We start from the raw sequence: 72089 nt of genomic DNA, 5'->3' as shown, positions 1-72089 counted from the left end.
TGCTTGTGCGGACCGTTGGGTGATGCGGGCCGTCTCAACTACCGTCCGGGCTGTGGTGACTGCATAGGCAGCTGAGGTCGCGCCGTCGGGGAGCTTAATGCACGAGCCGTCTACCCATAGCTCTCCATCAGGGCCTGGGATAGCATGTCACGGAGGTCAGCCCTACTTCTAGTTTGCTCGTCCGTGAGGGTCACACAGTCATGCATAGGGGACACATTGGGGTCATCATCAGGGAGGGGCAACAGAGTGGCAGGATTCAAAGTGGTACATCGTTTCAGTGTGATGTGGGGTGCAAGCAGAGTCAATTCGTAACCAGTCAGTCGTGCGCTAGTCAGGTGCTGAGTCTTAGGAGGGTGTCGACAGCATGGGGGACCAGCACTGTGAGGGAATTCGAAAGTACAATCCCTTCACTTTGTCGGATAGAGACGGCAGCGGCAGCTACCGCTCGAAGGCAGGCGGGCAGAGCTCTGGCTACGGGGTCGAGAGTGGCAGAGAAGTAGGCACAAGGGCGTTGCTTGGGACCTATGGGTTGTGTTAGGACAGACAAAGCGCACCCCTCCCTTTCGTGGGTGAAGAGGGAGAAGGGTTTGGTGTAGTCGGGGGTTCCTATGACAGGGGCTGAACAAAGGGCATCTTGTAGTTCTTGAAAGGAGGATTGGCATTCAGGGGTCCAAGGGAGTGGGAAGGGAACATCTTTCGCTAACAGAGAGAGTAGAGGTTTGACAATGAGACTAAAGTTTGGTAGCCACTGCTGACAGAAGGACGTGAGGCCTACTAAGGAGCGAACTTGTTTCTGAGTTTTGGGAACAGGGGTCTCTAGGATGGTCTGGATCCGATCGGGTGTGAGCTTCCTCCCGTCTTTGGACAGGTGGTGGCCTAAGTATGTCACCTGGGGTTGGCAGAACTGCAGCTTCTTCTTGGAGACCTTGTGACCGTTCTCCGCGAGGAAGTGCAGGAGTTGGATGGTGGCTGTGATGGCAAGTGGAGTGGTGTCGGCTGCCAGGAGAATGTCGTCGACATACTGGATTAACACCACTCCGTCCGGGAGCTGGACTGCGTCCAGCTGTCTCTTGAGAGCCTGGCTGTAGATGCTGGGGCTCTCAGTGTAGCCCTGGGGTGCTCTACAGAATCTATATGAACGGGCCTTTAGGGTGAAGCCAAAGAGGTATCGGCTGTCTGGGTGGATGGGGATGGAAAAGAAAGCATTTTTTAGGTCTATGATGGTGAAGACAGTGGCAGTGGAGGGGATCAGGGTCAAGATAGTGGTGATGTCGGAGACTACTGGGTACTGAGGTACAACTACTTTGTTCACCTCTCGGAGGTCAATGATGAAGCGATAAGCCTTCTCATCTCCCTCGCCTTGTTTCTTAACAATGGGTAGGATAGGGCTGTTACAGACGTTACTGACTACTTCCTCTACCACTCCTGCATCGACTAAGGACTTAATGATTTCTACCAATGCCTTCTCGCCCTCGGGCGATATCCGATATTGTGGGAGCTTTGGGAGCGTAGCGTCTGACCGTACAGTGATGTGTACAGGGTCTATCATCATGCGTCCTACGTCTGAGTCGGTCTTGGCCCAAAGGTACGAGGGTAAAGTGTCGAGTAGGGACAAGTCAGCGTCAGTGATGGAAAACATGCGTCGGGTGGGACAAGGCAGGAACAGATTCTGGTTATCGTACAGTATGACTCGTACTCCGTCTGGGGAACACCGAATGGTGGCTCTAAAGTGTTTCAGGAGGTCAAGACCCATAATGGCGTGGGGGGTGTTGGAGGATAGCAGGAAGGTCATGTCCGTGATGTTGTTCTCTAAGTCAAAGGGAATCGGTGCAGATAAGGGATTAGTAGAGGGTGTTCCATCAAAGCCTATTGATGTCACGTGTGAGCCAGACAAGGGTGCCCTTGGGATCAGTCATTTGGATAACGCACTACGTGTTGCCCCAGTGTCCACCAAAAATGGGGACTTCATACCCAGGACCTTAGCAGTGATGTAAGGACCTTGCTGGTCAACACAAAGCTCGACTGGATCTCTCCCTTGTCCCTGGCTGTCCTATGCGAAATCGTGGGCGTTCTCGCAATCGGACTGCTGATACTGATTCTGTCGGGGGCGGTCAAATGTGTTAGGTCGGCTTGATCTGCCATAGTTAGCGTCATTGGTGTGTCCCCGTCCCTGGTCCCTGTTCTTTTGTCCGTTTGTCCCGCCCCTAGCCTCTCGGTTCTTGTTCGTTTCATGAAGGACCGGGCACTGCGACTTCCAGTGACCGTATCCCTTACAAAACGCGCATTGGTTTTCGTCTAAGTCCCTTTGGCCTGCATAGGGTGCGGACGTTCGTTCTCTGGAGGGTGTATTCTTAGGGGCTGTTGACTGGTAGTTTCCTTTGGAGGGTTCCCTACCTATCGTCACCCCCTGCAGCTGAGCTATCATGACCCTCTCTTTCAACTCCTTCTTTTTACGTTCAGATGCCCTGTCGTTCTCATTTTTCTGATGCTCATAGTATTGGTCCATCTGGAGAATCGCCGCAGGTTTAGAGGCTGCCCAGCTGCTTTCGCTCGCCTGCAGCTTTTGAGAAACCTCTTGCACCAGACCCTTCACAAAGTTCTGGACGAACAAGTGGTTTCCGTTTGCAGTGGTCATATCTTGGCCGCTGTATTCGGAGAACACCGTTTCGAACCTAGAAAAGTATTCCAAAGCGTCTTCTTGTGGTTTCTGTCTACAGGCCGTCACTAATGACCAGTCTATTTTCTTCTCGGGAATCAGGGTCTTGAGTTTCTGGACGATCTTGTACGGGAGTTCAAGAATAACTTTTACGGGTTTCTGTCCGGCACCTCATTGCTTGTCGATCTCATCGAGTTGTCCCCAGGTATGTCCGAACAGCTCAAGGTGGTCGACCTTGCGGATCTGCTTCCACACATCAGCTGGCAGACATAACCCGAAGAACAAATCGATGTCCGCTAGGGCCATGGTAGTGGAACCTAAGGCTGTACCTAGTTCAGTGTAGAAGGCAGTGGGGTTTTTTCGTAAATCAGGCAGGGATTTTCGGAACGTCAGAATATCCTGCCGATCCCATGGTTGGTAGACCCAGTTGTACAGTACCCTCCCTCTTGCATCCTGATGGTTAACATCATTGTGTGTTCCCTGACCTCGTGGGGGAACCCAGTAGGGGGCAGCCTCTCTTATTGGCATCATGGTGCTAGGTTGTTCTACTCGTGGTTCGGTCGCTACAGGTGTCGTAGGTTTAGCTTCCAACCCTGGTTCAGTGAGGTGGCGGAAAACCTCAAGCGTACGCGCAAGGAGGTCCGTCACGTCACACTCGCCCTCATCCCCGATATCAACCTTTCTATACAGAGTCATTAGGCTCTCGGGACCTTTGTCTCGATATCGGTCCTCATAGGCATTTAGGGCATGATAACACAGTCGTACGACAAAGTGTCATCTGTGGCTTCCCGCATATGATTTGAACATATCCATGATGTGCTCCTCACTCTCCTTTCGTTCTACCAGTGTCCTGACTACCTTGTCAATCCCTGCTCGCTCATCTTTGCTCAACCTGTTCGTCCTCGTGGAATCTGTCTTTCGGGCCTCATGGTCATCTAACATTGTCGCTTGTGCTGTATCTAGTACAAGGGGTTCGGCCGGCGCGGAGGCCATGGGGACCGAGGCCCTGGTGCTACTCTCGCCTGTGCTTGGGGGCAGCGGGTGTTGTACTGAAGGTTGGGAAGGGGCATATGGAGGGGGCATGTAGATGATCGGGGGACCTAATAAGAGATCATCGTTGGCTCGCTGTTTCGAGGGTAATTCAGGGTAGAGCGTAGAGGGTGTTCTAACAGGACACTGACTCGATGTTTCGGTTTCTTGTTTTCGCTTAGCTTCCTCTCTCTCCTTTATTTCTTCCTCTAGTTTCTTTGCGGCTAGGTGGGCTGCTTTACGGAGCTCCTTGTCTAGCCTAGCTTCCTCTTTCTTCTTTCGCTGTACAGCTTCTTTGCGCCACAGGCCAACGCTGTCTAGCATGGTCGGTGTTGTTCTACGAGTTTTTAGAACTTTATCTAATGCATCTAGTTCTCTCTCTTCAAAGGATCCTATCAGTGGCCACAAACTCTGGGGTTCCTTCTTCGTATACCTGTGCCATAATTTGCTATATGCTATGGTGACTAGTCCATGCTTTGTGAACATGTCCTTGTTAGGGGTGCCTTCCAGTGGGACTGGATGATCCACCTCCAACAAGCGGTCCGGGCTGAATCAGCTACCAACCAGTGGGGAGAAGATAGGCATGACAGATTACAAAGGGGGACAAAGGTCCGCACTACCTATCCTTCACTACCTGCAAAGACTAGACAGAATATTGCTATTCTACGTTGTTTGCAAACAGTGAATATCTCAAAAAGGAAGCTACCCTGACAACCAATCAATCAAACAAACAGTGGGGAGAAAAGATAGGCACGACAGATTACAAAGGGGGACAAAAGTCCGCGTTACCCACCCTTCACTGTCCACAAAGGAAGATAGAGTATTTGTACTCTTCCTCGTTTGTAAGCAGCGAATGTCTCAAAGAACCATCATCGTTTCGCAATTTGTCGTTTTTACACGACCTTACCCGGACCGCATGGGCTGTTTCTCATCTTCCGCTTTCAGCGCCCGATCGTCTTCCAATCTCCGATATTGCCGCGGCACTCCTGATGGTTCCCAGTCAGGACCGTAGATCACTTGAGAGAGGTCATTTCGGAACCAGTGAAGTTCGGATGATCGGCTGCCAGACGAGGGTCTATCGGGCAGGAGCTCTTTCCCGATCGTTGCAGTCGTTCACTCTGTCGTCAGGACCTCTCCCACTGGATCCACGTGTTGCTGATGGCCCGGCGATGTCGCCTCTTAACCCACAGAGTATTGATCAATGAAGAGGCAGGCGCTGGAGACTGGAAGGCAGGAAACAAGGGTTTATTCTCTCCGGAGGAGAACACATCAGATCAGACCAACAAGGAATCTTCTCGAGGTGCTCTAACTGCATCTCTGAGGCCTGGCCTCTTATACACGCATTTATGGCAGGAAGACATTCTTTATTACAATAAAGGTACTTTGAAGTATGAAAGACATCCTCGGAATCTTCCGCTTCAGGCCCGTTCCCACACACCCTTACAGTGAGAATCCCCTCCCCAATCACAATACAGGATCGTTGTCGGATGGTAGGAACAGCGGGGCATTCCGCCGATTCCCGGAACGCATGTGGTGTGACAGATCTCATCGGGTGGGAGCCTTGATCTACTGTAACTCCTTTGAAGAGGGGTGATTCTTTACAATTGGGGCCATAAACTGCATCCGCAGGGCTAGGTGATAGCCTGGGACCGGCCTGGACAATCGGACACGGAGGAAGAGGAGTGTCAGAGGGTGTGATAATGAATAGGATGAAAGGGAGGTGTCGGGTAGGCACGGGATGTGATTCTCAGGGAAGAGCAGCGCAGATGGAGGGGGTTTATGGCCCATGCATGAGAGAGAGAGAGCGGGGTGACCAGTGCGTGGGGGAAATGCTTGCGAGGGTGGGGAGCCGCGCTGGAGATCGGCGGCGTGCAGAGAGAGAGTCTGACCAAGGCATCTAAAATGGCTGCCGCGTGCGACAAAAGTGTGGCATTGAAAAAAGGGCAAGGTGGCGCAGATAATGTTTAGTAATACGAATCAATTTTCCACAGTATCGCATCACAGAAGTGCCTCCCATCACTGGAGAAGAGTGTCGCAGTCGCAGCAGATGCTGTCGCATCACCGGAGAACTGTGTCGTAGGGCCTGTCGTGGCTCAGAAGATTCACCAAGTCACTGCAATGCCTTCAGGCGTGCCCGCATTGCCTCATCATATCGCATCAAGAAGAAGCCGTCATTTTGTTGCATTGCACCAGATCGTCATCCCATCACTGCTCTGCTAGTCGCATCGCCACGGAAGCGCAGTAAGAAACCAAAGCATCACCTCCCCACGCGGAGAAGAACCAACGCATCAACGTCCCCTACGCAGCAGTAGGGAACTGACGCATCACTGTTCTTGCATGTAGGAAACCAACGCATCACCTTCCCTGCAACTCATTCGTTGTATAGCGTTACGCATCCAAAGGTACATTGAACATAAAGTGTTGTATTTACCATCTAAAGTGAACTAAGCGATTTCTACCATTCTAAAGTACAGTATTGTGGATTTTTGTTGTTTGTGGTCTTGTGTTAAGTCTATATAAGAATACTTATTTTTATAATACAACCTGTGTGGTGTCCATCTGTAGTGTTGTCACTGTATTACTGTATGTGTTCACAAATGCTTAACACACTGCCTCTGAGACAAGCCTGTCTGCTCGTGCCAAGCTACCAGGGGGGTGAGTAGGGGTTATTTTGGAAGTGTAGCCCCTTACCCTGATTAGACACAATGGTCCCTATTTGGTCAAAGGTACCTACCTCTGCCAACTAGAGACCCAAAATCTAACATTGGTGGTCAGCGGTGAGGATTCTAGACTCGTATTTGTGACTCATATACAGTGATTGGTGAACACTACTAATGAGTGCAGACCAAACAAAACCACATACATTTTGGTAGATTATTTTTCCTGGGATTTTCTATTTTTGACAAGAACTGCCAAGTTTAGCCACCATGAGTAAAGCAGGATCCATAGCATCCGAGGATTGGGATTTTGAATAGGAGTAACTAGAACAGCTAGGCAGCTAAAGCACTTCTGCAGGAGATTTAAAGTTGCTATGACCGGTCTCACCAAAATGGATGAGTTACAAAAGGCGCTGAGGGCCTGGGTGGAAGCAGGGAACACCCCTGAGCAAGTGGAGGGGGCTAAAGAGGCTGAAGAACCAATGGGTCCAGGGGGAGGAGAGCATCTTCCCCAGCAGGTAGCAGTGTTTCTGCCAAGGGCCTGTCCTCAAAAGAGCTGGAGGACAGGCAGAAAAATAGTATGCACGAAATGGAGCTGGCCAAGCTCAAGATGGGTGGGCAGTTGGAGTTATAGAATAGGAAATTGGCCCTAGAGGAAAAGAAGATGCAATGGGAGCATGAGAGAAGTTTGTGGGATTTGGAGTTTAAAGCTAGGAGCTTAGAGATTACTCCCTCTGGTGGCAGCACACCATCCATGCATGTTGAAGCAAGGGTGTATATACCTAAGGATGTGGTTAAAGAATTTTATAAAAATGATGACATTGGGCAATGGTTCAAGGCCTATTACATAGCCATATCCTACCAACGGGTCCCTAAGAAGGATTGGGGAGCGGGGTTGTGGGGGCGGTTCCTTAGTGAAGGACAGGATACCTTGTCAGACTTGCCTTCTGAAGTCCACAATTCTTATAGCCATATGAAAGAAGCATTGATGTCCAGGTATGGGTTGACTCCTGAACTGTATAGGCAGAGGTTTAGGAATTGCAAAAGCAGAGCATTTGATGGTTGGGTGAAGGGTACCAAAGTGAATGATTTTGAGGCGCTCTTTGATTTAATTGCATGGGAGCACTTGTCAAGTAATTGTTTTCCAGAGCTACGCCAGCACCTTATTGATAGCAGGCTGATCAACCCTAGGAAGCTTGCTGAGGAGGCTGGGTGAGCACCCGAGTCCACAAGGGTAACGTGAGAGACTTGGCCAAGATTGGGCAGGGTCCCCAGCAGAAGAGTGGGGGAGTCAAGGGTAAACAGCGGGAGTTCCAGAAAGGGCCCCAAAGTAATCCCCAAGGGAACTACAAGGGAACTACAAACCCAATAAACAAAAACACAAAAAGCCAAAAGGTAAATACCTAGACAATTCCTTGACAAAAAAAGTTGACTATTTTCGAACTCCTAACAGGAATATAACCTCAAATTTCTATTTTCTTTACTGAATGAAATACATTACCATTATTTACACAGCGTTAAAAACGTACATGTTCTCCTACGCAACAAACAAAACAAGCAATTAGAAGCATTTAAAAAACATCATTTGATAAACATTATTTACTAAACATTGTTTTATTTCAGAATAAAGTGAATTTTCGTCAAGTAGACTATTTTCTCTCCAAAAGGGGTAACAGATTATTACAATTTTGGAAAGGGAACATTTATTGTAAGGAGCAATTTACTGAGCTCAGGAGACATTGGAGGTGTGTGGACTAGTTCCCAGCCTATTTCAAAGGTAGCGCCTTTACTCTTGGTAATATTGTTGAAAGGAAAATTAGCATAACCATTCTGCCTCTGCTGCAGAGTTAAAAGTAATAGAAAAAGGTGTAAAACAAAAAGACAGGTGGTGCTTCTCCAATGAACCCTGTAGCTCAGAAGTAAGGTAGGCAACCCAGAACATCCCAATGCTTGTTGCTAGTAGCATGCCCACCATTCCAAATTTGAGGGGAATGGAGTAATGTATAATAAGGCGAGTAATCCACAACCATGAAACCCGTCAATATATTCTGATATTAACATTCCCCCTGAACTAAAAAATCCTTTAACATGAAATTTCCCTAGTATATGATAACAAAAACCATCATACATATTTGCTCCCCTGCATAACACTGTAACCCAGGAGAATAGTGAAATCTGGTAAGCAATGGTACATTTAAGTCAACGTCCCATCCATTCAACCAGAAATATGCTATTCACACTAACATAATTAACACATCAGCACCCTGATGTACGGCTTGCTAACTAACACATAAAGAAAAAAAGTGATTACTTTTTTTTAAAATACATACTCTTTTAAAATAAGAGTTAAGTTAAGTAATCCAGGGGTTCTATCTTCTTTACTCTTTGTCAATGTTTTTTGTTAATAAGACAAACCAATTTTAAAAAAATGACTATTTTTTTAATTAATTATTGAAAAACATCTATTGTTAACTCCCATTTTTAACAAAAAATAATAATAATAAGACAACTATCCCAAAGAGCGTATATGCTAGCAACCCGAATGGGGATGAAGAACTGGTTAAAATATGCAAAACATAAACAATACTGTTATTTAACATATAGCAACCTCCCTACATCTCTTCTTCCAAGAAATGACCTAATCTTTATGCTATTTTAAGCAAATTAGATAGTTCTTACCTGACCGCAGCTCATCTGTGCTTCCTATCTTGACCACAACACTACGACTGTAAGAACGTCCAGTTACATAGATAATTAAAGAACTGTTTCTACCATAGGAATGAAATGGAAAATGTGAACCATGGGAAAAACGTAAAATTATTGTTTTTATTATCAATATTTAATTTTAGAAAGTTGAAATGTAAATAAAAATACAATCATTTGTTTTTAAATTAAATGTTTTATGTATTTTATTATTAAATAAATAAACATTTAATACTAATTTGAGAGGCTTGTTTCTATATATATTAGTTTAATATATTATTTTAATTATTAATATGGTATAATCTTCACTTTGAAATGATGTATTCTTTTCTAAATTAATTTAAACAGTGTATTTGTTGTATATATATATTATCCCTCAAATACCCAAAAATGTAAGTTCAAACATTAATACTTTAGTAATATTACATGTTCCTACCCATTACACCCACAACCCTTACAGATAAATTAATACAGGTTTTATAAATACCTGAATAATAATACACTTGCCACCCACTCTCGCATATTCATTTGTATTCATTAAAATAGTTCTAGAAAGGAATTCATATTTTACAATTAATACCAAAGTATTAATACACTCCCCCATCCATTATCCCTAAATCCCTGATATCCCGCTCTTAAAAATATTTTGTATATTTTATATTAATTTGGATGTTTTTAAATATTTAAAATTTGCAATAAATTGATACACAAGTATTAGAATACTTCACCACCCATTACCCTTATATTTCTTTCATCCTACTCCTAAAATATAATTTTGTATAATTTGAATCTAAATATAATTTTGTATAATTTGAATCTAAATTAAAAAAAAATATTTTTATTATAATATTTTAAAATACTGAAATAAATTGTTATATAAGTAGTATTAATAATACCAGAAAAATAACCCCCCCATTCTTTACCCCTCTATCTCTCAAACTCCACTCCCAATTTTTTTCTTCAATATTTTAAATATAGTAAAAACATAAACGTATTTCAAAATTGGGGACTCCAAATTCTTTCTTATATGTAATCGCTTTTGCATCCCCATTGCGTGGATCAACCGTGGCACAACTCTTTAGCAAACATGCCCCCTTTGTGACTTAGGCTACCTACTACTTGAAGACCTGTGATCTACCGAAAGGTCACAGGTTAGCTTTTGATGAAGATATCTTGACATAGATGTGGAGCTGCTGGCCACCCCGGATGAACTATCGACTGAAAGGATTGAGGACAAGCATTCAGGACTCATATTGCTCTATCCCTTGGCTGCTTTAGACATGCCAATTTAAAAAGCTGTCCAACGACAGCAGGCTTTGATGGCTCAGCTTTGGACTCATTCATATATTTCTTGTGGGGTAATATGTAGGTAGAGTCCCTTTCTCCTTTCACTTTGGTGAGCACCCCTGTAACTGCAGGGTAACACAAGGATCAGAACTGTCTTCAAACATATTTAATCTTTATGCATTGACACAAGGGGTGGTTATTTGGTCCTATGGGTTAAAAACACTCTCCTGTGTGAATACTTCTCAGATTATGATGAAGTTTTATCAGTTGGCTTCCACTGACAGTTTTGTAGATAGTTTCATTGCCATCTACAGCTAGCCAGCTAATCCTACTTTAAATAAGATGGTGTGGCGACAGAGGTCTTAAATTTTGATGAGAATCAGACCTACATAACAATCAAGGTTCTCTGTCAGTCACGGTCTCTAAACAGATAAACTTGGGCATCATCTATGATCAAGATCTCTAATCTGAGACTTAGGTGCCGAAGGTCTGGATCTTGTATTCCCTGCAGGTTTGTTTTGCTGCAAATCTTCCCACTATACAGATCTTATTGTTTCTGTGGCTAACCATCATTCTACACTCATTTGTGCCCCTATATTCTGCTGTATGGGCAATGGAAAGGCTCTCTTTGAGGCTACCAGAGATTGTGATTGCCAAACTACGGAGAATTCAAAACATGGCTGCAATATTTGTTTGATTGTCCCTGCTTAACTACGTTTTCCAGGGCCTTTAATTTACTACACTTGCTGCTAATGAAGCAACACATTTTCTTTAAGTTACTATATATGGTCTATCAGTCAAACAGAAAATGGGGCCAAGTTTTGAATTAATTCTTGAGAACCTGTATATCTCCTACAAATCCCTATGATCTGGTGGTTTCAACTTCTTGGTAGGCCCCCACTTCTGATGCTCTTGTTGTGGTGGTGGAGCATTCCTTGAGCTTGGTCAGAAAATTGAGGAATGGTCTATCTCTCCACCTATGTTCAATCTCTGTTCATTGGCTTTTCCATTGTTGTGTTTCCTCTTTTTGGTGTACTCGTTAGAACCTCCCCATAATTTGAAACTACAAAGTGGTTTAAAATATATTTCTTGTACATGTTCCCTACTAGTTTGCTGTAAATTACTGTCAGTTTCCTTCAAGCATCTCAATTTATGGCAATGGCAGTGGGATGTTCTTATGCTTTGCTGTCAGGCAAGGGTATAACAATGCCATTCCTCTCAAGTAAGTACAGCTCTATGTTGCTACAATGGCAGACACTGTAGATCAGCTGCAATTAAAGTCAGGGGATTTTTTTCCTTTTTAAATCTTGATGCGCTTTACTTGCAGGGTGAAATCTTCAGTCATCGGCATGGTTAGGTGTTTTTTAAGGCTTTTAAATTTTTACGTTATTTCAAACTCTATGCTTCCGGCTCCTGTGTGGGCAATTTGAGGGTGGTATCGTTAGTTCTAGAGCAATTAGAAGCTTGCATTGCTCATAATACAAGCTGCTTATGCACACTGCGCATTGTCTTTAGCTCAACTACATATCCCATTTGGCACTCCCCAATCAGAATTTCCAGCTCCCCGGTCTGCAACGTGTTTCCCATTTGCGCAGAACGAGCTGGGATATGACTTGCTCTTCCGGTGTGCCCTGACTGCCGCCATCTTGGACAGCTTGCAGCGCAGCGGAAGTGGGATTGCAGTGTCTTTATGGATTTAAGGGCAGTCTGGCGCAGACGTGCAGAGGACACAGTAGATCAGCTGCAATTAAAGTTAGAGTAATATTTACTTTTTATACTCTTGATGCACTTCTCATACAGGGGGAATCTTCATTCATCTGCATGGTTATGTGGTTTTAAAGGTGTTTTAACTTTTTTATGTTATTTCAAACTCTTTCCTTCTGGCTCAAGTGTGGTCAATTTAGGGGTGGAATCGCTAGCTCTAGAGCATTTAGCAGCTTGTATTGGTCATAATAGGAGCTGCTTATGCATACTGCACTTTGTCTTTAGCTCGTTGTTTCACCCATTTGGCACGGCACGATTAGCATTTCCAACTCTCCAGTCTGCCGTGACGTGCAGTGGAGGCACGCAGGTGGCTCGCCACTGGCGTGCCAAAGGCAAGCCTGTCTGTGCTCGACCAGGGGCCAGGGACCCTACCCGTTCCAACCCAGCCAAAATCTGCGGCCTGATCAAATCATAGCTCTAAGACCAGCCTGCTCAGAGGCATGCCGATTATCTTCTCCATCGGCCATATTAGGTTCAATCACTGCCATTTCTCCATCAGAAGTCAAGCAGAATCTCAGCTAGAGATCTTCCATGCACCAATCCAATAAAAAAACAGCCACCGCAGCAATATCTTTCACTGTTTCAACATCAATCGCTGATTTTTGGTGAGCAACAAGTTACATATCCATGACCTAATAGATATGGCTCCAGACGCTCTGTTATTAACTGAGAACTGGCTACACGAGGCACACGCACTTGATATCATTACGGCTCTTCCCCCAACTATTGCATCATTAGGAGAGACCGTAAAGATAAGAAGGGAGGTGTCACAATGATTATCTGTAACAACATATTTCAGTTTACATCTTTTTCCAACTTACCCCCAGTTATACTATTTCCGGTATTTTATTTTACCATCCACCTGGATATGTGGGGCCTTAGTGCTCCAATATTCTGGGCGCAATCTAACCCTATTTACTAAAAAGTGCCAACTTTACTCTTCCTGGAGACTTCAACTTGCATTTAGAGGACGCCACATGTACCCTTAGCCAAACAATCATTGAGGATCTGGGTGCAGTGCAGTTCAATTGATTCAATCTGTCCCAAACTCACATAACAGGTCACCTGTTAGACCATATTTTCTCTAACATCTCTGGCCTTACCACAGATTCCCCTCTTCCGCTGTTTTGGTCTGATCATTTGGAGTTGCTCATTCTTATACCTGTTTCCCCCTTACAGGCCTCGACGAAAGCCAGGCCAAAAGTCTTGATCAGAAACTGAGCCAAACTGGACAACCCCTAGCTCAATGCCTGCCTTCTAAGGACACTCCATCACCTTACCATGTCGAACTAGACCAACCAGTGATTAATAGCTGGCTTCAGACGTCCTTAAATACAACACTACCAGTCAAACTAAAATCGTCGTCCGGGCACCACCCACCCTCCCTCCGGTTTAATGAGTTCCAAAAAATTGATAAGAAGTCCTGCAAGAAATTTGAGAGAGCTTGGAAGAAGCTATATAACTCTGACTCAAAAGTCAAAAAGAAAACTGCCCTGTGTCAATAACACCGGCACTGTATGAAGTCACTTGCCCTGTTCTACTCAGATAAAATCCCCTGAGCGCAAATTACTTTTCAATGTAGTCTAAGACCTTTCTGACCCATATCCTACCTCTCCTCGCCCCCATTATGCCAGGCTCAATGCCAGGAATTTGCTGACTTTTTTACTAAAAAGGTAACTGATATCCAGGCAGGCCTTATGGACGCAAGAGCCGACAACCCTAACTTAATGCTCAAAAGTTCTAGTCCTTTTCCGATCCCCCCTTTCTCAATGGATCTTATTGCACCAGGGACATGCAAGTCATCAGCAGGGTTGCAGTCCTTTATCCCGCTTGACCAACCCCAGTTGATTGCCCTCCTGGCTTCCATTAAATCAGGGTCATCCTTAGACCCTCTTGCCGCAGCCAAACTAACAGGCAGATGCATCAAGCAAAATACCTCCCGGTAAAATAGCGAATCGGTAAAACAGGCCGATACCGACTGCAAAAACCCAAAATGCAATGCATCAACACAAATCGGTAAATAATAAAGAATCGCAGAAAATATCCCCCGGTATTTTACCGAATCGCTATCCAGCAAGTCGGAAATAACGAAAACCAAAGCAGGCCCCCTTAAATACCGAATCACTAATAAAGAATCGCAACGGAATGCATCAAAAATCGCAAATACCGAAAAACTCAAAAATCGCTATTTAGCATGAGCTAAATAAGGGGAATCTCAAACTGGAGGTAAAGTTATTTGAATGAGAAACAAACAAAAAAATTCCTGACAGGTGCTGACAATCAGTAACCCTTCAAAAATTACCCTGGGAACCCTGTTAGTCACACAAAATGGCTGCCCCTACGTGCTTGTTCGGAGGAGGAGAATCAATGCCCTGGCCCAGCGAAGGAGGATAATCCAGGAAAGGGTCTTCAAGGTGCGCATCACATTGCTGGGGCAAACAGATGAGCAGGTGTACGATAAGAACAGACTCAGCCCTGCCATGATCATGCGTCTAATAGCAGACCTGGAACCACAACTGCAGCACCAGACCCTTAGGACCCACGCAAAAGGTCCTATGCAGCCTGCACCTGCTGGCGTCTGGTAGCTTCCAGGGGGTAATAGCAGAAGCCGGAGGCGTGTCGCAAAGCGCACTATCACGCTTCTTCCACAGGTTCCTAGATGCCATGCTAGCAACAATACATCGCCACATCACCTTCCCTACGACCCCCCAACAGTTGAACCGCACCAAGCGTGAGTTCTACCAGGTGGCACAATTCCCCCATGTAATAGGGTGTGTCGACTGCACCCATGTCCACATCTGTCCTCCCTCAGCCACTGAATACATCTACCGCAACCGGAAGTCATACCATTCCATTAATGTGCAGGTTGTGTGCAATGCCAAGCACATCATTACGGACCTCGTAGCCCAATATCCAGGGAGCACACACGACGCATACATTTTCTGTCACAGTGGCATCCACAGGCGCCTGATCAACGGTGAATTTGGAGTTGGACACCTACTAGGCACGTAATGATGCAACATAATTTAATACATCCCCACATGTACCATTGCATTCAAGCCGCTGACCATTCTCTCCCCATCCTGCAGGTGACAGCGCTTACGCCTTGCGTGAGTATCTACTCACTCCATACCTCAACCCAGCAACACCACAATAGCAGCGCTACAACAGAGCACACATCAGCACAAGGAATGTGGTGGAGCGCACATTTGGCATCCTCAAGAGTCGCTTCAGAATATTGCACAAGACAGGAGGTGCCTTGCAGTACGACAGAGTGACCAAATCATAGCTGTCTGTGCCATCCTGCATAACATCGCAACAAGAAGGGGGATACCCATAGAGGTGTACGGTGAGGACGAGTTACGTGCACAGCAACCCCCGCAACACCGACGGGCACATGTGCCCAACACAGCAGAAGGGCAAAGGAAGCGGACATACATCACACGGCATCACTTCTGAGACAGGTAAGAAAGAGCCATGACAAGATGATATGCATTGCAAGCGTTTAATGCCCATTAACACCTGACTGGTGCTGATTAAAGTAACAGAAACATGATGCAGCGTAATTAAATCGAATGAGTAAATGTCCATTGACAACACAGGTGCTGCATTTGGCACTAAAGTTGGCCCATGGTTACCTCACCATGGCCAGGGAGCCATTGCATCATGGCTATTTACGTTTGCCACGGACACCCAGCCTCCTGTCCCGTGACTCCTCAACATCTCCCTGATGACCTTCTGTGGCTGGCATGCTGCCCGCGCTGCGCCTCCTCCCACTTGTCTCAGGCATGGTGACGCTGCTCACACTTGAGGCTGCCTCACTCACCTCATCCCCTCCCACACTGCTGATACTGGCAGTTCCAGACTGCAGATGTTCCACTGCAGTGGTCACTCTATCGAGGGTCCTTGCCTCATCCCCACAATAATGGCCCATGTCCACCTGCAGGGACACCGATCGGCGGGCTATCACAGCTGTGCTGTTGCACAGCTTCTTGATGGCCTTAATTGTGGCATTGGTACTGAGTGAGTACTGCTCATGTCTCCGTCCCTCACTCCGTTGGCCTGCAACAACAGCGCGTGTGAGTTCCTGTAGGCATGCCTTAATGTCAGCTCTCGCACAGCATCAGTCATTGATGCAAACTTGTTGGACATTCTTGTCATGCTAATTTTAATTGCACCCATGTGTTTTGCCTGCAGGCGCTGAACACGCAGCATCCGGCTCTCCACGACTCCATACACATCTGCAGGATCTACTGTTGTCGCTGCAGCCCTACCCAGGGATCCGGCCCGCTGTCTAGCTCGCAGACGTGCTGCTGTTCGGGCGGTTGGTGTGACGACAGCCTGCTGCTGTACATTAGTGGCTGCTGGCCTCAGCTCCGTCTCCATCTCCTGCAGGGAGGGGACATTTGCCCTGCGGCTATGTGTGTTTGGCAGGACTGTTGGAGGTGGTGTTGGTGATCCTGTCCGCGGTGGAGGTGGTGGTGGTGTTGGTGTTCCTGTCCACGGTGGAGGTGGTGGTGGTGTTGGTGTTCCTGTCGGTGGTGGAGTTGGAGGTGGTGGTGGTCTTATCCGCGATGGTGGTGTTGGCGGTGATGTTTGTGGTGGTGGTGGTGAAGGGGAAGGACTGCCTCCATGTTCCAGCGTGTTCTCCGCATCGGTCACCACTGGGGTCTCAGAGATGACTAGGCGGCCGCTGTCATCTGATTCCATGGGGGAGGCATCTGTGTGTGAAACAGAGCATTGTTATGATTTTGTGGATATTGTAATTATTAGCATTTGTCATTTACGTAAAGGACATATTGGGACTGACATTTGGCCCTTTGCTGCTGTTTTCATGTCATGCACCTCAGGGGTCAGACATGAGCCCTTTCATGTTATGACTACAACTCCCATGATGCAACACTCTGTTGAGGGATTGTGCTTTGGGCACGGCTACTTGTGCACTGTGTTTGGCTTGGGGAAATGGGCAGGGGTTGACAAGACGCTGCATATCTGCACTGGCATGCATCTTACCTTGTCCGCCTTCCGCAGCATCCGAGGTGTCCAGTTGGGTGACCCCCACAACAGCTTCCGGTTCGATTGTGAACTCCACAAGGTCCTCGAGGGCTGTGTTCGATGTCACATTTGAGGACCCACCACCTGTGCCAGCCGCATCCTTCACCCTTTCCGCAATCCTCTCCGTGGCCCTTTTGCGGAGGTCGTACCACCGTTTTCTAAGGTCCTCGATGCTGAGGTCGGTGACTACAACAGCATTCACGCTGTCCTTGATGCGCAGCCACATCCTGCGCTTATCCACCTCTGGCACCTTCACGGAGAGCTTTCCAAATAGTCTTTCATGCCTGCTGCTGACACCCTTTATTAATATCTCCAGTTCCTTGTCAGAGAACTTTCGTTTTATCTCCCTGGGGGTGTCCTTTCCCTTGGGTGCTTCTTTCTCCATGATGCACTGCTGTGCAGGTCCTGGTGACTGCTGGCTATGTATTGCTCCTCTGCTCCTGTGCTCTGCCTCCTCCTCTGAGTGAAGCATGGGCTGTGATACTTCCTGGTTGTGATGTCATCAGCCTGCTTCCGATGCGCCGCGTCTTTTTACCGATTTCGCTAATACCGATTTCGCTAATACCGATTCGGTATTTGCTAACTCGGTATTCATGTTATCGCAATTATTTACCGATTTTTACCGATTCGGTAAAATTTAGCGATTTTCTTGATGCATCGCGGATTGCATGTCCTTATTAGTGATTCCTTATTTTTCGCTAATAAGGACTGGCATTACCGGATTTTGATGCATCTGCCAGTAAGTACTTTAAACCCACAAGTATTAAAGCCGGTGCTGAAATGCCTAACCACCTCCCTAGGAAAAAAACTGCTGCTCCAGGCAAGGAAGCATGCCATGGTCCTCCCCTTGCTCAAAAAGCATCACCTGGAATCTGTCCAATTTCAGACCTATGGCGCCACTTCCTATATTATCTAAAATACTCGAAAAACAGGTCAACTCCATCCTTCCCAGAAGGTTTCTGAGCAGGGTTCAATACTGAAACTACCCTCTTGGGAGCCACTAAACACATAAGACAACATGTGGATTCTGGGGACACAGCTGCATTGATCCTATTGGATCTTAGCACTGCGTTCGATACTGTGTCCCATGCTTTCTTTTTAGACAGACTGGTCCTTCTGGGTATCCAGGGTCCAGCTCTGGCATGGCTCTCCTTCTTTCTGTCAAATCACATGTTCCACTTCTTTTCAAATAATTCAGCATCAGAAGCTCTCCCCCTTTCTTCAGGCTATCCCCAGGGTTCTACTCTCAGCCCATTGCTCTTTAACATCTATGGCCACCCGCTGGCGGACCTGGGGGAAAGCTGTGGGTTTACTCTATTTTCCTACATGGATGACACCCAGATTATTTTCTCCCTGTTGTCAGGACAAGCAGTCAACTCTGAAGATTTCCTCTCTTGCCTCAGGCTCGTCGCCACCAGGTTGAACACCAGCTCCCTAAAGCTAAAAGGCGAAAAGACTGGGGTGATAATAATGAGCAAAACCCACTGACTTTGAGGCCCTCATCACTGGCCAGCCATGTTCGGAATTCCACCTATCCCTACCAATAAAGTAAAGAACCTTGTTTTCTTGCTGGTCTCCACCCTATCTATGAAGCCTCAAGTTACTAAAGTGGCCTCTATGTGCTTGGCAACCTTAAAATGGCAAAAGAAGATTATGTGGTAGCTCCATCCATCAGCCTCTGGCAGAAATGCGAGAGCAGGATCATATTACAATGACACTTCCGAGAACAGCTCACAATGCAGAAGAGAGCATCCAGCCAATTGCCCATACTCTGAGCACTCACCAATCCACTACTAATGGGGTAGGCTCTAGAACTATTAGGGAAGAGCTGAGGAGCAAAGCAGATCCTGCCCTGCCATCCATAGATCTCACCCCAGAATCACTACCCTATGTAATTATTGTAACAGGGGTCCCACCTTTAAACGGCAAACAAAGGGAGTGGCAGTTAGAACTTAGGAACAAGAGTTTATTTTGGTTAGCAACACACAGACAGTTTCCATATGAAATGGCTGGGGGAATTCTAATGGTGCGAAGAGTAGATTGGGGGGGGGGGTCTCAATAAGAAACCAAATCCAGGAGACTGTGTGGTTGTCAATTTTAAAAACCCTCAGATGGTACGCTTTTTACTAAATAACAAAACAATCCCTGGAGAGTCCCAGATGTGAGAGCTCCCCCACTGCATTACTTTTATCCCCACTGTTATAACTCTGGTAGGGCAAAAACTCCATTGGGGCAGTCTAGACAAAGGGATCAGGAAGGGAATCCTGCCCACAGATCATCTTTCCAGCAGATCTTTGTTTTATCATTTGCCTGTAAACAACCGTTATTGGCCTCTAGAAGATGTAGATTGACCATTAAGTATAAATAGGGTGAGCTCCCCTAAAAGTATCCAGGAACATCAGGGCGGGAGTTTTAAGTAGACGCCCCCATTGGGGATAGGTACAACTATGGGGGCTTGTGTGCAGCCCACTTTGGGGAGTGGAACCCCAGAGCGACAACATTCTTCACCGGGGATTACACCTACTAATTTTACCGCCCAAATACAATCGTAGCGCCCTCTGACTTCCCGCGAGGAGATTCTAGCCCGGGTAGTGTGCTGAAGATCTTATCCTGGAACGTGGCTGGCATAAAGGGCAAACTTTCGTGCCCCGATTGGGGACTTTTTGTGGACCAGGTTGATATTTGCCTGTTCCAGGAGACCTGGCCAAGAGATGATTGCGCTAGGGTGGGCTTTGCAACATTTAACATCCCAGCTACTACTAGAGAGAGGGGCAGACCGTCTGGTGGACTATATATTTGGGTTGCCTCTCATGTGAGTTGTAAACCTACCTCCCTGACTAACCCTTCTAATGATATTCAATCTATAATGCTCACCTTTCCCTCTAAATTGAGGTTTGTCATTATCAACGTGTATTCTCGGCCTGTACATTTGTGCCAGGAATCAAAAACCCTTGATGAATTAAACTCTTTTATCCCCATGGGAAGATCTAAAATGCCACTTTGAACTCCTTTCAGGCACTAATGATATGATTACGAATGAGGAGTACGTGCAGTGGGCTATTCCTGACCCACAACTCCATCCGGTTAAGACATGGTCCCCCCTAGTTCCTCAAACAAATGGCATCTTTTTAAATCATTCCTGGAGAGCCTGCAATGGTTGTACATCTTCGGATAGGCCAGGTTAACCAACATTTAATAGAATCGGCCAAACTTCTCTTATAGACTACATCTTAGTGGAGTGCAGATCATGGTTCAGGGTTCTGGATTTTGCTGTCATCGCACGAGACGATAGTGACCACAACGCCCTGACATTAACGCTTAAGGTCTCAGATTCAGGCATCCTCACTGCTACTAATTCTCCCCTGGAAGACAGGCTAACTCTTACCAGTAACAGGATAAGAATTAAGTGGGGGTATTAAAATAAACACAGAGAAGCTGGGAACCCTTTATGAAATGGTAATGCCAGCCTTGCAGGAACTGGGTGGCATTCCTGCTAATTAGGATAATCCGGCCCAAATTGAGCTGTTTGCAGCACTCCACAAGACTCTGACAGCTAATTTGGCCGATATTCTATACCCAGTGGTACGTCCCAAAAAAACAAAAAGGGTAACCCATACGTGGTTTAATGGCAGTTGTCGTAAGGCCAAACGTATGCTGTTAGCGGCCATTAAATAAAAAAACAAGCCACTAACAAAAATTAGGACGGCTCAATACAAAGAAGTGGTTTGTAGTGCTAAGCAGTCCTGGGAAGAAAACAAATGGGTGGACATCAAAACTGCCCTACTTAACCGGGACATGAAAGAATTTTGGGCCATAGTAAGAACTGGCAGCAGCGAGGGCAACTCAGCTGTTGAACCGAACATACCAGCAGAACTGTGGGCTGATCATTTTCGGGCATTGTACGCAGTAGATTTTTATTCGGCCCCACACTATGTTGACCACAGTCTTCCCCTAGGCAACTTGGGGGCAGTCAGCGGGTGTGTAGAGTATTAATCTGCTATTGCCCCTAGACATCTGGTAGAGGCTGCTGACGGGATAACCCTCCGTAAGGTCATCTCGGCAATTGAGAAACTTCCAGCAGGCAAAGCACCTGGTTTAGACAAATTGCCAGGGGATCAGTTTCAGGAGGAACCAACCATCTGGGGTCCCTATTTGTGGGTGCTATTTAGCACCATTATGAATGGAATGCCAATCCCTGATACCTGGGCTGGGGCCGAAATTGTCCCAGTCTTCAAAAACGGCTCTCCCCTACTCCTTGCAAACTATAGACCGATCAGTTTGATCGATCTGACACAAAAACTGTTTGCACGGGTACTATTAGATCGAATGCAGAGCTGGCTGCAAGAGAATGATATCATTAGTCCCTGTCAAGCCGGATTCAGGAAAAACGCTTCTACCGTGGAATAAAATATATAGATTCCAACTCAGTACTTGGAGGACAGTATTAATAGAGGGTGGCAGCCTCTATTTGATTTTTGTGGACCTGAAACTGGCTTTTGATTTGGTGCCCAGAATTAAACTATGGGGGGTGCTAAGAGAACTCCCGATTCCTACTTACTTGCTCAACCTGCTTATCAAGCTGCATGATGCCACCTATGCCCAGGTAGGATGTGGCAGGGGTGGAGAACTAACGATAGACTCCTAGTTGACGGAGGGGTGAGACAGGGTTGTGTGCTTGCACATACCCTGTTTTGCCTCTCCGTTAAAGCACTCATTGCACAACTTACAGAGGTTGTGGACAATGACACCCCTACGCTAGCAAACTCAAAGGCACCAGCATTGATGTTTGCTGACGACACTCTTTTGCTGTCCAAGTCGCCGATGGGTATTCAGAGGATACTGGATAGGTTTGCCACTTTCTCTAATAATAGGGATCTGGTGATTAACACCATGAAAACAAAGTTCATGGTAGTTAACCCGCCTAAGAAAACACAACCAAGTCCCCAACTAAACGGAATTGCACTTGAGAGGGTTTCTGTATTTGACTATCAGGGAGTCACCCTCACTGAAAACATGGAATGGGCGTCCCAAATAGCCAAAGCCAAGCTCAAGATAGCCCAGACAGCCGGGGGTATAGCCAAGATGGTGAGAGAATCGACAATTAAACCCATTGGACCAGTGATTGAGATCTTCAGGGTGCAAGCAAGGGGAGCCACGTTGTATGGGGCGGAACTCTGGGGTCACTGTTCTTCTGCTTCTCTATCTGTAGTGGAGAACAGTTTCCTTAGACAAATTCTGGGTCTCCCACCTAGTACTCCGTTAAACCCCTTGCGGTTAGACCTAGGTATAACCCTAATCAAAGATGAGGTTGCTCTAAGACCCCTAACATTTTGGCGTAGGCTGTGGGCGACCCCAGAATATGTAGCATACCAAGCAGAAACAAAAGAGGTACTATCTTACCCAGGGGTATTGGAAAAGTTCCCTGGTTTGCGCATATCAGACAGGAATGTGCAAGGATAGGCAAACAAACTTTATGGAGTTACCCTGAGGAAACTAGCCTGCAGGTTTCTCGAGCTGAATTAGTGGGAGTTTATCGAACTAGAAAGCTTGAGGCCATCTAGATAAATTCGAATTTAGGCACTTTAACTGCACAGTTCCTCACTGTTAAAGAGGTCTATAAATTAGAACCCTTCTTGGATAACATTTTACCCCTTGCAGCAAGGAAATTGTATGTTCAGCTCAGATATAGTACTCTACCCCTCCAGGCCTTTACTTTGAACTGGGCTGGATTTTCCGAACGCGGGTGCCCTGCATGTAACAGTCAGGAGGAGTCTGAACTGCATGTCCTATTCTTTTGTCCTGGATACCAGGCAGCAAGGCGATATTGGCTTTCACATCTTTGTCGGAATTTGGAGTTTGTGCAATGTAAGGTGGCATATAGAGTCTTGAAGTATGACACCTCAAAGCCCATTGTCTTCTCTGTTTCTCGTTTTCTAAATGCAATGTGGCGGAGGAGATGGGCTTTCCTAGAAAAGAAAAACAAATAAAAAATGCCAGACAGTCTGAAGTATCAACTTAAGTGCCCAATGTATATAGTATTTAATTGGCAATTGACGGGTTGCAGTTTTTTAAACATTTTTAACTTTTTTATATGAATGGAGTTTTTTAATCGAAATCTGTAGTTTTTATTATTTATGTACCATTGCTGCTATCCCGTATACGTTGGGTTTATCTACACTAAATGAAATGATCTGCTACCTGGCTTTTTTGCCCATGTATTGTGTCTTTGTCCTTCCTATTTGCCACTTCAGCACTGTACTTCTCGATGGAAATGCTATGCTCTCATCTGCTGGCAAAATGATTTCCCTTGGAATAGTTGTCTTTTGTATTGGTTAGCTTCTTTTAAATGTATTATGTCAGTTCTTTTATTGTTTTTCACTTTTATGGTCCTAGTGATCGAAATAAAGGTTTTTGAACTGAACTGAATATCACAAGCTTACAAGTAGCAATGGAGGAAACAATGTCAACCATAACCCAGCTGATTTAAGAGCTCAAAGAAACCCGGGACAAATGTGATGGCCTGAAAAACAGATCAAGGTGGGAAAGCAATAGAATCTTCAATGTATGATAATCGATGAAGGGCATGTTGGTGTTTGCACAAAACACTTCTGCCATGTGCTCAGGTGGTGAATGCAATTTGCGCCTACAGTGTAAGCCCACATTGACTAGAAGTTGACAACAGCCACGAGACATAGTACCAAAGCTAGCCTCCTCCAAAGTCACTGATAATATTTTACAAGGAACAGGACGAGCAGACACAATAGACTTAGATGAGGGTACGATCCAGTTTTTTCAGTTAATATACTAGATTTGGGTCAACAAGAAGAGGTACTACGACCTATCATTTTAGAGCTGAGGACCAGACAAATTAAATATCAGAGGCCATCCCCCTTTGCACTGAGCATCTCCTTTAGAGGTAGAAGAAGAATATTAAAGACTCCCGGGAGTGACAAGAGCTCCAGGAAATGATGGAAGAGATGGAAGAGAGAAATAAGAAAACATCCGAAGCAGGACAGAGCCAACAGATAATAGATGGGGGGAGTCCCAAGGACAGAGAAGAGGGAGAGGCCCAAGGGAATAAATCAGGATGGCTAGCTTATTTTCAAGAGATACAAGCAAATAAATACAAGCCCAACAAAACACTAGAAGACATGGTTTTGAGAGCCTGTTTGAACCGGGAAAGTGGTCTAGAATTGGTGGGCCACATGAAATGTACATTTAGTACCTATTTGTTCTGTCTAACTACCCCAGTAGATGCAAGAATGATAACTTGTGACTTCGGCAGGAGTGGTTACCATAGAGAAAGGTTGGAGCTAATCCAATCTGTTGTTACTGTATAAACATAAGCTTTTTAGGTTACAAATAAAAAGAATACAAATAGTAGGCACGTTTTCAGTCAAAGGTGCCATCAGAGTGATCAATAGTATTGATTGTTACCTAGAATGATAGGGGCATGATCAAAAGGCATAACATCTAGAGAGACAAACTGAGGGAATCCCTGTACATAATTTGCCTCCAGGAGCTGCACTTGGTACTACAAGCGTAAGAAATTGGATTACTATTTTGGGTGGGTGACTATACACTTCAATGAATAAGCAACAACCTTGTTAGGGTAAACACTCCAAGTCATTAAGTTAAACTGAGCTCAACCTCCTGGTAGCTGTTACACTGATTAGACAATCTTAACTTGGGGCAATGTTTAAAGTATTTATGCCGCAGTAAACAGTAATCAATTCAAAATGCAAAACCATAACATTTCTCTGATCTGAGAAATCGGCTGGACAATATATTACAAGAGAGAGTAACTAAGAGGTGGGAGGCTAGCAAAATTTCAAATTTTGAATTCGGGGAAACAGCGGGCAAGATTTTGGCATGGAGGGTTAAAGCAGATCAGGCCAAAAGTCATATTAGAGGGATAAAGGCTGAAGGCGAAAATGATCTTAGAACATCAAACCAAGAAATTAGTATCGCCTTTAAGGAATTCTTTGAGGAAATATACAGGGAAGATACCCCTGATAACCAACAGTTAAGAGATATATGGTTAAACCAGATTACTTTACCTTCCCTGTCACCCATACAACGTGATGGGATCGAGATGGATATCTCTGAAATAGAAGTAAGGAGGGTCATTCTGTCACTTAAACATGGTAAAGCTGCAGGTCCGGATGGACTTCACGGGGAATTATACCGTGTTTTGGTCGACGAAATCGCCCCTACTTTAACAGTCCTCTTCAACGATATCTTGAGGGAGGGCTTCGAGCCTCCTCGATCATGGAGTGAGACTACCATAGTATTGATTCCCAAATCCGGCAAAGACTCAACCCTATGTGGATCATATCGCCCAATATCTCTATTGAACAGTGATTATAAGATCTTCACGTCCATATTAGCATCTAGAGTGGGCTCAGTAGTGGGGGAAATAATTCACCAGGACCAGAAGGGATTTATTAAAGGCCGCCAGCTTTCTGATCTAACGTACGACCTCGTAGGGGCAATTGACATCGCCTCAGCCTTCTCCCTCCCGTTGGCAACACTCACCTTAGACGCAGCTAAAGCCTTCGATAGGGTAAATTGGACCTACCTCAATGACGTGTTGAAGAAATTCAACTTCGGGGAGAGATTTTGTCGTACTATCAAACTTATGTACAACTTACCATCAGCCCGGCTCTTAATAAATGGCACACTGTCTGAGGCATTGGGGATTTCGAGAGGCACTAGGCAGGGTTGCCTGCTTTCCCCCCTCCTCTTCAATCTGTACATTGAACCGTTTGCAGAAGTCTTAAGACGAGATGTACTCATTCCATCTTTTAGGTTTGGAGAGTGGGAAAAGCGGGTAGCTCTTTATGCAGACGATATCATAATCTTTACTTCAGACCCAGAGACAACATTCCCAGAGGTAATAAGGAGAGCCAAAGAGTTTGGCCGTATCTCAGGCTATGAGATTAACCCAAGTAAAACTGATATCATGGCTTGGAACATTCCTGACGTACAGTTAACCGTAACCAACTCAATGAGATATCTGGGTATTCGGATAGTCCACGACATCGACAAAATCGCTCAAGTTAATCTCGCGAGAGTTTCTAATGAAAGCAAGAAACTCTTAAAATCCTGGGCTAGTCTTCCACTGACTGTCCTCAGCAGAATAAGTCTGATGAAGATGTCCATTCTCCCTAAATTCACTTTTATTTTTAGCACTATCCCTCTCGCTTTTGATAATGTGGCCTTGGAGAAATGCCAAAGAGAGCTTAATTCTTTTGTATGGTGTTACAAATCGGCAAGAGTGGCATGGAAGAAACTGAGAAGGAGGAGGGAAAAGGGGGGATTGTCTCTGCCTGATTTGCAGTATTATGCGTGGGCTTTCCAATTGTCTCACTCAAGAATGCTCTTAAAAGTCCCAACTAATACATCTATAGGTCTCATGTTTAATGCGATGCTGACCGGAGCAGGTTTACCAACTAATGGCTATATGTTCAAATACGGTGATCAGAAATATTTCAAAAAAGTTAAATTAAAAATTCTTATGTCCCAAGCGAAGACCTGGTTTCATATAAGGAGGAAACTAGGATTGCAATATTACTCTAACTTTGCACCCATTTGGGAATCTCCGGGTTTGCCGCTTTGTCTGGAAGACAGGCTGGCAACTCCGCTGAGAGAAGGAGGAATAGCAACATGGGGAGATCTGTTGGTAGGCGAATCATTGAGGCCTTGGGAGGAGTTAAGGGACCAACTGGGCTCAGAGTTTTCGAGGTTTAAATTTTTACAAATAAACAGTTGGTTTAAAGCAATGAACAGGTCAGGGGTAACATTTGGGAAGTGCAGCTCCACTGAAGAGAAATTGGTAGGAAGACCAGGAGGGGGTAAAGAAGTCTCGCAGTGGTACTGGAGTCTGTTAGAAGAGATAGATGGAGAATTTATCCTCCCGGAACAGCTATGGGGCATAGAATTTGGGGCCCAGAGTATTGAAATCTGGCAGAAATCCTGCACCCTGCTATATAAATGTGTTAAACCGGCATGGCTTAGGCGCAACCATTTTTTTTACGATACATCGAGCCTATTTTACCCCCTTAAAACTGTCTAAATTCGCTCCAGGGAAGAAATGCAATAAATGCAATTACATCGCAGCTTCAGACATTCACATGTTTTTAGACTGCCCTAACCTATTGCAGTTCTGGAATGAGGTTAAAGCGACCCTGGATTCTATTCTTAACATCTCGATTTTTCTAACACTCCCCCTGGTTATTTTCGGGTGGGATAACAGTATAAAGGGCCATGCAAGGACATTTCTGTTTTATGCAATACTACTTGCAAGAAGAGAGATATGCAAGGTTTGGATTGAAAAAACACCACCAACACATGCAAACTGGTTAACATCTTTGTATACAACCTCTAAAACTGACATGTTGAGATCAGGTGGCTCACGTAACCGGGCGTTTTGGAACTATTTGGTTCAGTGGAAGCAATAACCGGGGTTTTTTTTTTTTTTTTTTTCTTCCCCGGTCCAATGATTATGCTTTAGTAACTCCAAGAACTAGGCCCCCTCCGGTTGGCTCCTAGGCTAGTTCAACTGGTGTAACACCAAGGTTGGAGTCACACCCCGTCCTCTCTTCAGGCCATCTCTGCTGAGGGCAACCAATCGCATTATCAGGGGCAGCAGGAGGCCTGCACTCTGAGTAACAAATGCTTGGCAATTGGAGGCTGAATAAGAGGAGGATCAGGCAAATGAGGATTAAAAAAAAAAAAAAAAAAACCATAACATTTCCAAACTGTCCTGTATTACAAAAATAGAGTAACATTTAGTAAAAAGAATGACAAAAATCCAATGAGGAGAACTGGAGTATATGTTAATTTTTTTAAAGTAGAAATAAAGACAAAAAAATACAAAGCATCAACATTAGTCAAAGGTCGCAGTAGGCCAGGGCCTAGGTGCAGTTTGAGGCAGACTCCAATGGATACATCAACCAGGTTCAACCTGGTCAATGATTCTACCTTTTACCTTGAGGCCTGATTTAGAGTTTAGAGGATGGGATACTCCATCAAAAACATGATGTATTGTAATATAGCTAATTATTTTCTATATACTGTGTTAAGTTGGCATGAGCTTATTAAATGTTTAAATGCCATTTTTTCCTTTTTGCTTCATTTTGCATATGACACATAATTGTTGTTTTAGCTTTCAACCCAGAAGAGCTTCGTGATCTACTTGAGAATTAATATGGTATAGCTCTGATATCAGTTTTGCTCGGTACACTGTCTACACAGTGAGTGCTGAAGGCTCCAAGGATAACTCGACACAGTGTTGTTGTGAGGTCTGATCTTCACACCTCCATAGACATAACACACATGCTGCTGCCAAAATCTGGCTCTAGGCGGGTTTTATATTGTTGTGCTGAACACACATGTAACACACTTGATGGTGCTTCGCATGCAGAGAGCTGGCGGAAGATGATGTGATCCTCTGCCACTGAGATTAGGAGGTATGGGCCCGCCCTGCTAAAACCCAAATGAGACCTTCATAGATATAAAATACTATGCTAAATAGGGAGGGTGAGAATTAGGTATTGTTAATTCCTATGCATTACAGCATCTTAGTATGCTGCCACCATTCGCCTTTTATGGACTAGTAACTATGCTGATAACTTTGTTGCTTATAATATGTTTGCTTGTATTATATAAGATACTGCGTTTGAGAACCCTGCATTAGTAAATGAATATTTCAAATATGCACGTGCCCTCATTTACTCCACGTTCTAGTTTGAAATGATTATATAGCGAAAGAGTGTTCATGTGTTCCACGATTCCTGAGGTACTCTAAGTTCATGTTCTGGTTTGTCTAAGCATTGGGAGTTTGTAATAACCAATGAGACACTGTAGCTAGCTCGGTAAGGGGATTTTGGGTACTGAGGTGAGTTTTGGGCTATCCTAATTCACCGAGGTTCCAGGTCTCTATGCACAGTTCTGTAGGAGAACGGAATTCCCGCTACATGGCGCCCATACGTTGTTGGCCTTATATCATGACACTCGAGTAGTATATCATTCAATCCTTAACCCCTTCACTGCCGTTTCCGGAAAACAGTGGTGTCGGAAAAACCTACCTATTTTTGAAATAGGTCTTTTCAAGCTTGATTCTTACTAAAAAGGTTTCCTTGAATTACTACCCAGTTGTGGTACAAAGTTTCTTTTGTTTTTCAACTTTCCTGTGCTGTCATGGCCCAAGCAGGGGACATACCGCAGCATAGTCGCATTGCGGTGCGAGATCATTTGCGGAATTACAATGTCCCTTTGGAAGGCTTGGCTGTGATAATGGTGGTGAGTGCGGCTGCTGCTTACCCTTACGAAGTATTTTATTCGTGGGTGACATTTCCGGAGGTGGACGCTAATTCTCGTGTGTTCCACACATACACTCCCACGGCTGTACCTAATGAGTATACTCCGTACAGGGCACAGGAAGTTCCTATTGACGTTTGGCAGCATTGAGTTTGGTCTGGTGGCGCCCTACCCCACACTTTGACCGCTCCGAGGTTGGGTCCTTTGTCCATTCCAGGAGCTAGTTGGCCTGTTTTGGCTAGATTTACTCCTCATCCTCTACACGGCAATTGTACCGTAGCTGAACTTCGACGACTACACGTTGTCGCAATTGCCATGATTAGAGCCTTAGTGCATTACATGGGCGGTAATCTTCCGGGTGGAGCCCCGGGAGGTGCGGCGCTTCCGGCCGGACAGGGTGGTTTGAAACTCAGTCCCGTCATGGTCAATGCCATAATGGGCAAGAAGCCCCAGGATAAGGATGATTTTCCTTTCTGGCTTGCCGAGAAATTTGACCAGCTGGAAGCTGTATTTCCTAATACGACTCCTGGTGAAAAACACCGGATTCTTACGCTTAGTTTGCCGAAAGATTTGGCCCCTGAGCTCGTTGACTGTGAGACCTGGGGTAAGACTTTTGCAGCGGTCTATGCAAGGTGCTACGGCACCCTGTCTATGTCAGTGCTGTCTACGGTCCTTAAACGTGTTCAAGATGATCACGAACCGGAGTCTGCGGTTGAGTTGGGCATGCGCCTCAGTGGCACCTTTGATGTGGTTTGCGATCTCATACTTGCTAATGTCAAGGGGGATGCAGTGAACTTTCAGGTTGCTAACGCTTTGGCGGCGCTTCCCGATGCCGAGAAACCCCAACAGTTAGCAAAAATTATTGTAGCGGCTTATAAAACCGTGGGTCGCAATAGTAAGGGTCTTAAGCCTTTTTCTGTTAAGGAGAAAAAGCATCCCCAGGGACAAACTTCGGAAACGGAAGTTCAGCCCAAGTCCAAGAAACGAAATTGGCCTAAAAAACAGAAACAGGGAAAGCAACTGCAGCAACAACAAACACAGGTTTTTCGTCCTGCGTCTCCGTTGCCTGCGCAGTCGGAACGTGTTTATGACTTGCGCCATCGCGTGACGATTAAATCTCCTGATCGATTTCAGGCTTATGACCAATGCTCTCCTCATTCCTTTCAGGACTCATAGGCCCGACTACTGGTGGTGGAGGGGGCGGCAGGGGTCGGGGTGGCCAGCAAGGACGTGACCAGCCCCGCCCAAAAAATGGTGCAGGAAGGCTCAACACAGAAGAGACCGCAGTTTGCCAAGAAGAAAGTCGCAGCCTTAACAGCGCATCGATATGCCACAGATAGTGAGAACGCGGCTTCGGAATCTGACGTGGGCTCTGACCTTGCTGGACAGCGCGGCGGAGATTACCATAGTGAGAGAGGCCCTGCGTCCACTACTGAAGGTGACAGCGACTGATACTTAAGTTGTGATCGAAACAGCTGATACAAGAGTTGCTCCCCCTGATAGACTTTTTGAAATTGTCCTGTTAATCGAAGGTGACATACAGCGAACCATTAAAGGAGTATTTTGGGAAAATCTTTCGTCTACATATGACATTTTGCTTTCGGAAGCTGACTGGCCCCCACCTTTTGTATTCGCTGCTTCGCGATGGGAGGAGGTAATCCTCCCCAGTTTCGCGAACACAGTCTCGAAAGAGGATGCGCTGCATTTTGCAGAAGAGTGGGCTCTGGCTCTTGTGTACCGCAATCAATGTGGTTGGGATAAATTGTCCCCATGCCGGGAGATTTCTTTACGGTCTCAGCCACAACCTCAACCTCAATATCCCATACGGCGTGAAGCAATGGCTTCCGTCGCAGCTATCCTTGAACAATTGTAATATCAAGGTGTAATTGAAACATGTGTGTCACCGGTGAATAACCCTCTTTTTACTGTAAACAAGCCATACGGTTCATATCGTTTGGTATTGAATTACCGGCATTTAAACTCGCATTGCCGTAACTGTTCAGTACAGAATACTCACGGCTCTGCCCTAGTGAATAGTCTTGTGCGCAAGCGGTTTAAAACCACGCTTGACATTTCCAATGGTTTTTATGCCCATCGATTGGAAGGTCTAAGTTCCCAATGGACCTCCTTTACATGCGGCGGTGTCCAAAAACTATTTCGGCATTTGCCTATGGGCTATCAGAATAGTCCTGGGATTTTTACTGCCCGCATTGTCTCTCTTTTGGAGAGAATCGACCTGGATGCTTGTTCGTATGTGGATGACATATATCTCACAGACGACGAACTTTGGGAGCATCTGGGTCGAGTCAACGGGATCATTTGTACTTTTGCAAACTTGGGTTACAAATTCAACTTTGCAAAATCGCACATTGCAGAGTACACAGTGTTGTTTCTGGGCTACGAGCTCAACAATGAGGGAATAGGATTAGCTCCTCACTTCCTGGAGAAATGCACACAACTGCGACAACACTGAAAAAATTACAATCTTTACTGGGCTCCTTGAATTTCGGAAGAACATACATTCCGGAATATGCCCAGCGTATCAGGCCTTTGTATGCTTTGATACAACCATCTTTTTCCAAATCATGCTGGCTGCATGAGCATTCAGCTATTCTGCAGTCTTTGCAAGCTGATCTGCTCGCTTCTAAAGTCTTACTGACTCGTGATAACCAGACCAACCTGGTGATAAGAATTATCCCTGGGACGGTGGGTTTCACGTACCTGACTTACCTACTCCTTACAAGTCACACTTGTACACTTCGGCTGAGTTGCGCTTTTCCACTGTGGAGAAAGTTTTGACGGCTGTGCAGATGGCAATTCTTAAGGAACGTGCCCTGTCACCGTGATAGTGCATGTTGGTTGTTACCCCGTGTCCTGCCTTGGAGGCAGTCACAAAAGCCAGTGTACCAAATTCTAAAGCTTTGCACCCTCGGTGGATTCAATGGGCTGCATCCTTGACTTCCCAGGATGTCACGTTTATTTTTGACGCCTCATTACGGTCGAAGGAGTACTTACAGTATGATTTTGTTCATCCGGCTCCTTTAGCAATGAGGCCTTCGGAGGATTTCCATTGCATCATTTCACTGATGGTTCGGCGCAGGTTGCGCAAGGCTCTAAACATGCCTGTGTTTCCGCATGCGCTATTGTGGTCGGTGCCATGGTGAACGATGAGTTCAAGTCCAGTGTCGTGCACACGCAGACACTAGGGACGCAGACACTAGGGGACTGGACTGCACAATTAGCAGAGCTTTGTGCGCTGATGCTTGCATTGGAGTACGCTGATCCTAGTGTGACAACACTAATCGTGAGTGATTCTTACTACTGTGTCCAGTCTTACAATGAGAACTTGTTCTTTTGGATTCAGAATGACTTTTGTGATTCCAAGGGTAGCACAATAAAACATAAAATGATCTGGGTCCGAGTGGCTGAGCTTAAAGAGCAGTTGCCACTTGTGTTTGTGATTCATACTCTCGGCCATCAGCGTGTTGGAGTTCACGCTGTCGGTAACTCGCTTGCTGATGAAGCGGCGAAATCTGCAGTATCGAAATATTTAGTTGCAGCAGTTACACGGTCCAAAAGTAAAATAGATGATGACTTCTTGGCGGCTGTAGCTGCCACTGAGAAGGGAGGTAAATATCCTGCAGGGTTCCCTTCGAAGTACACATACCACTTAAGTCCCGATAAGGTTCTTTATGTGAAAATTCCTGATGTTGGGGAACGGTTGATTCCCAACTCGGATCGCAGGGCTACTTTGATTACAGCGGCGCATGAAGGTGTGGCGTCTGCGCATGCAGGCCACTGTAACTCAGCTACAACAAAGGTTCTGGTGGCGGGGACTGTACAAACAGATGCGCGATTATGTCCTTCAATGTGACATTTGCCAGCAGATTAAGCCTTCGACTGCTGCGCGTCCGCCTCAGACACAGTTGTACATATCGAATAAACCACTGGGTTGTGTTTATTTAGATCACTGCGGTCCTTTTTCTTCTGATACTGCGTATAAGTACATCTTAGTAGCAGTTGATTCATGCACACGCTTTGTGTGGGTATGGCCCCATCGCAGCGCTGATTCACGGACTGTCATAAGAGATTTGCGTGTCTTTGTAGGGATTTTTGCCTGTGGTACCTTCCATTCGGATCAGGGTCCGGCTTTCGCCTCTAAGGCCTATAAGGATGCTATGATTTCATTGGGGGTCCAAGTCAAGTTTTCGTCTCCGTACAGACCTGAGGGTGATAGTGTAGTGGAGCGAATGAACCGTGACTTAAAGCAATCCTTGACAGCACGAGTTATAGGCACTGGCAGAAACTGGTTGGCCCATCTCAATGGCGTGCAGCGTGCTCTAAATAATCTCCCTAGAAGGTCTCTGGGTGTGCGGACCCCGTACGAAATGCTCTTTGGTATGAAGATGTATGTCCCTGACCTCGACGGTCTAGACTGCGTGGCCCAAGCCACGGCCTTTGAAGTAGATGAACATTGCAATGTTTTACAGGATCTACAAAAGACCAGAGACAGTCTTGCTAAGGAACATTTGCCCTCCACATCGGATGATGCGTTGCAGATCCCGGTAGTTGGCTGGCTACCCAAAGTCGGAGAACTGGTCAGAGAGAAGATCGATAACAAGAAAGAATTTGGTCCTTCCTATCGAGCACCGGTTCCCGTTCTTAGAGTGAAGGGCACAAGAACAGTCATTTTACCACCACTTTCAGGTCGTAAGGAAAACAGTTTTATCTCTATTGACAATGTCAAGATACACAGGGTGGCCGATTCTTCATAGTATGACACCGGCAGTCTCCTGTCCTTTGATTGTGAGAAATTCTGTTTTGGCCACTACTTCTAATGCTGAGCCAGGTGTGGCCCTCGAGATGTCTGCTGTTTCCAATCCTTTATTGAATACTTATCCCATTAATAACATTGATGACCTAGATTATGCCTATACTGCTGATTTGTCGATGCCTGATTTACAAACACGTTTGGCCACAGAATCCAGATTCTCCTTGTACTCTGTTTCAGTGACTTTAAAAAAAACCTCACGTTTTGCAACCTATGCTACGTTATTTAAAAAACATTTTTTGATCCCTCCATGGACATATATTTGGCTGGTGCTTTTTTCAGTATACCTTTTTATGTCAATTGGTTTTGTGTTTTATTTTTTCCGTCTGATTGATGGACACTATGTTGAGGAGAGAACATGCATTCAGCATCTTAATGGAACTTTGGCCCCCCTTTCCTCGCCACATTCTGCACATAGACTGAAGAGAGACTTGAATTTTGTAAACATCTCTGCTTGGCCTGTTCTTGATGGGATTGTGTGGGATGCGGTTAAATTTCAAATCCATGGCCCTACTGAAGTGGTTAATGTCCCTAATGTACTGAGAGTGAACATGGGGGATGTGGTGAAACAAAACATACGTTCTGATGATTGGGATGTTCAGGCCGTAGAATCATTATTCTCTGATTTAAAATATTATGCTGCCTTTGATGCTGAAGATTTATATTTAGAATCTGCTAATTATGGTGAATTATTTTGCTTCCAACATTTTGGTAACCATTTTCTGCATAAAACGAGTTCCAGAGGGGTACTGTAAATTACACACAGTGGGAACACTGCCCGGTACCATTATAAGGCAGCTCCAGTACATTTTTGAAAAAGTACACTTATTTTACCGACTTTAATCAATCAAGTCGTGAGTCCTTTTATTTTAAGATGACACAAAAGTCCATGTCCAAAGTTAGACTTACTGATACTAAATTGTTGTATTCAAAGTCCTTTCTAGACAAATTAGCTGTAGAGGGCTACGAGCTATGGAAGGAAACCATTGACCTTAAATCAGTTTGGGGTTCTAAAAGTTGGCAGGTACAAGGCACTAAGGCTTTGCACCGTGCATGTCTCATCCCAAATCATATGTTGTTTTTAAATTCTACCATTTTCCAGACAACATGCTTTGGATTGGCCACTTCAAAAAATTTAAATACCCCTTCTATTCCTGATTTGGAAGAATATTCCGGTTGGAATAATTTCACACAGTTTTCCACTCGAGAATTGCAAACATTAATGCACAATTCATCCTTTAATGTATCCAGTTTGGATCCGAAGGGTTGGCTGATGTGGCACAGAAGCTCTGATTCTTGCCAATGTCGCTTTTTGGGTTTGACTAAAGATTTTACACAAGTCAGGCCTGATCCACGTTTTGATACTGACCATACTGTCACCACTTACTCAGTTGGCAAATTATGTCAGAATTGGCTACAACATTCTACATTAGCTGCTGTTAAATTACATCTATCCAAGCTGACTGATGATGTGGATTTAAATGATTTCATAAGGGGCCCGGCTAGTGGTAGATCTAAAAGATGGATTTATGCGATTTACAATGAAATCTGGAAAACTTCACAGGTTGAGGCTGCTAAGCGCCTAAGGGCAATTGATCAAGCTAATTTGGAAAAGCTGCTTGCAGTTGTCGATAACAGTATTAACATGCTTTCTTCCCGCATTTATACGTTAAATAATATTGTCTCTTCTGTTGTTGATATTGTACATGATGAAGTGTCTGTATTATGCCATGGTCAAAATCAATTGCGTTCTATTATGCAATTTGCATGGACCCTGCAGACACTTATGCCTTGGAATTACATGAACTGTCCTCCCTCTATGCCCCATTTAATTTGACTGACAAACAGCGCATGCTTTCTATGCGTGACGCGTCCTTTTCCATGTTACACATTGAGAGGTTGGAATCTTTACCTTTCTCTGTAGCTGAGGCCACTGCTGCAACCTGGCTTATCCACGGATTGATCACATTACGATTTGCCTTGTACAAGTTTACTAATTGTATGCGATACATTGCGATAGGGAGATATGAACCATTAGGGAGCTCATTCCTCCACGAGGCATGGTATCTCCCGTTCACATATAGGTGCCTGAAAGGCGAGAAAGAAGTGTATCTTAATGGGGAAGAATGCACGGAGTCTCCTGACCATTCGTTGATATGCAGGCACATCCAGTTACATGGTTCCTGTAATCAGGACCGGCCTAATTTGGCCTGTGTTTTGAAAGGAACTCCGGTTCCCGCAGTTGTTCCCACATTCACATTACTGGCGAATGGTAGTTATTTACTGTTGAATAACGAAGAGTGTTGTGGTTTAATTAAAGGTATCGCTTATGTGGTAACTGTATCAGAACGTGTCGTCTTTTGCAAAAACATTCTGTATCCCCCTACGCATGGGAATTCAGATGTTTCCATCTGGCCGCGCATCCCAACCTTGAAAGCAGAGTTCAATGGTATGAGTAGAATAAGAGCCCTTTTGTCTCAAAAAGAGGTGGCCCTGAGTTCGGCCCGAGAAACATTCGTCCTTCACATAGCTAACACGCGCACAGAGGTGCAGGCGCTTTTAAATACTGATTTACCATTACATTTCAGCGAACTAGTTCATCACATCTTTAATGCCTCCTCCACTTCTGGCCTGGCTCACTTTTTTAAATTAGTTAGCAGTGGTTTTGTGACTTCATTCGAGAAAATATTTGGAGTCATCCCTGCCTTCTTTCATTCTATATTTTCAAGTCTGTTTGGTGGCTTCCCTGTCTTGCTGGCATTGACTGCAGGCGTTTTGGTGATATTTTGTTTTATTAAACATGGATGTCGGTCCTGCGTTAGAAGCCACAGAGCCCCTCCTACCGCTGTTTCGCAACCGGATGCTTGATTACTATGGCACCCTGACGCTTGCGACTTTAAGCACGGCATTTGGATTATTGTTTCGGTTTTCCTATTTCACATGTGTCCAGCCTGTGTTTCATTGCCTGAGCTGCGATTTCGAATGGGCCCTTGATTTGTGTCTCTGCTTGACGGTGTCTCCTGACGTCGATTTTAATCATCTGATGAGCCCCGTAGTTGCTCACGAGTTGGTTTGTACTGGTGAAAAGATTATAGCGTTGGCAGCGATGCATGGACTAATGGGTCATTGGGACATACTCGCAGCGGCGCATGAGTTCTTGGCACAGAGCTTTCTTGAGAACCCACCGAGTTGTCCTCTGATGATGCTAGAGGATCAAGGGGCATATTACCAAGCAATAGCGATAATTATCGCTATTGCTTGGTTAGAGACAAAAATTTACCGCTGAGCTGCGGCAATTTTTACCGCAAATAAACCTTGGTATTACCAAGGTTTATCGCAAATGCGATAAAAATCGCCGCAATGCATGAATATCGCTGAAAAGTCAGCGATATTCATGCATTACCGAGCTAATGCTCTTAGCCATGTTATCCACCTCCTATTGGATAACATGGCTAAGAACTGCTCAGGGCAGGTGTTAGCTTTTGGAGATATTCGTGCTTAGTGCGAATATCTCCAAAAGTTGGTAATAGGAGATAGCGATGTTAGCGACTGTTTTCAGTCGCTAACATCTTGGCACGCCCACTTTGCATGTCATTAGTGATAAATATCACTGACATGCAAAGTGGGGCTCCAAGATGGTCGCTATCTCCTACTAGCTGTCGCTAACTGGTGTTAGCGACAGCTAGGTAATAGGAAGATAATTTTATCTCCACTTTCTTGGCTTTTAAAGCCAAAAAAGCAGAGATAAACCCCCTTGATAATATGCCCCCCAGTGCTGGAGGAGCACGTATGTTCTTTGCCACTACTTAATTGGATGGCTGAACTGTTTTCGGATGATGACAGTGATTTCATGTTGGAGGCTGTTGCTGCATATTTTGCATATTCAGTCCTATCCTGAGATGACTTGGAGACTTTTATTATTTAGGCACATACCTGTTTGTATATTTGGAAGGTGCCTTTTTCTTTCAAACAATTCTTTTTATATGCCCCAGGCCTATTGACTTAAACTAAAGGGGCTTTGTATTGAAAAGTTTAGACCATTTCATCTGGCCACTGTAGGCCATCATATATGCTTTTGAAAATTAGCTTAGCTCATTATTATTGAACTCTGCTTTCATGTTATGCCCCTGTTCTGGTCTTACCTAGCCTTGATTTTTGTCCGTGCTTGGATCATTGGGGGGGTGTCATATAGCTAATTCTTTTCTATATACTGTGTTAAGTTGGCATGAGCTTAATAAATGTTTAAACGCCATTTTTTCCTCTTTGCTTCATTTTGCACACGACACATAATTGTTGTTTTAGCTTTCAACCAGAAGAGATTTGTGATCTACTTGAGAAATAATATGTTATTGCTCTGATATGAGTTTTTCTCTGTACACTGTCTGCACAGTGAGTGCTGAAGGCTCCAAGGATAACTCGACACAGTGTTGTTATGAGGTCTGATCTTCGCACCTCCAGAGACATAACACACATGCTGCTGCCAAAATCTGGCTCTAGGCGGGTTTTATATTGTTGTGCTGAACACACACGTAACACACTTGCTGGTGCTTCGCATGCAGAGAACTGGCGGAAGATGATGTGATCCTCTGCCACTGAGATTTTGAGGTATGGGCCCGCCCTGCTAAAACCCAAATGAGACCTTCATAGATATAAAATACTATGCTAAATAGGGAGGGTGAGAATTAGGTATTGTTAATTCCTATTCATTACAGCACCTTAGTATGCTGTCACCATTCGCCTTTTATGGACTCGTAACTATGCTGATAACTTTGTTGCTTATAATATGTTTGCTTGTATTATATAAGATACTGCGTTTGAGAACTCTGCATTAGTAAATAAATATTTCAAATATGCACGTGTCCTCATTTACTCCACGTTCTGGTTTGAAATGATTATATAGCGAAAGAGTGTTCATGTGTTCCACGATTCCTGAGGTACTCTAAGTTCATGTTCTGGTTTGTCTAAGCATTGGGAGTTTGTAATAACCAATGAGACACTGTAGCTAGCTCGGTAAGGGGATTTTGGGTACTGAGGTGAGTTTTGGGCCATCCTAATTCACCGAGGTTCCAGGTCTCTATGCACAGTTCGGTAGGAGAACGGAATTCCCACAACAGTATATCCCGTTCGCCATATTACACGTGCAATATATCCTATTACACTTATAAGTAGGCATCGGGATATCTGTCACGTTTTTGATGGAGTATACTATCCACCAAACTCTAAATCAGACACTTATTCCTTTAATCCCAATCCATTTCAACAGTAAACTTCCAAAGACCACCAGGCCCTGAGGGGAGGCACTTAGAAACTCATAGGGTGTCAGGCAGGGGCCAGCAGCAGGGACAGTCCAGGTACACTCATCACTGGTCAGCTGAGTACTTCCAGGAAAAGGCCTCCTGCAGCTTGTTGTCTCCTTGTAACCACACAAAAGATCAGTCAACTGACCCTTAGAGCCTCCTTCTTCATCCTGGGGAAGCAGGTCCATTCATTCACGCTCCTTTCTAGTCAGAGACAGCAAGCTTAGCACTCTCCTGATCTTCTGCACATTCAGAAAGTGTTCTGCATTGGGTGCCTGGAGGTGCCCCATTTATTCCTGGCACTAACACTTGTGAACCCACCATAACCAATTAGGTAAAAGTTCCTTGTGTGGGAAGTCTACCCACTTTTGCAGCAGTTCCTTTTTGTCCTACTGCAAACAGGCCCAGAATGTGTCAAGGACTTTTCAAGATGTTGAAAGTCTTCCACCACGCTGAACTTGGACTCTGAGGGCTAGCGGTGTGCATGGGGATTGTACCATGGTATTCCTAGTGTCCTCCCACATCTAACATTAAAATTCAGTTTGAGGCAGGCTCTTTACTCACAACAAACCCGGAAACAAACATTCTGGTAGTATAAAAGCAGGTTCCTCCACAGTGGTGGCTGTTGACATTTTAAAGTAGTTGGGCATTAATGTTCTGCATGAGTGGCTTGTGATGAGTGAACGTAGTGAGAGAGCCCAACTATCATAAGAGAGGTTCAGGGGGTTCTTCCCCGAGAAAACTTTGAAAAAATAGTGGTCAAAATTTGCATTTTCAAGCAATTTTAAGAAAGCAAGAACATTAAGGCAATTATGAAAGTGTAGTTATGACGTCAATAAAGCGATTTATTATGATATTGACATGGGTAGCCTTGCATAGGAATGGACAGTAGTGATTGTGCAGTGTGTTACTGCAATATTTAAAGCCTAAGGCTTTAGATATTGCAGAAACTATTATTTAAAACATGATGACTCAAAACGCAGTCAATAACATTCTATTTTTATATGTTCTATAATTGCCAGCGACATAATCATCTCTTGCACATTAAAACTCTTACTGGTGTACCATCGAAGCTCAGGATTAGACTGCAACTCACAACCATACACATATGGAACCAGTGTACATTCTTAATACATGCAGTAGTCACCCCTTACCACCTCTAATATACCAACTTCAAATAACACAGAGGTAATCTTATACTCTACAGTGGAATTAAAGTTGGGCTAGGTTAAAGCCCTTATCTACAATATCCCTGTGTGCACACAGTCCAAACTGTCAACCTGTCATCAGCTGATAAATTTGATGTAGAATCTAATTCCATATCAGGTAGGAGCGAAAAGTGATTAATACACCAGCTTGTCAATTCTGTCCAAACTTTGGGGTCACAAGTTTGAATGTCTGGTCAGCTATACCATTCATCATTCTGCAGAGATAGATGAAAGGATTAGCAATTTTGGTAGCCCTTTGGATTAAAGCCCTCTTTAGTAGTTAAATCATTAAAATCTGAAACATAACACTGGTAAACACTCTAGCCACACCTACAGATTCTGACTTGCAACCCAGGATATGTTACACATCCAAATCACAATTGTTGCACACGATTTTAGGGTAATTGAACAGGTTGGAAAGTAAAGGTTCAAGCCAGAAACAGAAAAGCTGTCCCACTCTCAATGTACACGTGCACTCTCAGCCCATGCCTTATACATTAGTCCAACCTCATTAGGGCAATCCCATTATGGCATGCCTATTTATCAGCTCACGTTTGGACTGGTACCTCCAGCTACACTTCGTGTTGGTTTACATTCCTCATGGACTCTCTCAGCAAAGACCTAGACCAAGGCCCACCAGAAATCTGGACAATGTACATGTTATAGGTGTAGATCATGTGGAAACTAGGAGCTTGCAGTGGCTTTAACATGGAACGTCTTATACACTGAGTGGATGGTTTTATGCCTTAGCATGCCACTACATCCATACACAGACAACAAAAACACACTCACAAGAGAAAGCTAACACAGTGTGTAAAAAGGACCATTTGTTTTTAACCAGCTACAGTGAAATCACACCCAATCTCGTTGTATGGAAATGAAAATTAAATGGACTTTAGCAATAAACTAGCATTTCCAAGACCGGGTATCATTTTAACCCATGAAGATTCTCAACAGGAGCAGCAGTTAGCACGTAAAACTCCTCCTTTGTACCGCCTTTTGACAAATGTCCCCATACCTCGCAGAGAATGCCTTTCACTTGATTTTCATCCCATTTCAGTTACAAACGTTCCTCTTTGTGACCTTCACTCGAGGCTGATAAAAACAGAAGTACTTTGGCAGCTGCACTTATCAATGCAGGGCAGTACATTATTTGGCTGCTCCTCAAAAACCATTTTCCCCAGCAGCGTATTGTTCAGGTCAGTACTAGGGTTGGGCGGAATTTGCGTAGTCGCGCTATGCAAAGCTCAGCGAAATGGTAAAAAATCTCTGTGAGGATTCAGAGTTCAGCGGAATTGCTTGTTCCGCCCATTCGCAAAGCTTTTTTCCTGTTCTCAAATGCTGTTTGGGTGCTCAGGGGAAAATATCTCACGAACACACATTTTGAAAGCGCGAACAAGCAAAAAATTCTCTGCGGAAAGTGAAATTACCCAAAAATTGCAAATTCCGCGAGTGGAACAGAATTTACCGCTCAGGGCAACTTAGTACCACTGACAGGAATTTAGAACAAGTTCTTCTCAGCGGGCAATGCTGCCATAGCAGAGGGGTCCTGTCCAAATTTCTCCCACAGGATCATGTCCACTTTTTCTAGCCACCACTCTAGCCGTTTTGCCACACGTTCTTGGATGAGAAGAGCGTGGCGTTTTTCTGGGGGCTCATTAACACATTTTGCCACATAGCTCTGTGGTATTGCTGAAGATGTCACGTTTGCTGCTTGTCTGCCTCTTGCATTCGCTGAAATCTTTTAGCTTCAAGGTCCCGCATGCGCTTCACTTCCACCTCATCTGGGGTCTCACTGTCTCTCCAGCTTTTGTTGGCAGTTAGCTCTCGCTCTAGCCTCTGAAGCTTTATTGAAGCTTTATATCTACAGAATAATTCTGCTATCGGACTCCCTATTTATGCATGCTGGGTGTGTGTTTTTCTATTATGCCACACAGGTATTGCACACAAGCAAGATGCCAGCAGGGTAGACAGCACTAAAATTCATGTTGTGGGTATCCAAGCTACTGGAGACATTGTTGATATTCTGGGTTCATGTCTGTGGGGTGAAGACATCTGGCAACTTCTCACTGTTGAAGGTGGAATGGTTGGAGAATCAGAAACCCCCCACAGAACAGTCTGACCACTGTCTTGACTAGACACAGATGGGCTACTCCATGTCATCAGGAAGACCATAGGCCAATCAAGTATTTCCTCCAACAGGCTGGTGCATTTTTGGAGTTGTAGTCTTGATTCATTGTCATTTTGCGGGGTCATTACCAAATTACCAGGCCCTGGGTGGCTGCTGAGGAGATATTGATAAAACGCTCTTAGCCAAGGTGAGAGTTCCACCTGCAGGCTGCACCACCATGACAAATGCAAAAACAACAGTTGATGGACAGAATGCAGAACAATGTCATACATTCACCCCAGTACAGAGATCTGTGCCTAAATCCATCGTTTTTTTGCTCACCACACCAACCCAGTTCTGACATGACCATATGCAAATCAGCCTTGACCCTGTGCCTCATGGGAATAGTCCAGCCCGAACTGCCAAGCCATGTCTTCACTGGACCGGAATCAAGCATCCTAGGACCGGTTTCTGGCAATATTGGCAATATTCACCAAGTGCAGACATTCGCCTAAGATTTCATTCTCTTCTATTACAGATTGTGAACACAGTGATACAACACTCTTTTGATTGAATTGAAACAGACCGGTTATTCGTTTTTTGCATTCAGACACGGTGAGTTTGTGTCTTTTTGAAAATCGGGTGTATTTATTGTGAGCTGGTCTGCATCTCTGAGTGCTTCATTTTTATTAAAGGCAAACTTCGTTGTTGTTTTAGGTCTGGAGTCGATTCAGACACAGCGCAACACCTGAGAATTCAGTAGTTTCTACAGGAACTACCACATGAAGGACCCCCCAGTCTGACTCATTTCTGTAAGTGTTGATGTCCTGGTTGTTTATATAGAGACTACTACTGATGGTTTAGGTCTTGGAACTCTAATACTCTAGAGAACTTACTACCTTCGTTTTCATGTACACACAGAGTAACACGACCTTCTAACTTTCTGAGACTCCCTATGAAATTAGCACTACACAACTGAATACCGCAGTGAGTTTCCTTTTTTTCCTCCAAGCAGAAGTCGGGTGTGTCAGCTCATTGGTTTAAAATGCATGGCTTCATCACTTCATAAGGTTTTTGTTTGAATAGTCAATATCTAGTGTTCGCTATCAAAACACATTTGGTGGTGGCTTTTCTGGATGCACATTTATTTCCTTTTGCGTTGACCTTAAGAGGACACATTAGGTATTTTTGCTTTATACTGCCATACGTTTTCTGGACATTGTGCGAGTATGCTTCTAGTAAATTTATATGTAATTATCAATAACTACAGATATGTACTTTGGGTAAACAATTTATAGTCGTTGCTTAGTTTTCTATTGCTATCTTTCCACAGTGCCCCTGAAGAAGGGATCTACCCGAATTGCATTGGGCTCTTTTCATCGAATTTTTGGTTGTGCAATTTACACAATGCATTTATCATTGATTGTTTTGTAAATAGACAGCAATGTTTATATTGTTTACAAATAACAACATTGTGAAGACTTTTTTGTAGTATAAAAAAGGTCTTGTAATTTATTCAACTACTATGTATCTCATGAATATGAAAATGAATACAGAAGTTAAACTACGTTGGTCTTAAAAGTGAATCCTTTATGGGTTTTTCATTAAATAACAAGCTAAGTTTCAAGTGATTTCATTGTTATACTCTAATTTTGCTGTGCGTTTGGTATACCAGTGGTTTCTCCACTAGCTGTTGTTCGTGCCAACAACTCACCCATCAAATCACCATTTAGACCCATTGTGTCCATGATCAGGTCTTTAACTGAACCACAGTCCAAATACGTTGACACATTTTTTAAACCCTTGGTGTCCGCCCTTCCAGCATGTGTTAAAGACACTGGACACATGATATCCAAAACTGAAGGAATACCGTTCAACTCCAACACTGATACGCTTGTCACGATGGAGCCTCTATTCTTCAGTGCGAGTTTTGCCCTTTTATGAGATTTATGGATCCATTTTTTAATCTTGAGCAATACTCTGTTCTATACTTATGTTGTGCATTTGGTCTGCACATTACTTTTCTCCAATTCCAATTTCCAATTTCCAATTTAAAACATTTATAGAGCGCAGCGTGCACCGTACGGTTTCTTGGAGCTAGTAGAGAGTTAGGCAACTGAGTCAAAGAAATAAAAACCTGTCGTAGAGGAGAAGGGAAGTTACACGGGGAAGGCCTGTTTGAAAAGAAACGTTTTAAGGTCTTTACGGAACGAAAGATAATGAGTGGCAGAGCAAAGGTGATCGGGGAGGGAATTCCAGAAGGTGGGCGCTAGAGTAGAAAAGGTGGTTCCACCCCACTTTTTCCGTTTGAAACGCGGAATTTGAAGGAGAGACTTGGAAGAAGAACAAAGCTCTCTGGTGGGGACGTAATCTTTTATTAGCGAGGAAATGAAGGCGGGGGCAGTGCCTTGACGAGCCTGGAAGACCATGCAGCCGATCTTAAACAGGGAACGTTCCTTAACAGGAAGCCAGTGAAGCTCCCTGAGGAGGGGTGTGGAGTGATGATAGCGTGGAAGCCCATAGACCAACCGGGCCGCCTGGTTCTGGACCATCTGGAGCCTCCGCAGGCTGTATGCTGGGATGCCGTTGTAAAGGGCATTGGCATAGTCCAGCCGTGATATCACCAGTGCGGCCATGATCAACTTAAGTGCCTGGGGAGAAAAGAAGCGGGAGACAGTGCGGATAGTTCGGAGGGTGAGGAAGCAAGAGGAGACTACCGAGCTAATTTGTGAATGGAGGGTGAGCTGGTTGTTCATTTTAACACCCAGTGTTTTGACCGTGGTTGAAGGAGTGGGGGAGGGACCAAGAGTGGGGGGCCAGAAGAGAGAGTTCCAGGGACTGGAGGAACCACCGGAGAGAACCAACTCGGTTTTATCCGGGTTCAATTTAAGATGGTTGTGGTTCATCCAGTCCCTGATGAATGTCATGGTGAACTGAAAATTAGAGACAGAAAGGGGAGAAGAGGATAGATCAAAGATGAGCTAGAGGTCATCCGCATAATTATACACGGTGACCTCCAGCTGCTGAAGAGCGAAAATAAGAGGAAAGATATAAAGATTGAATAGTAAGGGGGAAAGAGAGGAGCCCTGGGGGACACCACAGGTGACAGGGAGTGGGGTGGTTGTGAAGTCTCCTAGCCGGACCGCCTGGGTGCGGTCCCTCAGGAAGGAGGAAAGCCAAATCAGGGCTGAACCCTCAATTCCAGCCGCCTTGACACGGGACAGTAAGATGGTATGGTCCACCGTGTCAAAGGCGGCGGAGAGATCGAGGAGTACCAGCGCCTGGTGTTTGTTGTTATCCATACCATTCCTGAGGTTATCCAAGACCGAAACCACAACTGATTCGGTCGAGTGCCTAGGGCGGAAACCGGCCTGGCGAGAGGCCAGTCCCCCATTGACCTCTACGTGGGCGCTGAGTACCGCGGTGACATGGCGTTCCAGCACCTTGCCCAAATAGGGCAGCAGGGAAATGGGGCGGTAATTGGCTGAGTTGGACGGATCGGCGCCAGGTTTCTTTAAAATAGGCACTATGGTGGCTGATTTGAGCGCAGGGGTCACTACTCCCTGCGCAAGAGAGCTGTTGAGGAAAGTAATGGGGGGTTCAGGGCAGGAAGAGTAGATTTGTTGCAGGATACGTGCCGGACAGATGTCTGCCGGAGAACCCGACTTTACTTTGGGGAGTATCTCCAGGAATATTGCCTCAGTGAGGGGGGGAATGGAAGTAAGATGACTTTGAACAGTGGGAGGGGAGGGGTCAACAAAGGCGGGCGAGGGAGGGGGGATGTTGGCCTTGATGGTAACGATTTTATCCAGAAAGTAAGTGTTAAGTTGATCGCATAATGACTGGGATGGAGGGATTTGGGGTGAGGCTCTATCGGAATAGGCCAGGTCCTTCACTATACCGAAGATTTCCCTGGGTTTGTTTTCGGCTGACATAATTTTTGTTGAAAAATAGAATGTTTTGGCTGAGAGGATTGCAGTTTTGTATTCAGCAAGTGATGTGAGATAGAGGATTTTTAGTGAGGGGCAATAATTTTTTCTCCACTGCCTCTCTGCCTGTCGGACGGTCAGTTTTAGCTTTTTTAGGTGGTCGTTGAACCATCTGTTGGAGTCCTTGGGTCGCCGGATGGAAATGCGACGCAGGGGAGCCACTGAGTCACAACCTCCAGCCAGCCAGGTATTAATAGCGTTGGCTTGGGAGTCGGATGAGAGACCAGAAAGGGTCGGAGTGGAGTTCCGAAGCAGGGAGGACAAGGAAGGAAAATCAACTCTGTTCCAATTCCGTGCCCAGGTATTTTTGGCGTGTGGGGCTTTGGATACAGGGTTGAGAGAGATGGAGAAAGAGATAAGGGCATGGTCGGACCAGGGGCAAGGAGATACAGTCACCGAGGAAACTGGAAGGTTGAGGGACCAGACCTGGTCAAGTATGTGGCCGTGAGAATGAGTGGGGACAGTTATGTGCGGGACAAATTTCAGAGAAAGAAGGGATTCTGTGAACTCTTTCGAAGCAGTGCACTCAGAGGGGTCCGAGGGCCAATAGTTAAAATCCCCTAGCACCAAGACCGAAGCGTAGTTGACCACCAAGTTGGCCAGCAGGTCTTGAAATGCCGGTAAGAACAGAGACGAAGACTGGGGTGGGCGATACATTAGAAGGCAAGTAATAGGGGGGGAGAAGAAGAGGGAGCGGATTACAAGGAACTCAGTGGGGGGGATGGGGGGAGAGGGAAGGGTTTGGAAGTTCAGTTCAGATCGAGCGATTAACGCCACACCACCGCCAACCCTGCCCGCCGGGCGATCGGCACGTGAGGCAACGTAGGAGGGGGGAGGGTAGCCAAGAGGACGGGGAGGGAAGAATCACAGAACCAGGTCTCGGTCAAGAGCAGTAAGTCAGGCTTCTCAGTATCGAGTAAGACAAACAGCTCGTGATGGTGCTTGACCGCTGACCTGGTGTTGAGTAAAAGGACAGATAATGACGGAATAGGGAGGGAGGGATCAGGTGGGGAAAGGCAACGTGGCGGGGAGGCCGACCGGGAAGGCGGCGATGTTGGAGTGGGAGGGGGGACAAGCCTTAAAGAGGTGATGTGCCTACGGACGGTTTCTGAGAGTGGCCAGTGGCCTTGGAGGGTGGTAAGCTCCTCAGAAGAGTATGATGTAATTTTGGCATGGAGTCGTGCCCCTAGCCCCGTCCGGCCGCGGACGGGCGCAGACGGGCTTGCCTTAGGCGCGCCTTCAGCGCGCAGACGGCGCGCCCGCTGCGCACGTCCGCTGCGCGTTCTGAAGTTGCACATTGTTATAGGAGGCCACAAGAGCGGGAAGGGGGCGTGGCCTCAAGGTGGGCGTGGCCAGCGGCGATGGCAGCCGGTGCAAGGGGTCACGTGAGCGCTAGGTCCGCTCTACCGTGCCCTGAAAGTGCGAGGTGCTTAAAGAATGGCAGACAAGTTTTAAAATGCAAGTAAGTTTTAAGAAAACACAAACAAATCAATTTCGCTTCTGCTCCCGGCTTTCCGCCTCAGGTTGTTACTTTTCTATTGTTAGCCTGTTTTGCCGATTCTTTCATTATAAGGAGGGCAGTTCCCCTTTTTGTGCACGTTCAAACTTAGTGTATATGGCCCAGCATGAGTATTTAATAGCAAGCCAAACTTTCATGCTCTTATTAGGCAGAAGGGCACTCTTCTAATTCTTCCCCATACTGTTTCTCTAAACACATTGAGTTTTATCACCTACCAATTCTAATTTGGCTGCAGTTAACTCCTCTGCTATTCCAACTGGTTAACCTCTTTCCATCTATATGAGATCTTACTTTATTCTTGTTATTATATCAGACCATATTATTTTATTGCCGTATCCAGAATGGCGATGTTGTTAGATTGTCTTGGAGATCTAGCCCGTGTGCTTCATTGAGTCGACCACACTTCATTTGCCCCGGTTTTTAAATGGTCGCTGACCTGTATTAGTCTGAGAAACTTACTGAGAATTCCCTCATGGTTGCTACTTTCCCACCTCCATCAAGAGCGTTATCATTTCAGCCTTCTAGTACTGGCCGCATCAACACAGCTGACGATCATAGATGTGCATTTGCGCACTATTCCTGCCTATTTAAACACGCTTTATGCTTTGATCGTTTCACGGGCAGGAACGCTGCCGGGAGGAGATGCGGGTTTCGTCCCATTTTGTTTGCAAGGTAAGCACTCTATGTCCTCAGCTCGATTCCGTTCTCAGAGTAGGGTTCATACCTCTTGTCTGTCTTACTCATTACATCCTGTCTTTATATTTTTTCTGTTCCTAACATGCTTGTATGTCTCAAATACCTTGTCTCCCAAGGGAAATAGTGCACGCTTAAGGCCATCATTTCTATGGTTCATCGAATCTGGCCGACTTAACGAGACATTATTTGAATCAATTTCTGTAGGGATATAGGTAGATCAGCCATTATGTATCTAGCTTTTCTGACTTTTCTGGTATTTCTCATCATCTATCCGCGTATTCATTTAATTTTACTTTTGAGTCCCTCTCAGCAGTATTAGAATTTAGGTGGGAATCCATTATTTTCCTTCCCACCCTCGTCTCCTCCCATGACCCGGATACCAACAGTGGGTGTTATATGATTCCTGTGACTGCGGCTTACCGCTGTTACTTGATACCTACTGTATATCCTTTCCACAGTAGGTATTTTTGTACATCTAATTTTATACTCTGACTATACTCCATACTTTCTGCCATATCACTAAAGGCATAAACAGCTTGTATTATGACTTCTTTTGAACCAGGATACAGCCTGACCTATACGGTATGAATGTTACTCACCGGATAGAGATGGGTGCTCCTTTTCTTTTGGTGATGGCTTGCGTCATATCACACTCATTATGGGTGCTGGCTCCTCCTTTTTTTATTATAGTTCCAATGAATATATCTAATTATTGTTGTTTGTTTTCAGACTAGGGATTGTGAAGATTGTAAGCACCACCCCCCCCCCTTTTTAGTGCTCAGTTATATATGATCCTAAGTAATATAGATGGCCTAGGAGTTATTTGCACAGACAGTGCTCTGATGAAGGTTGCTATCATACACCGCCAACTACCAAAACTCACGTCTGCGATTTTCTGCCAGTTTGAGTTAACATTCTATAATGTCAACAATATCTACACAATTGAGCAGTTACTCCTTTGTATTGTGATTTGTTTCATTGTCTGTAATGTAAAAATTGTTTTGGCCAGTGCTTTACATTGTTTTTCTGATTATTGTGGTTGTTGTTTTTAGTGCTTTGTGATCTACTATGTGTATTTTTCCTTTGTTTGTGCAAAAGGAGGGCGGTGGCAGTGTCCTCCCGAATCGTTGTACAGCCACACGGGTTCCAAGTGCCATTACTTTTACCATTTTATTTTAAAGCATTTAAAGCATTTTTCTCTGCATTTTACCTTGGGGTGGAGGAGCCTGGAAATTGCTCGGGACGCTGGGGAAAGATTAGGGGGGTACAGTGAATACTCACCCTAACGCGGGGGTCTGAGCTCGGTGCTGTGTCCTTCCCGCCCTGGTCAGACGAGGTAGCTAGTACCGCTGCGCGGAGGGCAGGGTAGGGAGAGGCAGGCATTTCCGCCTACTGCTGTTAGAGCTCTAGTCGCAGGAGAGATCCGGCATAAAGGTCACTTGGGCTGGGGGCGGCACTGCGAAGAAGAAGGGCGGTGACAGTGTCCTCCCGAATCGTTGTACGGCCACACAGCTTCCCAGTGCTATCAATTTTACCATTTTATTTTAAAGCACTTAAAGCACTTTTCTCTGCATTTTAACTTGGGGTTGAGGAGCCTGGAAATATCTTGGGACGCTGGGAAAGGATTAGGGGGTACAGTGAATACTCACCCTAACGCGGAGGCCTGAGCTCGGTGCTGTGTCCTTCCCGCCCTGGTCCGACGCGGTAGCTAGTACCGTTGCACGGAGGGCAGGGTAGGGAGAGCCAGGCACTTCTGCCTACTGCAGTTAGTGCTCTAGTCGCAGGCGAGATCCGGCATAAAGGTCGCTTGGGCTGGCGACGGCACTTCGAAGAAGGAGGGCGGTGGCAGTGTCCTCCCGAATCGTTGTATGGCCACATATGTTCCCAGTGCCATTACTTTTACCATTTTGTTTTAAAGCATTTAAAGCATTTTTCTCTGCATTTTAACTTGGGGTGGAGGAGCCTGGAAATTGCTCGGGACGATGAAAAAGGATTAGGGGGTACAGTGAATACTCACCCTAACTTGGAGGCCTGAGCTCGGTGCTGTGTCCTTCCCGCCCTGGTGCGATGTGGTAGCTAGTACCGTTGCGCGGAGAGCGGGGTAGGGAGAGCCAGGCACTTCCACCTACTGCAGTTAGCGCTCTAGTTGCAGGCGTGATCCGGCATAAAGGTCGCTTGGGCTGGTGGCAGCGCTGCGAAGAAGGAGGGCGGTGGCAGTGTCCTCCCGAATCGTTGTACGGCCACACAGGTTCCCAGTGCCATTACTTTTACCATTTTATTTTAAAGCATTTAAAGCATTTTGCTCTGCATTTTGACTTGGGGTGGAGGAGCCTGGAAATTGCTCGGGACGCTGGGAAAGGATTAGGGGGGTAGAGTGAATACTCACCCTAACGCGGAAGCCTGAGCTCGGTGCTATGTCCTTCCAGCCCTAGTTCGATGCAGTAGCTAGTACCGTGCGCGGAGGGTGGGGTAGGGAGAGACAGGCACTTCCGCCTACTGCGGTTAGCACTCTAGTCGCAGGCGAGATCCGGCATAAAGTTCACATGCCCCAGCGACCACACAGCGGGTGAGCCACCGGCGCGCCAAAGGCAAGCCCATCTGCGATAAGCATGGGCGGAAAATCCGTTTCGCTCGCGGATTTTGCGGATTTTCGGTAAATTCGCAATCCGCGAGATTCGCGAATCTCCCGCAAAATCCGCAAATCCGCGAGCAGCGGATTTTATGGCTTGCTCGCACTGTTCGCGTGAGTTCGCGGCTTCCCAGTACAACTTCGCGCCCCGCGAATAAGCGCAAAATTGCAGAAATACGATCTTAGCAAAACTGAAACTACTTACCAGGTTCAAAAGTTCAGGCTCATCATTAGTAGCCATTTCCTGTAGTGCTTCCTGAGGGGCCCCTCCAGAGTTCAGTTGCCAGTTGCAACTATTATGTGACCCTGCTCTGAACCTCAGAATAGTTACACATATGCCACAAAGGTCCTGAATTACAGCTAAGGGAGACAAGCAGGAGCCAGGCTGGAAGTTCAAATCCATTAATCAGCCCCTAATTCATTATTGTCAGTTGGGGCAGGGCAGGTGTTGTAACTAATTTTGCAACAATGAAAGCACTTAGCAAGTGCAAAAGATCACTAATCAGGAAGCACTAAGGAAGCAGGTGCCAGCTAAAAAAATATTCTGTGACACATTAATCAGCCCCAAATTAATTCAGGTCACTTGAGGCAGGGAAGGTGTGCTTGCTTTGCCACAATAATGTACACTGACTGGACAACCAGAGGGTGCTGTGATGAAACAGAGGGTGGCATGGGTGGGCCAGAGGGTGGCATGAGTAGTCAGAGAGTGGCAGTGGTGACAGAGAGTGGCAGTGATGAAGAAGAGTGTCCCAAACAGGCTGGACACGTAGAAACAACAAGTTCGCGAAACTTGCGACCCGACAGGTAAGTTCGCGTTTTGCGAAATTGTACAAAACCCTCGCGAACTGGCAGAAACCCGCGCGAACACCAAAAAAAAAAAAATCCGCAAATTCGCGAGAATTCGCGGATTTTGCGGATTGCGAGTTCGCAAATCCGCAAAATTCGCGAACGCGAGATTCGCAAAATTCGCCCATGCTTAATCTGCGACCGTCAGCGGCCGGCCAGGGCCCGGGGCCAGAACCCCTGCTGGTTTTGAGGTAGGAAAGCAGTATGCTCAAAAGGAACTATTAGCTCTATGTGCCAGGGTGGAGGACTACTGCAAACACAGTATGAACCTAGAGAAGTTCGAGAAGAACATGAGATGCAGGCATTGTCCCTTTATGGTTAATCCCCATTTAAGGATCAGGGACTTTGTGCAGTTACTGAGCTGTGCCCTGATCAATTATAGATCTCTTAGGAAGCACATAGTTGAGATACATGACTATCTGGTGGATAGTCAGGTGGAAATACTCTTCCTTACAGAGACATGGCTTGATGAGGAGTCGGCCCTGGAAATCTTAGAGGCCCTTCCCCGTGGTTTTGGACTTTGTAGAATGGACAGGTCCACAGGGAGGGGAGGGGGTATCGCCATAATCTACAAACACAATATACAGTACATTTTAGAACCGGTTCATATTGCTGACAGTGAGGCAGGCTTTTTCTCTGTCACGGTCTCTAATACCTATGTCATTAAGGGTTTTTTAGTTTATAGACCCCGGGGTGTCGCAACGCAATTTGGGGCAAGTCTTATTCATAGTTTAATGCAGCCTGCCCTCAGATATGAGAAGCTACTTTTGTTGGGGGATCTAAATCTGCATCTGGATGACGTCTCCAATGTTGTGGCCCAGAAGCTCCGTCAAGAGTTAGCAACTATGCAGATGCTGTTAAAATCTGAGCTCCCTACGCATCAGTTGGGCCATTTCCTGGACCCAATTTTTGCTAATTGGGAGACTGTAGAAATTGAACCCCCAGTACCTGTCATATGGTCCAACCATCTCCTGATCCAGCAGATAAAATACAGGTGAAGGTGGGAGTCAAGGGGAGACAGAGGAGATGGGCAGGCTTCTCTTTTGAGAATTTTCATACGGCCCTGGTGCGCGGAGGACCTCCGGGTGGGCTGGAGATAGAATCAGCCTGTGGCTCTAGATAGGCACATTTTAGGGGCTCTGGAAAGCACGGCACCCTGGTCTAGCAAAGGTGCAAGAGAGACTCTTGAAATCTGCCCCATGGTTTGGAGTGGAGTTGGTTGAGGGAGGCGAAGACAGCATGTAAGCACCTTGAGAGACGCTGGAGAAGAGGCTATCTGCTAATACATGAAACTGAATATAAAGCCAGCCTTAAGGAATATCATGCCCTAATTAGGAAAACACGGCCATCCTACTACACTGAGAGGATAGAAAAGGCGGACAGCTCAGATAAAGATATATTCTCGTTATCTAGCATAGAGGCACTGGTGACAGGATCTGTCGTATCCTGTAATCAGGTGGCAGAGTTTTTTGCTAAGAAGGTGGCGAGTATCTATTCAACCTTCCCTGTGGAAGCCAGGGATGGGCAGGCAATACATGAGACACCCAGTGGCATAACTGAGACAGATTGTCTGATAACATTTAGGGTCCCAGCTTGGGATATGTTGAGCAAGATAGCGATTAGTATTAAATCAGGCTCACCCAAAGATCCTGCGCCTGCTAAAGTTCTAAGAGGGCGCAATGAGACCTTAGCACCATTTATCAGTCATCTGCTAGAACTCTCCTCCAGTTCAGGCAGAGTGACGAAAACTTGGAATGAGGCCGTGGTGCTCCCTTTGAAAAAAAAGCTGAATGTCAGTATGGAGCAGTTAAATAACTTGCGCCCCATTTCGCTGCTACCCTACTTCGCCAAGATTGCAGAGAAGGTGGTCAATCAACAACTGACTGCCCATATTGACACTCATATGCTGCACCATCCCACGCAATCTGGCTTCCGCGCATTCCATTCGATGGAGTCAGCTCTGCTGTTCTCCACGGAGACTCGTCACAGACACGTGGATGAGGGTCAAATGGCGGCACTAATTTTACTTGACTTAAGTGCCGCATTTGACACTGTAGCGCAACACACCTTGTTGCAGTGTCTAAAAAGGGGAGGAGTGGCTGGTAAGGCATTGGAATGGCTGGATTCCTTTCTCCATGACCGTAGTTTCCAAGTAGCACAGGGACCCTATAGGTCAAAATCCATAAGCCTGAAACAAGGGGTCCCTCAAGGGTCCAGCCTCAGCCCGACCCTTTTTAATCTTTATGTGGCACCTGTGGCTGAGATTACCGATAAACATTGTGGGTGGAGGTTGTGTCATACGCAGATGACACTCAGCTGGTTGTGGCCTTGGCACAGCCAGCTGAGAGTGCAGCCAGTAATTTCATCTCCTGTTTACAAGAACTGGAGGTCTGGATGGCCAGCAACTGTCTCAGATTAAACAGTGATATAACTGAGGTGCTGATTGTTGGGAAGGCACCGTCAGTCTGGACTTCAGCGTGGTGGCCTCAGACGCTTGGCTCTCTACCCTCACCCAGTGAACAAGTTAGGAACCTGGGGTTATGGATTGACTCTAGACTCTCACTCGAGTACCACACTAGACGTACTGCAGGCACCTGTTTTGGCATTCTACGAGGCCTCAGAAAGTCCCTGGACCTATTACCTACAACAGCTAGGAAATCCTTAGCCCATGCCTTGGTTACTTCGAGGCTGGACTATGGAAATGCCCTCTATTTGGGGGCACATGTGAGGTGCATCCAGAGGCTTCAGCGCATTCAGAATGCGGCAGCCTGTCTGGTGTTGATGCTGTCTAAGAGAGCTCCCTCCAAGAAAGCCCAGGAGACACTACACTGGCTGCCAGTCAAAGAAAGAGTGCAGTTCAAAGCCCTATGTGTCAGTCACCGGATCATACAGGGGAAAGGGCCCCGTTATCTTCTGAATCTGCTAACCCCGTACAATCTGACCCGGCAATTAAGATCCTGCGGGCGGGCCAGGTGAAGGTCCCCATGATCAGCCCAACTATGGAAAGGATTACCCCTTAAGCTCCGGTTGGAAACCTCAGAGCTGCCCTTTCGTAAAGATCTGAAAACCCACCTATTCCCAAGGGGGTAGGTAATAAAGGTCTGCTTTAGAAAATGGGTGATAGGATGACACAGGAGGCTGTGGTGGGCTGATGCTCTAGCGCGGGGACACACTGGTTAGTGTAACCAGGCGCTTTATAAGCTCAGTTACATACACACATACATACATACATTATATTTCTAACATGTATTGATTAACCGTACTTGTGGGTGCTTACAACTACATTACTGTATGTACCATTGTTCTGGTTTATATACAACAAAGAATATATATACAGTTCTTTTATTGAAAAAGGCAATTTTATAAAACAATATATATATTTTTGTATGGGATGAATAAATTATATATACAATACTAGTCTGATTCCTGGCTCCTTGTATATTGTTGATGTGCTGCGTATGCTATATACAGTGTTTTGTAAAAATTCTTGTTTTCTTTACCATAACTTTCTAAAAGATACTTTTCCATAATATGTATAAAACATTTGACTTAAAAGTTACATTTCTAATAACTATTAAAATAGCTGTTTCATATTTTTTCTAGAGTGTCCCATTCCTGAGATACAGTATTAGTATTTTAATGTGTTTGTCTACATAGGGAAGCTAGGCCTACCCCAGTGAAAATATATTTAAGGGTCTTGTCACCTTAGGGACATGGTAACATAAATTGTGTACATGTCCCCCTTTAAATTTGATGCCCCCTCCTTTGTGGGAAACAAGGCTCACACATGAGTGGCTTACTAATATTGAAACAAGGTTTTCCCTATCAAAAGGGTTTCTTTTGACAGGTCACTGTGCATGCTTGCACTGGCACCATAGGTGTTGCAGTTCAGTAGTGGCATTTAACTTCCAGGCCCTAAGTACATTTTTTTCCTCATACTAGAGACTTAGAGGAGGCAAGTTAAATACAATAGTTAGAGGTATGCCAATGCGACCATATTTAAAGGTGGAGCACAGGCACTGTACTACTGGTTAACAGGGGTAAAGGGCACAGAGTTCTAAAGACAGTAAAAATTTAGGGTTCAACAAAAAGCAAAAATTCTGTGATGAACAAGCAGAAAAGACAGATTTCCTACAAAAAGAGAACAGTTTAATCACCCACAGAGCATTACACTGCTTCAGACAAAGAGGAAAATGTCAATGGGGAATTTGTACCAACCAATAAGATACTCTCATTTGATATAATAGGCTTTGAGGTAGACAACATTAAGGGTAGATACACAATTCTTAAAGGATTTTTGCAGGGAAGAAAAATGATACATCTATTGTTACATACACCATAAACACAGGACACATATTTAAGGATACTTGCTCACTCACTAGAAGGATGGGGCAGTTGATCTATTTTTGGGTGCTTCAATGTGGTTTACTACCCAGTAAGTGATTGATTGCCACCAGACAGATATATAGAAGGAGGAATAGCCACAAAATTAAGATAAACCCACACATGCATGAGGTTAAGGGATATCTGGAGAGAATATCACCCTAGCAACAAGGAGTTCACCTTCTTCTCACACTCTAACAGGGAATACTCTTTAGTCAATCAAATATTGGGGTCAGACTCCACAGCCAATATACAAATTGAAATAGGCCTCCTTGCCATCTCAGATCTCACTCTGACCCTGTGGGACTTTACACACGAATTAATCTGCAGCAGGGGGGATATATGAAGATTAAACTCTAATATCCTTACACATAGAGTAGTTGTTGAAGAATTACTTACTCAAATAAAAGAGTACTTCATTCAGAACCAAAAATAGCATTTTCCACTGCATGTAGTTTGCGATGCCTTCCATGCACTATCACATGGGAAAGCAAAAGCAATTAAAGCAGTGCAAAGACACACAAGAGTTCACATCAGAAACACATTAGCGGACAAAGGCAGAACAGTAGTACAGTGACTAAAAAAGCTGGAGCTCCTAAAAGAAATAACTAAATTGACAGACCTAGTAAACCTTTACCTAACAGAGCAAACAGGGGGGCACCCTTGCCATAACCTCTTTAGAGGGGCTGATCATCTGAGTTGGTTTCCACTTTTGCAATGTAAACACTTCAATAGAACCCCACAAGGAGTCTTCCTTTCTGCCTGCACTGGGAGTTAGTTGCATCTACTTTTGAGCACACTCACTTCCATGGGCTGTGCAGCCAACAATTGACCAGTAGTGCCACAGCTCATTTCCACAACATTGCCACCCACCGTTTGAACAATATGAGCACCATATCCACAAAGTAACACTCATATTTGTTCTTTTTTGTCCTAGACATTAGGCCCAACAGACTCAATTGTGGTTCCATGCCCAGTGCCCTTCCCACCTCTAGATATGCCTGTACTATAATCTCACACCCCCATACCACATGATAGAAATGTGTGTCCAGCTGTCCACACCTTGGCAGAGCAATGATACACCAGGGTACATGGCCCCTATACGCTTCAGTGTGATGTAAGTTTGCTGAAGGAAGTTGTAGTGAGGGAATTTCAGTCTAATGTTACTGGATACCTTTTTAACAAACTCAATGGCAGTGCCCCATGGCTTCTCGTAAAGAATAATCTCAAGTTGGTCAACCATTTGTCCCTGACATCTATACATTTGTGTGATAAGTGTGAAGCCAAGGCCCCATGCAGAAACGACACAGCTTGACTCTCATTCCCATATGATATCATGTACTGCAACAGAGTATAACTACTGGGCTCAGCTGCCCCCAATATATGTTTCAAAACCGCTGACAAGGAGTTATATGCAAGAAAGTTACTAACACCAATCCCATATTCATCCATCAGCTACCGAAACATCTGAGGCTTACCCTGATCGAATAGGTCACCCAGCTCCCTGCACTGGCCCGTGGAAGTTTGTCAAATTTCACTCCAACTTCCCTAATTGCAAGAACTATCCACAATAGCAACTGCAGGGCATAGACACAGGCGGTACACAGTCAAAATATCGAGTATTAAATATCGACCTACCAAAATATTGTGTTTGAAAGGGGGGCTCCAGGGGAGGGAGGGGAGGAGAGGGAGAGGAGGGGGGGGAGCTGGGGAGGGTGGACAACCCGGCACATAGGCAATAAAATAGTCCTAATCACAAACAGGAGTAACACTATAGTAACACTCAAGCATACACAGCGCAAAAGGAAGGAAAAAACAAAGAAACACACATGGCCAATCTAAAAATACTCTCCGCACTAGGCAACAAAACACCGCAAACATAATCAAAGAGATCAGAGATCAGAATAACTCTCTTAGACATGACCCAGAAGAGATTAGATTAGAATTTTGGACTTATTACCAAAATCTATTTAAAGAAACCAATAAGGATGAAGAACTAATCAGGGAATATCTAGATCAGGCTACAATGGTCCAACTACCCCAAACGGATCAAGAGAATCTAGCTATAGAACCTCAGTGGATCGAAATCCTATTATCCTTGGACAGTCTGTCCCCAGGGAAAGCAGCAGGTATTGATGGTATACCGGTGGAATTTTACGTCAAATTCCACAAACCGCTTAAAGGAATAATAACTGATTTGAAAACCCAAGTATTTCTGGGGGGGAAGCCACCAAATTCATGGGCATGGGCCAAAATCGTTGTTTTCCCTAAGAAAAACAAAGATCCAACCGAGCTGGGATCCTATCACCCGATTACATTAATTAATTCCGACTCGAAAATCTACTCTAAATTATTAGCTACCCGATTGTCCCCAATTATTCATAAGATAATCTCAGCCCAACAACACGGTTTCGTGCCTGGCAGATCCACGACTGATCATGTACAAAGGGTAATCACACTCTTTGACGTGGCAGAAGTGGCAGGAGACCCTATGGCGCTCATACTTTTGGACGCCGAAAAGGCATTCGATAGGGTCTCCTGGCAATATCTCTGGATAGCTATGTCAAAGAGTGGGATTGGTGATCAATTTATAACCGCCATTCGTAGTCTATATCACAACCCAGAAGCCGTGGTCATGATCAATGGCGGAATGTCGGGCAAGATCGAGGTGACCAGAGGGACTAGACAGGGCTGCCCGTGTTCTCCCCTACTGTTTGCGATATTTATCGACCCCTTCATCCGCAAACTGGAGAACAATCAGAGCATATTACCTATCGAAACTCGGAATGGAAACACCAAAACTCTGGCATACGCTGATGACATCGCGATTACCACAAGTAATCCCAGTGTAGCTATCAAAATTATGGAAGAAGAAGCTAAAAGCTTTGGAGAAATCTCTGGGTACAAATTAAATAAAGTAAAAACACAAATAATCATCAATAAAAACACTAATTACACAGATGAAAGAATAGTTGGAAATGCCGTATATCTGGGTGTTAACATCACTTCCAACCTAGACCAATTAGTAAAAATTAATATGGACCCACTTTTGAAACAAACCAAGAAAAATCTCAGTAAACTACATAATTTACACCTCACCCTAATTGGCAGATGTAACGTTATCAAAATGATTTATTTACCAAAATTTCTATACCTTTTCAGAACCATCTGCCTAAATTTCGAACTGCAAATCTTTAGAGAAATAGAGAGCATTTTTTCTGGATTCATTTGGGGATATAAAAGATCATGCAGAGACTACAAGTTTATTTCGCTTGCAAGAGATAGAGAAGGCCTCTCTGTCCCTAATCTCAAGATTTATTGGTGGGCTACACTATTGAAGTATTGTAAAACCTTGTTGACCCCAAATAGGCATCCGATACAAGAAGGTGGGGTTCCAACTCCCCAAGAACTCATCCTAGGCTCGGAGACAGGCGAGCATTTGTGGCGATTAACATGATGATAACCACTTTAAAAAAGTCCGTTTTAAAACACTCGCAGGCATTTAGAATGCATGGAAAAATATATGTAAACTTCTAGGTATCGGTCGGTACTCCTTCTACACTAGTCTCTGTCAAAATAGCAATCTACCAGAAATATTTTCGGATTCCTATATGCAAAGATGGGCTAACTTTGGGATTACCCAATGTGGGGCCTTTTTTTCGACAACTGGCTTCAAATCGTTCGAAGAATTGAAGTGTGAGTTTGGCCTAGAATATAGAGATTTTTTTAAATACCTTCAAATTAGAGATTTTCTCATGAAAAAAGGTGGTGGTAATGTAGAGTTTTACAAAATCCAGGCAATTGAGACAGTTACCCGGAACACCACAGTCAAAATAGGGGAAATATATAGCAATCTAGTTTCTTCATTACAGGACGATTTGGATAAACATATCTGCAATTGGCAAAATAAATTACACATAAACGAAGGTTCAGTCCAACAGGCATATCAGCTTTCACAAACGATACTAATCTCACCAAAACTACAAGCACAATATTATAAAACTTATTTTCAACTATATTACACTCCACACAAAATAGCTAAATGGGGCACCGGTAAAGGTACTCAATGTCCAAGATGTGCATTACACGAAGCCGATATAATTCATATATTTGCTACATGCGACTCACTAAGACTCATTAGACGTGAAATCTCAAATTTTCTGTCCGGAATTTGGAACACAAGAATAGAAATCTCAATAGCCGAAATGATACTCGGCATCGATGAAAACCACAGACCAAAAGAAATACAGGGACTGATCTTTATCTCTATGGCGGTTTTCAGGATATGTTTGGCATCCAGCAGGCTGGATCCGAATCCTCCAACCTTTCATCAATGGCGGTCAAGATTTTTAGCTACATATAACCTAGAAATAGCAATTTATAGGAGGAAGGGGGTCAGAAGGAAAAAGAAAGGCCTCGAAATATGGAATCCTCTGATACAATGGATGGAATACACTGAATTGTAAATTGTAAAGTATAACATCTAATAAGTGAAACTAATGTGACTTTATCATGAGTTAATCTTCCGTTGATTTCTGACTAAGTTGTAATGAAGTGTATTCCGACCTCCCTTCCCTTTTTTTCTTTTTTCTTTAATTTTTTTTTTTTCTTTTCTTCATTTTTTTTTTTTTCTTCTCTCTCTTTTCTCAACTACCTGTCAAATGTGGCCGGAGGGGGGGGGGGGGGGGGGGGAAATGGGGTGGGTACATGGGAAGGGTGGGGCTCTGTTAAAAAATTGCTCAATAAAGAATTGTTTAAAAAAAAAATTTTAAAAATGAAATTTCGAAGGTGCAGAATATCGATGTCAAGAATATCGTTGGACAGAATATCGACCCTAAGGTAAGTAATATCGAAATTCTTTATATCGATGTAAGTAATATTGAAGTTAGTAATATCGATAGCATATATATCAATGTCACTAATTTCGATGACACTAATATCGATATTTGTATTATTGTTTTGTTTTTTATTATGTATGTGTTATATGTTTTACTTAAGTATTTAAAATAATTAATATTATATGTGTATTAATTTTATATATTAATAAATGTATTTATGAGCAAATTATATGTTTTAGTACCGGAGCGGGTTGTGGGTTTATAGGGGAATAGGGTGGGAAGTAATTTAATTACGTTAAATTGAATATTAATTAGTAGGATTTATTAATATATTGTAATTAATTCGTAATTATTTTTAATTAATTGAAAATTAATTTTAATTAATTAATTAATTGATAAATATGTTCTGTAGTGGGTTATGGGTTTATAGGGAAATAGGGTGGGAAGTAATATAATTAGGTTAAATTAATTAATAATTAGTAGTTAATATTAAATAATTTTAAATAATTGGTAATTACATTTAAGTAATTGGTAATTCATTTTAATTAATTGATTAATTGATAAATATGTTCTGTAGTGGGTTGTGGGTTTATAGGGGAATAGTAGTTATTATTAAATAATTTTAAATAATTTGTAAATAAATTTAATTAATTGGTATTTCATTTTAATTAATTGATTAATTGATATATATGTTCTGTAGCGGGTTATGGGTTTATAGGGGAATAGGATGGGAAGTAATTTAATTATGTTTAATTAATTAGTAGGAATTATAACTTAATTTTAATTAATTGGTCATTAATTTTAATTAATTGGTCATTAATTTCAGTTAACTGGTAAATAATTGTAATAAATTCGTAAATAGATAAATGTGTTCTGTTGCGGGTAGTGGGTTTATAGGGAAATATGGTGGGAAGTAATTTAAATGTAATTAAGTAATAATGTTTTTAAATTAATTGTTTTGTTAATAATATAATTGTTAATTAATTATTAATTGATAATTACATATTATAAAATGGTATTTTTTAATATTTATTTTTGGTTAAATATATTTAGCTAATCATGTTTTTTATAATTATGTAACGGTATTGTATATGGTTTATATTTATTTAATAGTTTATATTTTTATTATTAAAAAAAGCTTTTATTTATAAGTATGTTATTTTAACCCCTACGCTATCCAACACTTTCCCTACTGTTGCACTCTCTGAAGCGGGAATAGTAATTTTTACTCCTACGCTATCCAACGCTTTCCCTACTGTTGCACTCTCTGGAGTGGGAATAGTAATTTTTACCCTTACGCTATCCAACGCTTTCCCTACTGTTGCACTCTCTGGAGTGGGAATAGTAATTTTTACCCCTACGCTATCCAACGCTTTCCCTACTGTTGCACTCTCTGGAGTGGGAATAGTAATTTTTACTCCTACGCTTTCCAACGCTTTCCCTACTGTTGCACTCTCTGGAGTGGGAATAGTAATTTTTACTCCTACGCTATCCAACGCTTTCCCTACTGTTGCACTGTCTGGAGTGGGAATAGTAATTTTTACCCCTACGCTATCCAACGCTTTCCCTACTGTTGCACTCTTTGGAGTGGGAATTGTAATTTTTACCATTACGCTATCCAACGTTTTATATAATTAATTTTAAAAATATTAAAAGTATATTTAATTTTTTATATTTTTTACATTTTATTTATGTTATTATTTTATGTTTGTAACTGTATTTGTAATTTAGAATATATTTTATTAATTTATAAATTAGTAAAATAATTATTACAACTTATTGTTCAGTACATATATATTATATATTTACTGTATATATTTAATTAATGTATTATTATTATATATGTATTATTTAATCATTTTAAACATTATTAGATACGTTTAACTATATAGATTTTATTTATTAGTGTTATTGTCTTTATTTTACATTTATATTTTAAAAGCAAAAAAAACGATATTTTTAACTTCGATATTTTTAACATCTATATTATTTTTTCGATATTTTTGTACTTACCATGTTGTAGATAGGATGTCGATATTTTTGCCCTCGATATTTTTGACTCGATATTCCTGTAGGTCGATATTTTCTTGGTCGATATTTTGTCAGTGATCCGACACAGAGGCCGATTCTGCATTTTCAGTCAAATATTGTGAGATATGTGTGCCCAGTGACTCCCTACACTGGACATTTGTAAGCAATTCTGGCCCCAATTCCGAAAGTGGGGATCCTAGCTTTCCCCTTCCCCCAGATAATCAGTTTAAGTGTGTTATGGTTGGACAACGTGCGCCCTAGATATTCTGTATCCATCAGCTTGTCCCTCAGTATATCATTGATCATATTATCATAAATATTCTGGTAAGTAACTGGAGAATAGGAGTAAAAGGAATACTCCCTGGAATTAGGGTACATAGTCTCCAGTCCATACCTCACACAGTCATCGGTTTTCTAACCACAAAGGAAAGTGTTGTGTTACCATGATCATGACAGTGTTTTGGAGTGGTGAGCTGAAGCTGACTTTCTAAATGTCACGTATGCAATTAAAGCCTCCTTCCCACCCCCACAGCATCCAATCCAGACTAGCCAGTCCCCAAAAAGTGCTGGAGACAGTGATAGAAAAGGAATTTGATGAACATTTGAGGCATACAGCACTAATATTGTGAGTAGTTCCCGGTCCAGTTGACCCTCAATGGCTACAGATCTGTCCCCCCCCCCGCCCCCGGGTCAAGAATGTTTTGGGACAATACATAGGGTGATCCTGAGACAATCCATATCAGCAGTACCACTTTCAGATGTTGAATATGTGATACCAAATCCCTGACCCCTTCAGCGCTTGGCAACTTTGAGAAACTCCAGAGCTGTGGCAGGTTATGTGTATGTTCCTGTGCTTCAGGTGTGTGAATATTCTATGGTGATTTATTGGAGTGGCCATCCCCTGTATGTTTCATGTCAGAAAGTTATATATCATATATATGGTAACTCCAGGTCCCACAAGTCAGCAGAGTCTAGTACACAACACAGTGCCCTTTCGATCATCCCAACTGAGGCATCAGTGCATACCCCAGTCCCGTGGATCCCCATAACTAAAAAAAACTCAACAGCCCTGCCTCTCGCATCAGGCAGAGGACACAATGTTGTACCCATCACCCTGAAACCTAAAGAATATGTGTAGCCAAACATCTTTCAAAAGGCTATGCATGCTGTACATGGATGTGGAGAGCGTAGTACACATATATAACAAAAAAAAACTTGAAGGTCTCAAAAGGGCTGAGTGGAGCCTACCATAAGTGAACTACAAAAGATCAACTACCACATTGTGGTGAGACACAGTCAGGTACTTGTGTAAGTCCTATCAGCCCACCAATATGGCGGAACTTCGTCATTTAGGACATCTTGAACCCGGTCTGTGTATCCAAGCCTTGATGTATTGGCTTTGTTTCACTAGGCCGTGGTTCAGAAATTGCATGTGTCCTCTCCGCAAGTGGTGCTGATGTAGTGCAGTGCAAAAAAACAAAAAACAAAATAGTGTAGTGGTGATGGTTAAGATGAACGTCAAGGTGAAAAAAATGTTTAATGGTATTCACCTAAGCGTCAGATTAAAAACAGTGTGGTAACAGTGTGAAAGAATCACTGTACAGTATGCGTGGAAAGTATTAGGGCCAACATGAAGCCGATTGTGAGCGAAACACCAACGTATCTACAAGATACGGGCGACGTTCTGAGGCTCCTAACTGACATAGAATTTGACGTTAACACCGACCTTCTGGTCAGTTTTGACGTTGAGTCTCTTTTTACATGCATCCCTCAACAGGAGACACTGGATTGCATTAGACGCCTCCTTGAATCAAGACAATTGAATACAATTATACCAGTTGCTTTCATCATGGAGTGTGCCAGACTGGCCATGATGGAGAATTTCTTCCAGTACGAAGAAGACCTCTATTTACAAGTCTCGGGGACGTCCATGGGGAGTGTATTTGCCCCCAATCTTGCTAATTTATACATGCATCAGTTCGAGCAAGACCATGTCCTCAACCACAGCAACCCCTATCACAACCAGGTGTTGCTGTGGAAGAGGTACATCGACGATGTTCTAGTGATCTGGAGAGGTACCATGATTGAAGTACAGGAGTTCCACAGTTGGCTCAATTTACAGAACCAATATTTGAAGTTTACGATGGAATACAGCAAAGACAAGCTCCCATTCCTGGACATTTCAATATTCCCAGGCGAGGGTGGCCTACAATGTGAACTGTACAAAAAGCCTATGGCACGAAACTCTTTATTGTCTTACCACAGTTTCCATCCTCAGTCACTCCGTGACAACCTACCAGTTGGTCAGTTCTTGAGGGTAAGAAGAAACTGCTCTTCTAGCTCCTTGTTCCAACGGCATGCTAAGGATCTAACAAGACACCTCAAGGAACGTCACTACCCCAACCATCTGGTGCGGCGGGCGTGCAAAAGAGCGTCTAACAACAACCGCGAGGCACTCATAGAACACAAGCGCACAGCTACACCCAACGAGCGTATGACGATGGTACACACGTTCAGTACTTTGTCCAATGGGATTAAGAAAACAGTGCTGAAGCATTGGAAAATACTGAATACGGTATCAGGAGATGTCCCTCGACCTCTATTTGCATACAAAAAAGGCCCTAGCATTAGAGACAACCTGGTGCATACAAGACCCATAATTCAACGAAGAGAAACCACCAACACTCTTTGGAATATGAGTCCAGTACGAGGGCACTATCCATGCGGAGGATGCACAGCCTGCCCGCAAACACAGAAAACTCTGACAATAGACATTGGAACCACCAGACCATGGCGCTTGGATACTCACACCAACTGCAACTCAGATAAACTGATTTACATGATCACATGCCCTTGCATGTTGAGATATGTTGGCCACACCACCAGGAAAATCAAGCTACGCATCAGCGAGCACAAGAGCACCATTCGCTGCAGCAAACAGTCAACTTGCCTAACTAACCACTTCCTGGAACTGAAACACAAGGCGGATGACTTAAAATGGGTAGTACTAGAACAGCCATTTATTCCAGCCCATATCACTGACGTTTCACGTTTTCTGTTCCTTAAAGAACAACGATGGATTTTCAAACTCAGGACTGACGTCAAGGGGCTGAATGATAACATTCCCTGGGTCTCGATCTGATGCACATACTTGCCATGTAGTACTTATTGGATGACCTCTGCTCACCAGTTTTTATCCATTTTTACTAACACTTGATGAGATACCTTGACATCCAATATACCGTCTTGTCAACTCCATCAAATACATACCTTTGATACAATTTCTGGTCGTAATTAGACCTTCACATCACAATTTTTGGAGAGAGCAGCAATGGGATCACTCGGGGTCTGATCCATCCCCGCAGTCAACATTGCTGTAATACTTATGACACATACAGCGCAGAAAGTTCGGATTTATATATAAACCATACCCTGTGATGTTACTAGACTCCAACATCAATAAATCCAAGATGAAGTTCTATTATTTAAATCTAGACTGTCGTGGCTCCATACACAGTGAGTCCACGATTACCAACAAACGATCCCCGATGAACGAATAATTCTTCATTTACTCCCTGAGGGCTACAACAGCCCTGTAGTGTCTTTCGACGGGTACACCCACTCCGCGCATGCGCCAGGCATAGATGCGCTTCAATGAAGTGTCTCCACCTTTGACAAACGAGTGATCAATATTAATGCATTCCAGCTCGGCTTTCTGCCGCCTAATACTACATATACACACATTTTAGTATTTGTTTCACTACGATGTCTGGGACGTGAGTTGCTCTGCGTCGGTTACATCCATGTTGCGAGGGTGACACACTACTCTCGCCCAAGGAGCGGTGCATTTACCAACGCGCATGCGCACTCTTATCAAAACAACGGCCTGCACCGATGGAGCTGTGTAACTAACAGCGCGCATGCGCCCTTTTACCACAATAACGGGTCACGTCACCCCGTACACGTACTATCTCGCCAGGTGCGGTTAATTAATACCTGTTTAACCAATCAGGGTTGGTATTTAAACACCCGCTCTACCTTCCGTCGGCGCCTCCCCTTCGGCTCAGGAACACGCCGTGAGGTACCGACGGATAGGTAAGAGCCCCATTGCAACCACTGCTATTTCGTTATTTCCAGAGATGCGCTTAAGCGGGAGTATCTTTCCCTGTCTCAATGCTCTGTCTGAATACCCTCAGCATTAAGCGTGATCACGAGGTGCTGGTAGAGATTTCTCTCAAGGAACCATTAATCCCTTTTAGTTTATGAGGGTTTATCGATTTCTCTACCCACCTACAGTGGCTTAGTGGCTTAGTGCACCAGCAACATGGGTAATGCACATGATGTTTGACCCTTAGTTATATTTAAATACCCTCTCCACAATCTTATGATGGGTTCTGGAGGCCTGGGAGTTGAATGTGCACCCCGCTTTAGACATCCTTGCGGCCAGAGACATTGGGGTTAATTTAACAACCGAGTTCTTTTAACAACATGTACAATATGATTGAATAAGATAGTTATAGCTCCTCTCAATTATCTTTATTCACTTGTTCAAAGCGGGGCCTCCTAATCCGAGCTGTCGCCGGGTGAGGTGAGGCTACCTTCCCACACAGAGCTGGGTAAGTGTCCCAGAAGTCATCATTTTTAATCCAAACAGATTAACTGTATGCAACCAATGGTGCGCTTCCTTAACATTGATGCCGTCAGAAGTATGATTGGCATGCTGAGCTTTGTTGTCTACCATAGTGAACACCTATTCTATGTGATTACAAGAATGTAAATTGTCACTAGTGTTATGAATTAGTTCTTTTTCCGTTTTGATTTTCACAGGAAAGGATTCCTCGACATACACATCAACAACGAGGATACAGTAGGGTGGTCTTATGTGACCACACCAATTTTTCCGAGTTATAATTCATTGATTGAAATCACTCCTTATTTTCAACACCCCTTACGGTGTAGTTTGCAGTAGCTAATTTTGTCAGCTTGGCCCTGAAGAATGCCGGTGAATTGTCACCTTACGGCAGAAACATGTTGGCCCTAATACTTTCCACGCATACTGTACAGTGATTCTTTCACACTGTTACCACACTGTTTTTAATCTGACGCTTAGGTGAATACCATTAAACATTTTTTTCACCTTGACGTTCATCTTAACCATCACCACTACACTCTTTTGTTTTTTGTTTTTTGCACTGCACTACATCAGCACCACTTGCGGAGAGGACACATGCAATTTCTGAACCACGGCCTAGTGAAACAAAGCCAATACATCAAGGCTTGGATACACAGACCGGGTTCAAGATGTCCTAAATGACGAAGTTACGCCATATGGGTCGGCTGATAGGACTTACACAAGTACCTGACTGTGTCTCACCACAATGTGGTAGTTGATCCTTTGTAGTTCACTTATGGTAGGCGTCACTCAGCCCTTTTGAGACCTTCAAGTTTTTTTTGTTATATAAGTATAGTTCAGTAGGGGTACGAACTTGAATGGTCGATAAATATAGTCCCTAAGACCCTCGTTTCACAGTTGTTTTTCCTGAGCGTAGTACACAACCATCCCAGAGCTAAACAAGTCGTGCTCCACAATGCTCTAAGTAAGAAGCCTGCCCCCAACAACAGCTCACCTCTCATCCTCACCTCCTGTCCCAAACCCCCAGTCCACAAGAATAGCTCAAGGACACTGTGTCAGTTAGATTGTGACCTGCATCAAACAATATAATCTGCTGCTTTCAGAGTCAATGTGGGGTCACAGTCTTGTTCAGAGTCGAAATCAATTTGCGACCCCGGTATAGAATTCCAGTGACAGTCGCAGTGTTGGGAGTGGCCAGGATCTGTGCACGCTCTTTTGCCACCTGTTGCTCTGGGGCCCTATTGTGGGATCTTCAAGGGAAACACTCCTCAATCTCTGTGAACCCTGATCCACCACCTCTCCACACGTGTCAGCTGGTAGACTTACCCCCTTCAATTGCAGTCATTTCCAAACAGTGAGTGGAGGGGTGAAAAAATGTGTTTGACCATCGTCCATCACTCAACTTAGCAGGATGCATTAGGGTATATCTGAAGTCCAATCCCTGCAGTGATTTCCTGACCTCGCTATCATTGAATCTCATTGCTGTAGTGAGGGTATATGCGGACGGCCCATGTGAAAGTGACGATCTCCGCTGTCCAACCACCAATCCTTATGCACCCGGCCACTTCCACTGGCTCAGATCGTCCTGCCAGCTCAGTGGGCCCAAAAGTCACGGTGTAGCATGCACTAAGAGGAGTCGCTGTCATCGGATCAGTATGATGAGGCCCAGACCAAGGGACCCTGATACTCCCAGAAATCCAGAGCAATGCATTGGTGCCCACTACACTCCAACAAACTAGAGACAAACTAGAAGAAGAAATAACTGTGGAGAAAGTGGAATAGATCATTAATCAGCTGCCTTGGAGCAAATCCCAAAGCCCAGATGGGTTGACAAATATGTGAGTGTTCTGCGAAGGGTTTTTAGTAATCAGAAATAGTTGGTGCACATCAGGTAATGGTGAGGGTGAAGAAAGATACAAATAGGGGACGGTGCTGCTTGGTCAGGGGAAACCCAAAACCCCCGAGAAAGAGTGGGGCAAAACCCCCTCTTTAAATTATACACACAAGGTCCAGAGCACACGAAAAGAGTTCCATGAAACGTGAACACATATGTGAAAGAAATAGGATCGGACATCAATAGTTTCTTTCTGTATGTTTTTATAGGTGATCGTGGTCCTCCTTTAAGAGGACATCCAAAGAACATGAAACCAGCCGACACGTGTTTCGTCAATTCGGGTAGTTACCCGTGACTCTTCAGGGCTGAATTAGTGTCAAGGGGGGCAGTATAGGGGGATCGGTGATATTTCCAACCCGGTCCTGGTCGGGTAAATCAAAAGAGGGCCACCGATATCTCCAAACGGACAAATTCTGGAGGCAACGTGGAGTGCTGAGGAAAATGCTGTGTACTGGATACGGAAACGGACCACAATCACACATAAAAACATACAGAAAGAAACTATTGACTTCCGATCTTATTTCATTCACATATGTGTTTACGTTTCAAGGAACTCTTTTCGTGTGCTCTGGACCTTGTGTGGGTTAACAAATATGTTCTTTAAAAATAAATGTTCACATTAGCTCTCACATTAGCCGCCTCATCCATTAGTACGAGCGCGCCCGTAGCGTGTGGAGCGAGGTCTTAGGCACGGACATTCCCCAGGAACAATTGCTATATTTTTGTAATCAGACCAAGCACCTCCCTCCGAACTACTGCCTGCACCACATCCATTTTAAATATTTGCACAGACTCTATTGCTCCCCTATGTCACTACGTAAGATGGGCCACTTGGCAACGATAGTTGTGCACGCTGCTCTGCTCCCACCGCAGACTTTGCCCACTTGGCCTGGCTACGCCCCTAGGTTTCTGCCTTTTGGTGGGGGGGGTGCGCTTCCATCAGTAACATCACACTCAAACGCTTCACTCCTGACCCTTTGGTGTGCTTCCTGGGGTACGTCATGAACACATCAAACGCCACCCGCAAACTCACTGCAATGCTTTCGGTGCTGGCTAAGCGTAAGGTGTCCCTTCACTGGGGGAGCAGACCGGCCCCCACGGTCAAGGCTTGGTTGGGGGATGTGGCCCACTGCCACAGACATTGTTAAGCGATTTTTGGGATTTGATGTCAGTTGCCAGCAGAACCCCGGACATATGGGCTCCACTTATCTCCTACCTACAATGTTTAGCTGCCTTCGAGGACTCACCAGTACATTCTGAGGTTCTGTAAATTCTGTCTTGTCCTGTGTGGTTATGGTTCCGTCACGATTTTGGTGATGTTGTACCGTATTTAGTAAGTACGGCTAATATGGAGTGAATTTGTCACGTTAACTAGCGAGTTCCTTATGTATTCAGAGACTTTGTCTCGAATATGGGTTCCATTTTGTCCGTACCTCCATTTTGTGTTGCCATCACTCAGGCTGGTGAATGTGGCCAAATGAATAAAGCGACCTTGCCTTCTCTATCGGTATACATTATCTAGGTTCTTCTTGACTCTAAGGTGAACTGTAAAGAAACTGACTCCTTCACTTGAAACTGACCTCGCTAAGCCAATTTCCTTGATTGATCGTTGTCTGAGATTGCCAATCAATGTTCAGGACATCGTTAACTTTTAGGTTCTTTACACATGCCTTACCTTGCTCGTTATCTGTCATTGTTTCCTTTCTAGGT

General features: G+C 44.4%; 1 pseudogene; it reads right to left on the bottom strand.

The window, feature by feature from the left end:
- Positions 1–22860: 22860 nt before the first annotated feature.
- LOC147751419 (zinc finger protein 821-like) lies at positions 22861–58226 on the bottom strand (annotated as a pseudogene).
- Positions 58227–72089: the final 13863 nt, after the last annotated feature.

This window comes from Lissotriton vulgaris, chromosome 1_1, assembly GCF_964263255.1.
Source record: "Lissotriton vulgaris chromosome 1_1, aLisVul1.2, whole genome shotgun sequence".
NCBI classification, from domain to species: Eukaryota; Metazoa; Chordata; class Amphibia; order Caudata; family Salamandridae; genus Lissotriton; species Lissotriton vulgaris.
This window is presented reverse-complemented; position numbering and strand designations above follow the sequence as displayed.